A 60,948-nucleotide genomic window follows, 5' to 3' on the forward strand; every position below is an offset into this window, starting at 1 on the left:
TAATCCTAGAACTCTGGGAGGATGAGGCGGGACGCTCACTTGAGATCAGAAGTTCAAGACCAGCCTGAGCAAGAGTGAGACCCTGTCTCTAGCCAGGTGTGGTGGCACATACCTGTAGTCCCAGCCACTTGGGAGGCTGAGGCAGAAGGATCACTTGAGCCCAGGAGGTGGAGGTTGCCGTGAGCTAGGCTGATGCCACGGCACTGTAGCCTGGGCAACAGAGCAAGACTCTGTCTCAAAAAAAAAAAAAAAATTCCTAAAGCATCAACTCTAAATTCCTTAGCGTGGCTAAGGATATTAAAAGTGCTCTGCGATTTGGCTCCTACCTCTATTTCTAGCCTTAGTCATAGTCACTAGCCCATCAGCACCTTTTTACCAGTCACTGAATTTGAAATTCTCATAATTCACTATGCTCCTTCACACCTACATGGTATTTTTGTGAGCTCTTCCCTCCACTTGAAATGATCTTCTTCCTCTTCTTTGTCTGATCACCTCTACTTGCCCTTTAAGATCTATCTCAAACATCATCCCTGGCAACACTCCCTGAATTCCAATGACAGTTCATTGCTTCCTCCTCTGTATTCTCAAAGGCCCTTCAAACAGGTAATTATTGTCTTATAACCAAATAAACTTGTATAAATGGAAAAGAATATGGAAAGATGCGACAGTCATAATGGATTGATTCAAATCAGAATAACTGGTTGCCTGTTTTACTTACTTTTGTGGAATCAAAGGAAGCAAATCCCATTAACTTCATCATTTCTATTTCTTCCTCTGTTTTGCCCTCTAAGTCTTCCTCTGCAAAAATAAATGATAATTTTTTGAACTCTCCTATCATTTGATATTATACATAAATAAAAAGAGAGGTAGCAACAGATTAATATTAATATCATTTGACCTCCTCACCAGCAGAGAACACACAAAAAATTTAGCTAAGCCGGGCTCCATAGCATGTGCATATAGTCCCAGCTACTCAGGAGGCTGAGGCTGAGGCAAGAGGATCGCTTGAGCCCAAGAGTTTGAGACTAGCCTGGGCAAAATAGCGAGACCCCTGTCTCTAAAAAAAAAAAAAAAAAAAAAACAAAGTAAATTAAAATAAAGAAAAAACCAATTATCCAAAGACAAGTCTAATGAAAAAATTCTTCTTAAATCTGAATTATAACTTACAGTGCAAGAAAAATAATGTGCTCTCCTTGGAACCTTTAGACAGGAATACGTTTAATATCAGACGTGACACTATCTATCTAGTTCTGAAGATACTTTCAAAATAGAATATTCTCCTGTTTTTAACTACTATTCCTAGATTATATCAGGAGCACCATCGATAACCAGCAATTCACTAAGGTATCACTAAAATACAATCTCAAAATCATATGCAATGAATACTATAAAAAGTTTAATATTTAAATATTCAAAAATTAAACTTTCATAATTTTATCATGACTGAAGTTATCTAAACAAGGCTGTACTTTTCCTACAGTTATTTATCTAATAACATTACCAGTAATCTGACGTTCTTTACTCTTGGTTTCTTTTGTTTCTTTCTTTTCCTCATCTCTTCTTTCTTTCAGTCGAGAAGGGGAAGGAGATGTGGATCTATGCCGTCTTGGAGATCTAATATTTATAAGTAAAGATGTTAGAAACAGACATACAGGGGGACTTCATACTGATCGGCACAGATATGCCTGAGTTCCTCAAAGGTGACGGCTGAATAAAAGCTAGGCTCCAGAGAACCAGAGTCCATTCCCCATAGCAGAGCAAGGTAAAAGGTTCTGCCAAGGCCTTGATTGTTAACAAAAAAATTTAAAAATATAGTTTACTGCTTAATTTCTGCTTACTCATCAGTTGCATGCAGTACAGCTAGGGCTTGAAAGTTTTAATACAAATTTTAAAAGTTTCTAACAATTACACACACACACACAAAAGCTGAGTTAAACAGTAATTGATGCTTATTAAGAATCAGAGTCCATTTCTAAGCTTTCTCCAAGACCATCCATTCTTAATTACATACTTGAATAAATCATTATCACCAAAAAGTTAATTAAGAACAAAAAAAAACCCAAAATATTTATTTCTGACTCTTGCTTGTCAATCACTATGCTAAGTGGTTTCCATGTATTATTTCTCAATTACTCCTCAGGACAACTCTATGATGTAGACTGCTATTAACCCCATTTAACCAAGGTGAATCTAGCTTTAGATTAACGTGGGATTAAGCGTCCTCCATTTCATGAAACATAAATCCCCACAGCGATCAAAACAAAGTAAAGGGCAGCGACCAGTTTCTTCAGCACTTGTGGTAAAGCTTCTGGCTTACTTTCTGCGCTTACCTGGAGCGTCTTCGGTGTGGGGATCGTGAGCGGCTCCTTCTCCGATCTCTTTCCCGGGACCGGGACCTCTCTCGGCGCCTGCGATCTCTCTCCCGGGATGTGGACCGGGACCGCCTGCGTTCTAATACACACACACAAAAATTGCAGAGCCGAAAATTACCCCAAATATCTAGAGCTGCGCCGTCCAACAGAAATATAAAACAAATCATTTTTAGTAGTCATGTTAAAAAGATAAACGAAACCAGTGGGATTAATTTTAATGATATATGTTTTTAACTCAATATATCCAAACTATTATCATTTTGACATGCAAGCAATATAAAGTTATTAATAAGATATTTTATGTTTGTTTGTGGGAAATCTGGTGTATATCCTACATTCTTCTCAGTTCATATTAGCTACATTTCAAGTATTAAATAACCACAAGTGGCTCGAGGCCTTAGTTAACTTTTAAGAAAATTGTATCTCGACTAGTTGAAGGTGACAAACTAACCAGAGGCTAAACTGAGGGTCTAAGTTAGACCTCCAGATGGAAGTCCAGGGTTATTTACATCGCATCGCCTCATTTACGGGGCTGATGGCCAGACATCACGAGATGAGCTCCCTGGACTCAACATTCTTAATATCAATTTCTCTGTTTATGAACTAAGCAGAAAACTAACATTTATTTAACATCTAAAGCCAGACAGAATCACATACTGAATGTCATGGAACCTGACATTAATTCTCACATCAGTTTTTGTTGTTGTTTTGAGACAGAGTCTCCTCTGTCGCCCTGGCTGGAGTGCAGTGGCTTCATCACAGCTCACTGCAGTCTCGAACTTCTGGGCTCAAGCAATCCTCCCGCCTCAGCCTCCTGAGTAGCTGGGACTACAGGCGTGCACCACGCACCCAGCTAATTTTCAAAATTTTTTTGTAGAGAGGTGGTCTGGCTATGTTTCCCAGGCTGCTCTTTAACTCCTGGGCTCAAGCTACCCTCCTGCCTCGGCCTCCAAGAATGCTGGGATTACGGGCGTGAGCTACCACTCCCAGCCTCACATGTTTTTAAAAGTAGGTAATGTTAATATTATCCTCAGTGACTAATTACAGGAACTAAATTAAGAAAGGCTGGGTGACTTGCCCACAGTCACCCAGAAATCTAGTGAAAGAACTGTAGTTTCATTCTAAGCCCACCAGCCACAGTACAATAAAAGTTATTGTATGAAGCTGACAAAGAGTCGGTGAAACCTCAATTCAGCGGGAAAAACAAAAAACTGCCGTCAAACCAGAAGGTCCGGAGGGAAGAGCGTGGGGCCCAGGTCTTCACTCCCCAACCACCCCTCGCCCTCCTCCTCGGGAGAAAAGGGCCCACCTCTCCGATTCCTTGCTACCAATTTAAAAAAAAAAAAAGGCACGCGCCTCTGACCGAGCCCCAGGCCCCCCAAATTGCTTCTGAACTCACCCCTCCGTGGGGAGCGGCTGCGACTGCGGCCCATTTGGAGGCCCGCTCCTCCTTACACCGCTCCGGAAACGACTGTGCAACAACTTCCGGGAGGTCCGGGTACTGAGCTTTTATTACCGACTGGAAAATGTCTAAACGAGTTGCAAGGGTTCCGGTCCCTAAAGAAGGGAGGCAGCACTGAGCCAACCCGAGATCACGCGGCCCCGCCCCAGATGCCACCTCTGGGCTCCTAGAGTCCCTTAGGCGCCGAGGTAGGAAAAGAGTTGTCATTTCTGCTCCGCCAGCCCCACTTTCGCAGCGGCTTCACCATCTTCTTGTCCACGGTGGGCATTAAAATATGCGATTTGATGTTATTATACAGATGTCTGGAAAATTTAGCCGTATACACACCACCCTAATACAGCGTTCATTTTCTTCCCTATTTTTCTTTCCATTTCTTGTCCACATGTATAAAATACTTTGCATCAAACCAATTTTAAACATATTATACACAAACAGCATATATTTTTGGATTTTTTCACATAACATTCTCTCATAAGGAGTGAATATACTAATATTCACCGTCCCGTCTGCTTTGTATCTTCTAAGATGCCAGCATTGAGAAGGCACTCAAAACCTCTTCTGGGCACTTGGAAGGAAAAGTAAAGGCCCCATAGTCCATCCTACCTCACAAGTACCTCCCAGATGCTGCCTCCATCTTCAAAAGCCTTTAGAGTGTTCAAAACTACAAAAATGATGGGAAAGGCTATCTTGCTGCCACAAAGCTGAACTGTCTGTGGTAGAACAAAACACACTTGCCAGGAAAGACTTGAACATCTGTTTCTAATTGAAACAACTCTTTTCAGCCACAGATCTGGGAAGGGACTAGATTAGGTTGGAGACACCTGTCCACCAATCACAAATTTTTAAATTAGATTTATACATTTTGATGTGGCCTCTTTAATACCTCTTCCAACCTGACTTCCTGGAAAGAACCAGCCATGATATCTAGGATTTCCACCACCAAGCCTGACCCCCCAACTTCTTTGAAATTTCCCTGGGAGAATTCACACTAAGGTATGGAACAAGGAGGTTCAAGTGGGGTGCAGGCCCCAGGGAGGAAGATTTAAGGACATCACTGGAGAAACACACCAGTAATGGTTGAAGAAATTGTCTATAGCGGCCGGGCGCGGTGGCTCACACCTGTAATCCTAGCACTTGGGAGGCTGAGGCAGGAGGATTGCTCGAGGTCAGGAGTTCGAGACCAGCCTGAGCAAGAGTGAGACCCTGTCTCTACTAACAAAAAAAAAAAAAAAAAAAAAGAAATGATCTGGACAGCTAAAAATATATATATAAAAAAAATTAGCCGGGCATGGTGGCACATGCCTGTAGTCCCAGCTACTCGGGAGGCTGAGGCAGAAGGATCGCTTGAGCCCAGGAGTCTGAGGTTGCTGTGAGCTAGGGTGACACCACGGCACTCCAGCCCGGGCAACAGAGTGAGACTCTCTCAAAAAAAAAAAAAAAAAAAAAAAAAAAGAAAAGAAATTGTCCATAGGGAAGACAGGGAAATTATGGGAAGCCTAGCTATATACTAGAGGGATAAGAGAGGAAGAACATGGTGGCCTCAAATGGTGGCTGAAAACACTTATTCCTTCTTTCTTGCCCAGGGATGAAGTCTTGTCTGATGAAAACACTTTTGGAGAAACCCCTCCAGGACTTCAAAAAATGGTTAGGAGGTATGGTGGAGATCAGTTGAATATACAAACATTTTCTGAATGCCTACTATGTGTGGACATTATACCACTTTGTCACTAGGATGAAAAGATGAATAAGACATGATTCCTGCATCAAGGAGCTTACAGTTTAGTTGTGGAAGAAGACAGATGAGGACACACTTTCCCTAGAATGTGGTAAGATATGTGCAGCGTGCTATTCCAGGAAGGTTTCCTGGAATAATAATAGCTAATATATACTCTGCTAACTATATGCCAGGCACTGTTATAAAAACAATGTTTATGTATACATATGTACATATACGTATGTGTGTGTGTGTGTAATTGAACCCTGAGACTCAAAGGAAAAGTTGTCTAGGTAAAGGGCAGGAGTAGCAACAACAGCAAAGACACAGAGGTGTGTCACACTATGGCATATGCAAGCCCTAGAAGAGATTTGATTTTTTTTTTCGTTTTTCTCCACATGTTCTAAATGAGGTTTGATATTACCATCACACTGAGTTCACCATGGTGGACCATACTAAGTACCTGGAACTTTATAGTCAACTTTATAGTATAGTCAAGGCCACTGGAGTATTTTAGGCTGGGCAGTAACATGACCAGATTTGTGTTTTAGGTGGTTCGTTCTGGCTGCCAGATCTAAAGACTTGAGCCAGAAAGAACAGATGGAGGGAATGAAGGTGTGAGGGCTTGCATTAAGGCAATGATGGAAAAGAAAGAGAAAAGAGAACAGAATCAGGAGACATTTGAGGAGTAGCATGGCAGGTCTTGATGGCTGGTTGGATCCAGGCGGTGGGAAGAGGGAGAAGAAATGACTCCCAAGCAGGGCTGGCTTCACTGGCATGTGAACTGTCCAGTCACACAGTGTCCTGCACTTAGAAGGGCCTTGTGATTGGCTTAATGCTCAGCTGTTGCCACTCTTGAAATTCACACTAATTTTTGAACAAGAGACCCTGCATTTTCATTTTGCACTGGGTCTGGCAAAAAGTACGTATTTCTTAGTGATGCTTACTAAAGTAAGAAAGTGACACTTTGTCAGTTCTCTACACAACTGAAACATGATGGTGAGTGCATGTGAGAGACACAAGGAGAAGGCAGTGACAGGTGATCCCTTTTGTATGTGAGGGCCCCTATACCCCTAGGTCCTCCCTCATCAATTAAGTGAAACTCTTTTTGTATATGTTTGCTCCACAGTGGGAGAACCTAGTTACACTTCTGCTTGTGGTGGAGAGGGAGAAGGTACCTAATGAACATCCAGATAGTTATTTTTGGCAGGCATTTGACCACCTGCAGACTGAGTGATAATTAGGGAAGAGATCAGGGATAAAGATAGAGATAGGGGAGCGGTTATGAATGACAGGATTCCATGAAATTGTCCTAAAGAGAAAAGAGTGGTAAGCCAAGGATGGCCTCCAGGGGAAATGTGGGCTTACACAGAAGAGGAAAGGCCCACAGAGGAAGCCAAGATGCAACTGTCAGTTATAAAAACAGGAGTAAAATTCAAAGGGGACGAATTTCAAGAAGGAATAACAGTGTTCAGTGTTGCAGGCTGAATAATGGCCACCCAATAATGTCCTTATATCTGGAACCTGTGAATATGACTTCACGGAAAGTTTTTGCATATGTGATTATGTTAAGGATATTGAGATAGGGAAATTATCCTGAATTATCCAAGTGGACTGTAAATGGCATCACAAATATCCTTATAAGAGAGAGGCAGAAGGCTATTTGACACATACATTAGAGGAGGAGGCAATGTGACCACAGAGGCAGAGATTGGAGTGGTGTGCCCATAAGCCAAGGAATGTCCACAGCCACCAGAAGCTGGAAGAGGCAAAGAACAGATTCTTCTCTAGAAACTCCAGAGGGAGAACAGCCCTGCCAACCCCTTGGCTTTGGCCTTGATTTTGGACTCCTGGCCTCCAGAATAATGACAGAATAAATTTCCGTTGTTTTAATCCACCAAATCTGTGGCAATTTGTTGCAGCAGGCTCAGGAAGCTAATACCGTCAGCTATGTCAAATGCAGTAGAAAATCCTTTAAAGTAAGAACTGCAAAATGTCCACTGAATTTAGCAATATAGAAGCCATTGGTGAACTTGCTGAAAATTGTTTGAGTGGAGAGTAGGCTAAGGAAGATAACAAAGAATTGCATTTATCTTTCCCAGTCCCTAAATCCATACCAGGGAAATGAAGGAAGATGCCATCAGTAGACCAGAAACTGAGGAATTTTCCAATTAGAAAGACCATATGTAAGACAATGGCAATTCAACACAGCTAAATACGATGCCTGAAAAGGTGAGCATATCTGTTTTTCTAGCAGAGGCAAAGAGACCTGTAGGCCCAGCAGGAGTGAGCAGCACCCAGACCAGCCACAGACAGCAGGCAGTGGGGCTGAAAGGTTTTAGTAGCAGGGACACAGTGCTCTGCACTGAGTGGAGCTGACAGCACAGGTCTCAGCACACATGGACACTGGGATTGGAGGGAGAAACAGGGCAGTGCCCCAGGACACTTCAGGTCACCAGAGGAGAAAAGGAGAAAAGGCAGGGAGAAACAGCTGACAGCAAGGCAATAACTCTCCCGATTAATTTCTGTATTTCCCCAGCTGGGTAGGTCACACACCTGCCAGCTAGGCACCCTGAGGGGAAGCTTGGCTCTCTGAGTCTTAGTCCATCTGGGCTACTATAACAAAATACCATAGACTGGATGGCTTATAAACAACAGAAATTTATTTCTCACAGTTCTGGAGGCTGAGAAGTCTAAGATCAAGGTGCAGCAGATTTGGTGTCTGGTGAGGGCCTATTCTTCACAGAAGGTGCTTTCTCTCTGTGCCAGTACGTGGGGGAAGGAGCTAGCGAGCTCTTTGGGGCTTCTTTGATAAGGGCACTAATCCCATTCATGACGGCTCCACGCTCATGACCTCCCAAAGGCTCCACCTCCTAACACCATCACACTGGGCATTAGGTTTCAACATACCAATTTTGGGAGACTCAAACATTCAGTGTATAGCACTGTGCATCCCAGTAAATTCATCTTAGCTTGGTTTGGACTGCTAGGGAAGACAGGACAACTTTCACAGTTCCTGAGGAAATCCCACTCACTGCCACCACCAATTAACCTAGAAGTTCATTTCTTAATTTTAACTTATTTTAAAATAATTATAGATTAACAGGAAGTTGCAAAGGTAGTACAGAGAGGTCCTGCGTATCTTCCACCCAATTTTCCCTAGTGATTACATCTCGTGAACTACAGTACATCAAGGCACATATATAGTACATCTATAGCAAAACTAGGATCCTGACATTGGTACGATGTGTATGTATAGTTGTATGTCATTTTATCACGTGTAGGTTCACATAACCACCACAATCTAGATGCAAAACTATTTCATCACACAAAGATCTCCCTCATGCTACCTCTTTATAGGCACATTCATGCACCTCTCCTCCACCACCCCAAACCCTTGGCAACCACTAACCTTTTCTCTCTCTGTAATTTTTCCGCTTTGAGAATAATATATATATGGGATCATGTGGTATGTGACCTTTTCAAGTTGACTTTTTTCCCCCCCACTCATCATAATGTCCTGGAGATCATCCAAGTTGTTGTATCAATAGTCTGCTCCTTTTTATTGCCGAGTAGTACTCCATAATATGGATGTACAGCAGTTTAACCCATTCACCTACTGTAAGACATTTTGCTTGTTTACGATTTTTGGCTATTTCAAATAAGGCTGCTATGAATATGTGTGTGCAGGTTTTTGTATAGGCATGTGTTCATTTGTCTGGGATAAACGCCCAGGAGTGTGATTGCTGGGTTGTATGGTGGGTATATATTTCGTTTTTAAAAGAAACTGCCAAACTGTTATCCAGAATGGCTATGCCACTTTACATGCATGGCAATGTATGAGAGATCCAGTTTCTACACATCTTCACTAGCTTTTGGTGTTGTCACCATTTTTTAAATATTCTAACAGGTATATTGTGATATCTCATGATGGTCTTAATTTGCATGTTCCTAATGACTAGCTGAATATCTTTTTTTTTTTTTTTTGAGAGTGTCTCATTCTGTCACCCCAGCTACAATGTAGTGGTACCAGTGACAGGAGGATCATTTGAGACCAGGAGTTCAAGACCAGCCTGGGCAACATAGTGAGACCCCCATCTCTACAAAAAATAAAAAATTAGCCGGGCGTGATGGCATGCACCTGTGGTCCCAGCTACATGGAAGGCTAAGGCAGGAGGATGGCTTGAGCCCAGGAGGCTGCATTGAGCTTTGATCATGTCACTGCGCCCTAGCCTGGGTGACAGAGCGAGACCCTGTCTCTAAAAAACAAAAACAAAAAACAGATGTTCATTTGAAGCCAGGAGAGTGTATGAAATCTCCTGGTACAGGCTCAGGAGAGAAAAGGGCCTGGAGATAGCCAGAGGAAGAAACCAAAAGGAGACTAAGGAGTGGCCAGAGAAATAGAAACTAGCTGAGTGTGATGTCAGACAAGTTTAAGAGAAGGCTGCTTTTTAAGGAGAACAAAGTAACCAATTTTAAATGTTTAAAGGAATGAAAAGACAAATCTAACCTACAGGATTTAGCAACAAGGTTTTTGTTGACCCAGGAAATTTTATTTTGACCCAGGAAGTTAAATTTTGTTTTATCTTTATTAGTCCTATTCCATATAAAATTATCAGCCTTTACAAAAGTATTCTACTTTGTACTTTACATGTGAATGCATGTTGCTGACTCAGTAACTCCCCTTTAATTAGATGTAGTCTGACCACTAGTTAACAATGATTGATGTTGGTTGAGACTTTTTGCTATTTTTACCCCTGTACCTTACACTTTGGGGAAGAATTAAAAACTCTCTGGTTGGGGAGAGAATTGTACCATGCCTTTTTTTCTTTTTAATTCAGTCATGTGATTGGGTCCATATTACTTGATCATTTCAGGTAATTGACAAGTCATCTATGCTTATCATTTATGCCCCTTGCTCTATTATTTTTTTCTATTCTTTAAACCGGTTCATCTTTAAGGAAATATAATTTTAAACACAGTTTCACCACTACCAGTCCAATATTCTAAACCAACTGTGTTGAACAGAACTTACTGCAATGATGGAAATATTCTATATCTGCACTGTCCAATATAGTAGCCACCAGCTACATGTGGCTATTGAGCACTTACAGTGTGGCTGCTGTGACTGAGGGAGTAAATTTTTAATTTTTAAAAATTTTAATTAACTTAAATGGCCATAGTGACCTCTGGCAATCCTATTTTTGCATTTGATGTTGAAAATTGTTCACATATAATGGTAATCCTATTGAAAGGCTTAAAATGAGATAAAATGTTAGCTGCTAAACATTTGGTGAAAAAAAAGCCAGTGACTACCACCACTGTTCTTCACATAGTTTTGCCTATCTTGCTAAGTTTCAAGCCCAATCCGTAAAAAAAAAAAAAAAAAAGGGAAGGTACATTCAGATTCCTCTTTAATAATTTAGTGTGAAATCCTAGAACATATTCTCTAAGGGACCTCTACTGATAGACAAGCAAAAATAAAGACCAGTAGAGGGTATAAAGCAAAAGCTGACAAACACAAAAGCTTTCATATACAGTTTTTATGATACTTTAGCTGACACTATTAACACTTTATTGAAACTATTCCTATTGAAAAGAACTATGCATACACATAAAAGTATTTGGTAAGAAAACAAAAACACATCTTTACTATCAACGAGAAGTACTAGCTGACAATTATCAATTTCTCAAATAAGAACATTACCTATTTGTGACTGAAGAAATAATCATCTTGCTGATGGATGACATAAGCAACTTGGCCAGGACAGAACAAATGAACAGGAACCATATATAATTCCAATTTGGCCAGTTAATTTATGTAAGTGAAACAGTTAGTTTTACTCAATATACTCAAACATTAGTTATATTTACTTTCAAGATTTAAAAAAAATTATTCAAATAATTCCAGTTTATTTATATATTTTTTAATAAAGGGTAAAGACCTCTTATGCTATAATAAGATACAAAGAAAACAACAGCATCACATGAAAGAGATATTATAACCAAATATAAAAATAAGAAATGTAGCTTCTTGATACAACCAAATCATCATATTACAAACATTTAAATTACAGCTCTGGGGGTTGAAGGGGAGGCATTTAAAAGGTTCCTTTAAGTTAGTTAAACAAGTGGATGAATTCTGAAAGGATAAAAGCAATATATGAGCCTATGGACATATTACTGGGAAAGAAAAACTATCAATAAATTTCAAAAGTTGAAAGTAGCTGGGAAAAATATCTAACTAGAAAGAAAAAAAATCTGGTTTCAATTAAGGGGTTTTTTGGGCCCATTTTATATAAGAGCTTATTTATGCTTTTTCCAAATGAGCATTTGTTATTTTCACAGATACATAAAAATGATTCCCATTTTAAAAAACATACTAAAAATATACATTAACCACAGTACTTACTCTGGAAGAAAATGAACATGGCTATTTTCAAATTAGCAATAAACACAAGAAGCCAACATACATAAATCATGACAAGTATGCATCTCATTTGACAAAAATAACTTCCATTTTTACATTAATGCTTTATTATCAGCTTCTATATTAGATCCTCCAACCTTATTTACATGTACTATGAAATTTCTATTAGTATGTATAACTTAAAGGCACTCACTCAATTCAGAGGTTATAAAGTCCTGAGCTTAAGTAGGAAACAGAATTCCCAACTAAAATGTGAACATAAATAATTTTAAACATCAGAGAATATTAAAATATTTAAAAGCATAATATCTGGTACATAAATAATTCATAACTCAACAATAAAAGTGTACAGAATATAAAAGAAAAGACCAAGGAATATAAGAAATATGCTCAGAATTAAACTGATTTTTCCCCTCATTCACTTGTAGGTTTGAAGCTGATTTTTTTTGTTAAAATTCCCAGAAAAGCTAAATTAAAAGAAAATATGAAAATGCTTAAGTTTAAAAAAAGTTCCTCAGCTTAGTATCCAAAATCATGAAAAACGTATTTAATGATTAAAAACAAGAATACACTGGAAATATATTAAACTAAAAGGGAATCATAATGAGGTAAAAAAATTAAAGGACAGCTATAAATGCTCTTTTACCAACTGAAATGCTCACCAACTGAAAGAGCATTTATAATTGGCCAAATTATTCCTTTAAGCATTCTTTTAGCCAAACAAATTTACAGATAGATGACTAAGGTTCACTAACACAAGGTAGGAACAAAGTTTAAGCTAAAAATCCAATCTATATTTTCTTGCACAGAAATGTGAGATTTACCTACAGCAATTTACTACTGATGCTGAATTAAAAGCATGAATTGACATCTTTATAACAGAAATGGTTTCACCAATATTTTCTTGGCTTTAAAATGTTTTTTTTCACATATGCATAGAAATGTAATAAGGATAAGAATAATCTTCTGTATTGTCTGTACAGTTCATAAGGCCTTTGTCATTGTTAGTCACCTTAGATGTGAATATCAGCAGGGCCATTAAATTAAAGCTGGCCTAAAAAGTTTTCAAAGTGCTACTGTTTCCAGCTGATGAGATCCTCAGGTTTCTGGATTTTCTGGGTGACGATTATTTTCAGTTCTTTTTTCTGGTGATATATACAAGAAGTTACAGCAGATATATAAAGGGAAGACCAGAAGCCTGCTGTCCAAGTTCATCACCACTTGTTCCTATAAGACAGATTTGTAGGTTTAATGACAACTAGATAGCAAGATTTAAAAAATAAACGTAAAAAAACCCCCAAGCTGTTGAATTGAGTGAACCAAAGGAGATAGTATGGCGTTAAGAGCTTGAGTCTGAGATCCACAATTCAAATCTTAGAACTCCCACCCACTATTTACTGCTGCTTTCTCATTGTATAAAATGGGGACAATAAGAGTACCCACTTCACAGAATGACACTGAGGATGAAATAAGACAATGTACAGAGGGTTTAGCAAATCCAGACTCAGCAGTGGTAGGTATTTTCATTATTGCAAAAATTTCTATCAAGTACCTGCATGTTTTATGAATAGATACAGGGTTTAGAAATAAACTTCTCAATTGGCTTCAATGTCTTTTTAAAATTTGATTAATTGTAATTTTTTTTTAGAGACATGGTCTCACTATATGTTGCCCAGGCTGAGCACAAGGGTTTCTTCCACCTCAGTCTCCTGAGCAGCTGGGACTGTAGGCACACACCAATGTACCCGTATACTTGGCTTCAATTTCTGATGGCCCTTAGGTATAGCAAATCTTTGGGATGAAGGTGGAGAGTCACTATTCCTACCAGCAAGTAGGATTCCTACTCGTAAGATTCCCCACTGTCCCTATGACAAACATGTTATCTGTCTCCTGGAACATAAACTACATTATCATGTAAAAGAAATTTCAGGTTCAGTTACATCAACACACATAAGAATGCACCAAACTCCAAGACAGACAGGAGTTGATACTACACCTGAGAGCCACAAATACGACATTACTGATGCTACAGGTGTCTGTCTGGAACCTCATATATCCTTTACCAGCACTATTTGGTGAACAGAATAAATCCTCAGAGTAAAAGAAGCAACACTAAAATTAGAATTCTTATTTTTTAAATACTTGGAATATACTCTCTGCAATAGTATGTATTAGTTTCACTTTATTTATATACATTTTATAGAATATACTATTAAATATTGTTTAAATCTAGAGTTTTAATTTTTTACTGAGGTATGTGTTCCTGCAATGAAGGACTAAAACTAGAATATTTGAGTGCCTGAAGTAGGCTGACTGGACACAGCTTCTGTGTTGAAGGAGTAGCAAGATAAAGAAGAAGAAGGTACACACATGCACACACAATCTCTCTCCATACCTCCAAAGAGGCAAAGTGGTATTTTTAAAAAGATTATCAGTGAACAAAATCAGGCAAGGCCATCGCCTAGGCTGATGGAGCTAGAGTGTCACCAGAGAGGAATAATGTCAAAGCATAGTTGGTCTTCAGATGCTTGACACCCTGACCTAGTCAAAATTTGTATGAATAATCTAATCTGGGTGAAGGCACATCTACTAAATTTGTTGAGGACAAATGTTTTGATGATAGATATATCTGATGATAAAAATCAAGATTCTGTACCATGACAAAACAAAAGCTCCAAGAAGGATTAGCATTCTGGTATTTGAGTATAGTTAAGGTTGGGTGGGGGTAGGTTAAAGGGCCAACTCCGGGAAAAGGAGAACACCTCGGGGCCATCGCTTAGAGGGTGAATGGACGCACCAATTTCTGGAAATTAAATTGCATTAATCCCCACTCTACATCTCCAAATAAGACAGATCTAATCCTAGTTTCATCAAATCTTTTAACTCTACCTGAGGGGTGAATTTACACCTACATTTGCATTTAAGTATCTTTATAGCAAAGTTCCATTTTCCTTGCTCACTATGGGTAAAAGCTGTGGAGCCCACACATTGCAGTAGACAGAGCAACATCTTCCTAGGTCCCTGTGTCTACTTGCAATTATTGCTTCATCTTCATGTACTAATCCCTGCTTCTGTAAGGCTCATGCTACTTATTCTATGCTATACCTGTATTACTTCCCTCACATTCTATCTTACAGGTCTAAATTCCAGGATCCATAAATCCAACTCACTACTAGAAATCTTCACTTAGATATAAAGCAACTGAGATTCAAACCTTCAACTACTGGCTACTATGTCCTCCTCCTTTTCTTTCTGGGCCATCTATGCTTTTACTTTTGCAATATGGCTTTGACTCCCCATCCCAGCTGTTGAATATCTCACCAGGTTACTTTTTTTGCCCACCCTTTAAATACCAGTGGTCCCTAGAGTCCCAACTTATCATATTCCTACACATTTCCTATAGTGTTTAATCCAGTCATCATTTGTAGCACAGGCACTGCTTGCAAACTACAGATGCATTTGTCTACCATCCTATCAAATTTTCACCTTGATGCCCTCAAATTAAATATGCCCTAAACTGAATTCATCACCTCTTTGCCATCACAAATAGTTTTAAGTCATATTCATTTTTCTTTCTTATAATTCAAACCTCAGGAAAAAACACTACCATAAATCAAGTTGTCCAAGTTAGAAAACCAGGAACCATCTAACTGCTTTTCTTCACGTGCACACACAATTAAGCACCAAAATCTGTCAACTGTACCATTTTATTTCTAGAACCCATTAGCATTTCTTCATCTTCACGGCTACCTTCCCTAAGTTAAGGCTCTCATCATTCTTTATCTGGACTATATAGCAATACAATCACTAAACTGTCTTCCAGACATTATCGTATCTCTAATCCTTCCTACACATTACTATCTGAGAGAACCTTCTATGATGCAAATCCAGTTAGCATTATAGCATTTGCACTGTATGCAAACAGCATTAAAAAATACAGTTTTGTAAGACAGTTATAAAATATATAAAAATCACTAGCTTTGTTCCATCATCAAAAACTATTAGAAAAAAATTCATATTAGCAGTTGAAGTATCAAATACTTAGCATTATATTTCCAGAAATATATATGAACAATATGGGAAAAACTACAAATTTTAGAGAGACATAAAAGAAGACCTAAATAAATGTAGAGAACCATATTCCAGAAGGGGAAGACATCAATTTCCCACAAGTTACTCTATATATTTAATAATATAAGTCAAAATCTCCATAGGAACCTTGACAAAATGATTCTACACCTCATACAGAAGAACAATCATGCACAAAGAAGCAAAAGATTTTTAAAAAATTTTTGTAGAGACAGGGTCTTTGCCTAGGCTGGTCCCAAACTCCTGGCCTCAAGGGATCCTCCTGCCTTAGCCTCTCAAAGGGCTAGGACTGGATTATAGGCATGGGCCACTGTGCCTGGCCAAACCAAAGGATTTTTGAAAAAAGAATGAAAGTGTTTTTGCATTACTAGGTATTAAGATGCGTTTTAAAGTTAGCCTAATTAAAACAATGCCTGTTGTCTTCATAACGAAGAAATCAATAAAACAGAAAGTTCAGAAATGAAACAAAATTTGTAAGGATTTAGTATATGATAAGGCATTTCAAATATATTTGAAATACTCCAATGTGAAAAATCAAACCATAAAAGGAGCATAAAAAATACAGACTACTATTTATTTATTTTTATTTTAAATCTTTTTTTAGAGATACATCTTGCTATGTTGCCCAGGCTGGTCTTAAACTCCTGGCTTCAAGTGATCCTTCCATCTCAGCCTCCTGGGTTGCTGGGATTATAGGCGTGAGCCACCATATCCAGCTCAGATAACTATATATATAGTTGTAGTAAGGATAAGGAAGCCTAAGGATCATACCAAATGAAGACATCATTAAAGAGATAGATAGTTTTAAATGTTGAAAAAACAAATGACAAAATGGAAAAACTATAGCATATCACAAATTGTATTATTCTTTATACATAAAAGATAGGCCAAGCACAGTGGCTCCCATCTGTGTAATCCCAGCACTTTGGGAGGCCGAGGCAGGAGGATCACTTGAGGCCAAGAGTTCGAGACCAGCCTGAGCAACTTAGTGAGATGCTTGCTATCTCTAGAAAAAATTTAAAAAATTTGTTGGGTGTGGTGGCATGTACCTGTAGTCCCAGCTACTTGGAAGAATGAACATTTTAATAAAAATTATACAGATATTAGCTACCAATTTATATATAACATGTCCAATATGCATACAAAAAACTCAACCATACCAGTAATGAAAGAAATGAAAATTAAAACAAATATAATTTGTCTCACTTATTACCTTGGGAGAAAGATTAAAAAGAAGCATAATATACTAGATTAGGTATATTTTACTATATGGCCAGAGGGAGTATAAATTAGACTGTACTTGTAAAGGGTAATTTGGCCATTAGAAAACGTATGCACCATTTGACAAGAATGCTATTTCTTGGAATTTAGCTTTAAAAAAGAAAAAAAAACTCAGAAAAGTGGACAAAGATAATAATGAAAAAACCCCCTGAGAATTTTATCCAATAAAAAGGATTTATGTAAATTATGGTATATCCAAAACAACTAATATTAAGCAGTTAATAAAAATGATGTTGTGAGGCCAGGCATGGTGGCTCACACATGTAATCCTCGCACTTTGGGAGGCTGAGGTGGGAGGATTGCTTGAGCTCAGGAGTTTGAGGCTACAGTGAGCTATGATGACACCACTGCACTCTAGCCTGAGTAACAGAGCGACACCCTCACTGTCTCAAAAAAAAAAAAAAAAAAGTTGTGGATATATATTTACTGAAAGAAAAACTATGCATAAAAAAGGAGAAAAGAAAAAGCAGGTTACAATTGCTACCTCATTGTCTGATGCACCTAGGCTTTCCTGGCCTTGTGCTCCAAAAGAGGGCCCATCCTTTCTTCTACTAGGCCCTGGCCAGGCAACCCCATTTTGCCTCTCTCCTAGGCTTAACTACTATGCCATCATCAAGTTCTAACCAGCGAGTCAGCCATGAAGAAGACAGAAGACAATAACACACTTGTGCTCAATTGTGGATGTCAAGGCCAACAAGTACCAGATCAAACAGGCTGTGAAGAATCTCTATGACACTGATGTGGCCAAGGTCTGATCAGGCCTGATGGAGGGAAGAAGGCACATTTTGGACTGGCTCCTGACTATGCTTCTTTAGATTTGCCAACAAAATTGAGATTATCTAAATCGATCTCAATTGGCTAATTCTAAATACACATTTTTTTCACTATAATGCACATATACAACTCCCAACTTAAATCCTTCCAAACTCCATCCACCTGCTGCCCTGGCTCTAGTTATACTGAACTCTTCCAACTGTCTTTCAGTTCCTTCAAGGACCCACATGCCTTGCCTCCATCTTACTCATCATTTGAGGTTTGGTTCAGGTATCTATTCACTTTTCAACTTTTCCAGGAGGGGAGGTTTCCCCTGAGCTGTCTTCCCTTCTCCTCCTCCCCCAATAAGCACACCTTCTCTCAACTGCACAGTACGGGTTAGAGACTTTACCCTCAATGTTGCACACCACTGTGAGCTTATTCTATAACGCTGCTCATACTAGGCCATGTTAACACAAGCCCATCTTTATTTCCTCCCCTCGTAGCATAGAACCTAGTGTGCAGTAAGGAAACTTCAGGGTTTACTGAAGGAACATTTGGAATACAACTATTATCTTGGCCTGGTGCTTTTGAAGTCTTTGGTTGCTTTGAGCCATGACTTTTTTCTTTTTTTAAATGAAGTTCCAGGTAGAAGGTAAAAATAGTTATTGTCCATTCAGTTCCAGAGGGTATAAGAAGGACCAACAGAGAATTCCAATGGAGGCAGAATTGAACTTTCTCATTATATATCTGCCTTGAAATGGACATTCCTCCATACTACCTACTGCTTAAGATGGTCAGCTCTTTGTTGCCAGAGTTCCAACAACAGCTGGAGGACTCTGTAAGAATGCTGTTAAAGGAGTTCTCATACAGGGCATGTGAGGTTACAACAATCAGTTCTAAGGTTCCTTGCAATGCTAAGAACGTTCTATGATAGTCTCTTCAGTCTGAGGAAAACTGCTAATGTCGCAGAATTCATGTGAACTATAATAGGCCCTGAACCCTTTTTTAAAACATTATGCCCTTTGGGCCGGGCGTGGTGGCTCACGCCTGTAATCCTAGCACTCTGGGAGGCTGAGGCGGGTGGATCGCTCGAGGTCAGGAGTTCGAGACCAGCCTGAGCAAGAGTGAGACCCCGTCTCTACTAAAAATAGAAAGACATTATATGGACAACTAAAAATCTATATAGAAAAAAAAAAATTAGCCGGGCATGGTGGCGCATGCCTGTAGTCCCAGCTACTCGGGAGGCGGAGGCAGTAGGATCGCTTAAGCCCAGGAGTTTGAGGTTGCTGTGAGCTAGACTGATGCCACGGCACTCACTCTAGCCCGGGCAACAGAGTGAGACTCTGTTTCAAAAAAAAAAAAAAAAAAAAAACATTATGCCCTTTATAAATTTCTTTATAAATCAGCTTTCCCCTGCTCCTGAAATCATGTTTTCTTTTTTTGGCCCGGTTATGCTCCTAGTGGGATGAGGTAAGTTATACAGAAGTGTGCATGGTAGGTACTTCATCTTCACCTTCAAAAAACTTTCAAACCAATCCTTAAATCAAAACATCATTTTAATGTTAATTCTACTTAAGAATTTTCAAAAGCGGATTCAAAAGACAAATATAATGACACCACAGAAAAATAATCAAACATACCTGATCCTTTTCAAGTGTAAGTATTTGATAGCCAGTTGTTCTACTACATATTAGTTTTCCACTGCTATCAAAGGAAGCCAAACGTAATCTAGGATAAAAAAAAATTAAAAAAAAAAATAAACACAAGATTTTTTTCACTACAAATTTAAACAAGCCCTCCCTCGCTTTAATATTTTTTCTCTTTCTTGTCTCTATAGATCTTTTATTTGATAAAAGACTTTAAAGTCTTTTAAAACTGTGAACTGATTCCAGATTTACAAGCCTGTGCTACTGTACATATCTGATATGTAAAAATAATTTACAAATGTTTTGATTGTGGTAAAATATATAGAACATAAAATTTACCATTTAACCATTTTTAAGTATAAAGTTCTGTGGCATTAAATATATTCACATTGTTCTGAATCCATCTCCAGAACATTTTCCTCTTTCCCAAGTGAAACTCTGCACCTATTATACACTAATTCTCCATTTTCCCTTCTCCCATCCCCTGGCAACCACCAGTGTACTCTCTGTCCCTATGAATTTATCTACTTTAGATACCTCAGATGAGTGGAATCTTACAATATTTGTCCTTTTGCGACGGGCTTGGTACACTTAGCATGTCTTCAGGGTTCATCCAGGTTTAGCATGTGTCAATTTCTTTTTAGGGCTGAATAGTGTTCCATTGTGTATACATACCACATTTTGTTTACCCATTCATCAATGAACATGCGGCTGTTTCTACTTTTTGGCTATTATGAATGATGCTGCTATGAATATGAGTGTACAAATATTTGTTTAAGTCCCTATTTTCATTTTTTTTTTTTTTCCAAGACAGAGTCTTGCTCTGTCACCTGGGCTAGAGTGCCACGGCATCAGCCTAGCTCACGGCAACCTCAAACTCCTGACCTCAAGTGATCCTCCCGCCTCGGCCTCCCAGAGTGCTAGGATTATAGGTGTGAGCCACAGTGCCCAGTCCCTATTTTCAATTCTTTTGGGTACATATCCAGAAAAGGAATTGCTGGATCATATGGTAAATTCTATGTTTAATTTTTCTGAGGAATCACCATACTGTTTTCTACAGTGGATGCACCATTTTACATGGCCACCAGCAGTGTACAAAGGTTCTAAATATTCCACATCCTCACCAACACTTGTTAATTTTGAGGTTTTCTTCCGTTTTGTTTTTAAGAATAGTCATCCTAATAGGTGTGAAGTAATAGCTTATTATGGTTTTGGTTTGCATTTCCCTAATGATTAGTGATGCTGAGCATTTTTTCAAGTGTTTATTAGCCATTTTGTATATCTTCTTTGGAGAAAGGTTTATGCAAGTCCTTTGCCCATTTTTGAATCAAGAACTTTCTATTATAGAGTTTTCTATATATTCTAAATGTTATCTCTTTATTGAATATGGGGTCTGCAAATATTTTCTCCCATTCCATGGGGTGCCTTTTCACTCTGTTGATAGTGTCCTTTGATGCATAAAAGTTTTCAATTTTGATGAAGTCTAATTTATCTATTTTTTCTTTTGTTGCCTGTGCTTTTGGTGTCGTATAAAGAAATCACTGCCAAATCAAATGCTATTAATATAAAGCTTTTTCCCCCATGTTTTCTTCCAAGAGTTTCATAGTTTTAGATCTTATGTTTATGTCTTTGATCCATTTTAAGTCTTTGTATTTGATGTAAAGTACAAATATGTGTCTTTTAAATAATCTGTTCATTAAGCTATTTTCCAATTTGTCAGCCTATAGCATCCTCTCTAGAAAAAGATTGCCAGCTTAACTATCAGGCAGAGTTGGACATATCAAAACAACCAGACATGTTTTCCTGGAAAAATACCTTACCATGGCTGGTCTGATGGTAGTGGGTTATCAGAATTTACTAACATTAGTGTCACTAAAGTTGGTACACAGCCCCCTGCTGCTAAATTTGACTGGCTTAAAAAAAAATACCTTACTATATTTCCAGTTTGGACCTTTTATTTGCTAGGAAAAGCAACAAGGCAACAGCTTCAAGCCCAGTATCAATCCTTCATCATTCAGGACTGATATTCCATATTCAGTATATATTCCAGCCCATTCATTCTCCCTGACATACTAGATCTTATGATTTTGGTTACTAATAATACATTTCATAGGAATGAAGCCTTACCATTTCCTACCACTTTCCCTATACTGTATATTATCAAAGTTCTAAAGTTGTTAGTATAAATTATTAAAGTTTTATTTCTTTTACTTCTTATATTTGCCCTGGAGTGAGGAAGAGAAATCTCATCCTACCTAAATGCTATGCTCCTTCGAGGCTGTAAACTGACAGATCCACTACATGGCTGATTCAGTGTATTGCGTTTGAAAATGATGTATCGATTAGTGTAAGTTACTAGTAGATCAAAGCCGAAGTTAAAACCTGTCCACCGCCAGCAGTACTAAGAAATACAAAAGAGAGACTTATTTCAGTTTATCATATTAGCAAGTCAAAAATAAAAAGTTCAAAATGTCTTTTTTCCCCTTATTTCTTTCATGGGTCCCCTACTTTTTTGTCTGTGCTTACCACACAGAACTATATATCTAAGCCAGAAAAGCAGATTTTACGACTATAATTCTTTGAGCTACTTTCCTAGTATTGCCTCTTCATGATCCATTTCATTTCTCTCTCCACACTGCAATTCTATCATAAACAATAACGCTTTTCACTGCAACTCTAAGTAGGCATAGCTTAGGGCACTAGGAGTCTAGATGGGCATAATAAGGACCCGTTAAAATCCACCTTGCTTCTAAAATACCTTAAGTAGTTAACCAACAGACACACAACTGGGATATTTTAAATATAATCATGAGATTCACAAGTTTGTTTATTCTACCAGCTAGCAGTTAATGAGACAGTATCAGGTGAGGTGCTCTGGTACAGGGAAATACAGTTAGAGCTTCAAGTGTTTGGTTGACATCCTGAATTATAACATTAATTCAATATTTAAGTGATATTTACTGAGCACATATTATATGTAAGCACTGTTTTAGGCAGTGGAGACATAGCAGTAAATCAGTTTCTGCCCTAGTGGAATTTGTATTCTACTATGTGTACATGTTTGTGCAGTAGGAGAGGAGATATGGATACTACGAATGGAAGGGAAGAGTATAGGATGTCAGAAGGGAGTGACAGGGTAGAGGAAGGCAGTCTGCAGTTGGGGAGCCTGCTGGTTTAGACAGGTGCTCAGGAAGCGTCTCTTCAAGGAGATGCTAGGTGAGTAAAGACTTGAGTCAGCTGAAGGAGTAGATCACATAGCTATCCAGGGAAAGAGTGTCTTAAGCAGAGATAACGGCAAGTAAAAGCTCCACAGGTAAAAACATGCTTGGCATATCTGAGGAACACCAAGAAGGGCTATGTTGCTGGGGCAGTGACTGACGGGGAGAGAAGCTGGAGATGAGTTCAGGGGCAGTCAGGGGCCTGTAGGGTCTAGTAGTCCATGGTAAGGAAGAGTCTGTATTTCTTCTAAGTATGGTGGGAGGCTACTGGAAGATTTTAGGGAAGGAAGTGACATGATCTAACTTGCATTTTAAAACGATTACTTTGGCTACTGTGTGGAAAATGGAATGTAAAGGAATGAGAGTAAAATAGGGAGAGCAGTTATAAGGCTACTACAACAGCAATAGCCCAGGCAAAAGAGAACAGAGGCCTAAACTTGGGTGTTAGTGGTAGACACGCTGAAAATGTATTTTAGGGGTAGAGCCTTGACAAACTACTTATAGATACCAGGAGTGGTATGAAAGAAAGAAGAGTCCAAAATGAACCCAAAGTTTGGAGCCTATACAACGATGAACAAAGGGATTGGAGAATACTTGGGAAGGAGGAGGTTTAAAGATGAAAATTAAGAGTTCTGCTTGGGGGCCAGGTGTGGTGGCTCACGCCTATAATCCTAGCACTTTGCCAGGAGGATTGCTTGAGCCTGGGAGCTCAAGACTAGCCAGAGCAACATCAGGAGACATAGCCCAGGTGACAGAGCAAGGGCCTGTCTCAAAAAAGAGAGTTCTGTGTGGGACTGTTATATTTGAGATACTATTAGGTATCCAAGAAAGATACCAAGTGGATAGATATGTGAATTTGGAGTTAGGAGTCATCAGTGTACAGATGGCCTATAAAGTCACAGAACTAGATGAGATCACTTAGAAGTGAATATAGACAGGGAAGAAGTACACGAACTGATCCTCTAATCACAACAACCTTCGTTGAGTAAAAGAAGGGTCTAGCAAAGACACAAAAGGAGCAGCCAATGAAGTAGGAAGAAAACCAGCGGAGTATGCTGTCTTGGAAGTCAAGTGAAGAAAATCCTTTAATAAGGAATGAGCAAACAAATGTGTCAAAGTTGCCAAGAGCTTTCAGAAGATGACTGAAAATTGACTATTTGATTTGGCAATGTGGTGATACTAGCATGGCAGTTTCAGTGGAGCTGTTCAAATAAATTGGAATGATTCAAGAAGGCATTGGAAAAGAGGAAGTATAGACAATAAATACAGGCAACTTTTTTCAATGAGATTTGCCTAAAAGGAGTACAGAGAAATGGAGTTGTAGCTAGAGGGAGAGTTCAGTTGTAGGTAAGTTTAAGATGGGTGATATTGTAGGATGCTATATGCTAAATGAGAGTGATCCAGTAGAAGAGAAAACAGGTGATGCAGGAGAGGGAGGTGGTAACTGCAGGAGCAAAGCTTTTGAATAGGTGAGCACGAATGGGGTCTAGTACAAGGAGAGGCGAAGGACTAGGATAGAAGCAGACCATTCATCACTCTAACAAGAGGAAAAGCACAGCACACAGCTACAGATGCAGGTAGACTGGCAGAATTATTGGTAGGAGGATGCACATGTTCTCTTCCTATTGCAGTAGCAAGGCCATCAGATAAGAATAAGGGTGGTAGCACTGCCCTTTTGAGGAAAGAAGGTTGAGGTCAGATAGTGAGAGGATAAATTCACTAGGGAAATGTAGGAGAATCTCGATGCAGCACTAAAGATCTCCTTGAAGTTTATGGTTACAACATGCAAGCGAAACGCATTGGGATATGGTGTTTGTCTTCAGTCATATTGATCTGTCTGGATGCAAGCAAGGAGAACATGGAAAGATGGGATTTAACAAAAGAGTTGGGGGTTAGCCAGTTGAATTTAACAGAATCAAAGAGGAAAAAGGGAAGTTAAAAGAATATAAGGGACCAATTTTAAGATGGAACATAAAATATAAGTCAGGTAAAGAAAGAAGTAGGGGCCGGGCGCGGTGGCTCACGCCTGTAATCCTAGCACTCTGGGAGGCCGAGGCGGGTGGATTGCTCAAGGTCAGGAGTTCGAGACCAGCCTGAGCAAGAGCGAGACCCCGTCTCTACTAAAAATAGAAAAAAATTATATGGACAACTAAAAATATATATACAGAAAAATTAGCCGGGCATAGTGGCGCATGCCTGTAGTCCCAGCTACTCGGGAGGCTGAGGCAGGAGGATCGCTTGAGCCCAGGAGTTTGAGGTTGCTGTGAGCTAGGCTGACGCCACGGCACTCACTCTAGCCTGGGCAACAAAGTGAGACTCTGTCTCAAAAAAAAAAAAAAAAGAAAGAAAGAAGTAGGGATATGGTGAGAAAGGTGATAGGAAAAGGTCATAAGAACAATGTATTGTACATCCCAATAGGGTTAAAAAAAATTGTTGGAAGTCCAGGTTCTAGAGAGAGAGAGCTAGAAAGAAGAGGTAGAGTCTGAAAATGGGATGCCTGAAATGGAGATTTTGAAGCCAGTGCAGTAAATTGGTAACGCAAAAATTGAGGATGTGTTCATGGGAATGGGTGCCTGAGGTAGGGAATCCAGTCAGGGAACAGAGATACTTAAATCACCAAGACCAACAGAGTAGTGACAAAGAAAGGGAATGAGCCCAGTGAATAACGGCCACAATATGGGCAGTAGGTGGTGTAGCAGGAACACTTGCTCCTAACGAGTTATAGTTCAATGAGGGATGAGAGAGGAACAAGATCTGAAAGCAGCAACAAGGAAGAATAAGGAATAAAGAAGACAACTACTCCTCTTTCATACTCTGAACACTTATCATAATTATAAATGCAAACATAAAATAATTAAGTTTTACAAATAAAGTTAAAATGAGAGAAATTTTGGGAGAAAAATAACCATATGGATATCTAAATTAGGTTGATTTTTTTTTTAAAGGCAAAAATTACAGTTGGGGTGAAATATTTAAAAATGTAGTTCATGTCCCATTAGTAGATTGTAAAATCAATTTAATGGGATACAATAGTTTTTTTTTTTAATTATAGAAAACAGGATCTCTGGATGCAGTAGGGGAGAATATTATCTTATATATTTTTCTTTCACTTACATACATTTATATTGGGTGCTAATGAAAAGAGGTAATTCTATTTAATGTGGGTAGTAATCAAAGGGTTTGAATGTCATTGATTTAGGGTAATTATAAATGGAATCACTTTTAAGACAATGTAACAGCTCCCACATAACTTCTTTATCTTAATTTCTGGATTGTTGAGAGATCCTCTTCTTATATCTCTTATCTGGACCAAAGATCTACAAGTTCAACCGTTTCATGCAAGGCTGAGAAATCAATCACTACTGAGTACAGTGGCTATAACTCCTTGCCCAGAAGTTCATCCTACAGAAACTATATCAAATAATCTCTTCTGAGGTATGACACCAGTTTCACTGTTACCTAAAGTGCATTATGTGTTCATAATAAAACAATTTGTATGAGAATATTAAGAGTCACAACCATACTTACTTCACCATCTTTGGCAAGCTTTCTACCACACCTCATGCTATTTCCCTCTAGTTCTTCTTTATTAATTTCTTGAGGCCTAAAATATAAACATAAGACATGAACCCTCACAGAAAATAGGCAACTAGTAATTAAAAAGAACCATGGAGTTAAAAAGAACAGAAAATCTTGCTACTAGACTTAGAAATAAAATTTTGTGTTCAACCAGTGCTCAAAGAAAAAAAAATTTTGTGGTATAGATAAAAATAAGAATGCATCGATTAAATCTAATCCATTGTCTTTGCTAAATAAAAGATTTTAAATCTTCTGTGTTTCACTTATTGCCCTCACTTCTAGATTACTTTATTAGAGTTTAGCCAAACCAAAGAGGGGGAAAAAAAAACTATGAGAAATTCCGCTCACCAAAAAAATAAAATACTTAAAAGTATAACTACTAAGTAAAAGAAATTAAAATCTATTATTTCTTTTTTTTTATTTTATTTATTTATTTTTTTTTTTTGTTGAGACAGAGTCTCACTTTGTTGCCCAGGCTAGAGTGAGTGCCGTGGCGTCAGCTTAGCTCACAGCAACCTCAGACTCCTGGGCTTAAGCGATCCTACTGCCTCAGCCTCCCGAGTAGCTGGGACTACAGGCATGCGCCACTATGCCCGGCTAATTTTTTCTATATAGATTTTTAGTTGTCCATATAATTTCTTTCTATTTTTAGTAGAGACGGGGTCTCGCTCTTGCTCAGGCTGGTCTCGAACTCCTGACCTCAAGCGATCCACCCGCCTCGGCCTCCCAGAGAGCTAGGATTACAGGCGTGAGCCACCGCGCCCGGCCAAAATCTATTATTTCTATAAAATGTGATTTGATACCACCTACTACTTAATATTACTTGTTTCACATGCAAACCATTTTTCATGTATTAGGTCATTAAATATGAAATGTCTGATTTAGAATCAAAAGTTTAGTTTATTATATCTCAAACAAGAAGCAGTACAATTAGTCAAAGTATGTGCCTAAACTATCAACACAGTTTTGCCATCTTAACTGTAGGTTGATTATGCCAGCAGTGAAGAAGCCTAGAGAGCAAGTGCCAATGAAATTGCAAAAGGCGTTTTCCACAGCTTGTTGAGAATTGAGTATTTTTCCTTTCAAGAAGTGGTCCAAACCCTGGAAGAAGTGGTAGTCAGGTGGTGCAAGGTCTAGTGAATACAGTGGATGACAGAAAGTTTCCAAGTTTAGCCTCTGTAGTTTGAGCAGCATTGTTTGTGCAACACATGGTAGAGCGCTGTCTTGCAAGAGGATTGGCCTGTCTCTATTGACCAATCTCAGCTGCTTAATCACAAGCACCCTCATCATTCCATCTAATCGGTTGCAGTAGACATCTGCTGTAATTGACTGTCCAGGTTTTATGAAGCTGTAGTGGATAGTATCAGTGCTAGACCACCAAACAGACATCATTAGCTTTTTTTGATGAATATTTGGTTTTGGACTGTGTTTTGACACTTCATCTTTATCCAACCATTGTGCCAAACACTTGTGATTGTCAAAAAAAATCTATTTTTCATCACATGTAACAATATGGTGTAGAAATGGTTTGCCTTTACGTTGTGACAGCAAAGAAGGGCAAGCTTTGACAGAATTTCTCTTCTGAAGCTTGTTTAATTCATCTGGTACCCATCTATCCAGCTTCTTTACCTTGCCAATTTGTTTCAAACAGGCCAATATTGTTGGAACAGTACCATCAAATCTTACTGCTAATTTATGCGTAGGTTGAGATGGATTCACTTCCACTACAGCTTTCAGCTCATCATTACCCACCTTGGTCTCAGGTCGCCCATATGGCTCATTTTCAAGATTAAAATCACCAGAATGGAGCGTCTCAAACCATCAACGTACTGTGAGTGCATTTAGTCACATCCTTCCCAAACACTTTGTCAATATTTCGAGCTGTCTGTGCTGTATTGGTTCCACGATGGAACTCATATTCGAAAATAACTTTTGACTTGTCCACAGTTTCACAAAAATTGCTCTAAAAAATTTTTGAAAGATAATCACAAGCCACACCGTGTGTTTGAAAGAATGAGGATGTGCCTTTACAATAAAAACAAGAAGTATCAAAGTGAAATGTCAGAGATACCAACTGTCTAACTTAGTACTTAAGGAATCAGACATTTCATATTTAAAAACCTAATACTATAACTACACAAAATCAATATTTAATAGAAAACAGCTATAGAATTTTATCAGTCTTTACTTGGTTGCTTAAAAAACGTTAATCAACTAAGGAATACTGTTATATCAAGGACTACTATTAGCTTGGTACTTCCAAATGATAAAAGTGGTATGTTCATTCATTTACAACATGAAGTGCCTAGAAATTAGGGACATAATATATTATAATAAATAAAAAATGAAACAATAAAAAATAAGTAAATGTAAATAAAACTAATAAAACACGTCCTTGACATCCAAGAGCTCAGTCTAGTAGAGAACTAGACATAAGTAATAATTATAATGTGGTTAATTATTATAATAATAATGTGTAGTTTGTGACGTGAAGAGCACGAAGAAGGCACAAATTTATTGCCTGGTGTTGGCGGGTATCATTACAGAGTCAATATTATTTACACCTGAGTGCGAGCTTGTTGGGGTGGAGACAGGAGGTGAACTCAGTGCAGGGGGAAGGGTATTTCTGGCAGAAGAAATAGTAGATAGAAAGGGACTGGAGCATAACAGAACCAAATGTACAAGATATTCGGTGGAGCTGGAGCATATGAACATGAGAGTTCAGTCCAGATGAGTATGAGAGGAGATGAAGCTAAAGGCCATGCTAATAAGTTTCAACTATTCCTGTAGATAATATTGAGTTCCCAGGTATTTATTCTGTAACTTTTAAACCTTCTATTATGAAAAATTGCAAACATATCAAAGTAGAGACAATAGTGTAATAAGCCAAAATTCCTCACCATCTAGTGTCCATAATCTTCTATGGCAATACTGTAATCTCTTACCTGTCATCAGATAAGTCTGAACATATTTAAGCAAGAAAGTAACACAATTATATTTCTGTTTTATAAAGATAACTCTCCTGGCAATGTGGAAGAGAGTTTGGACAAGGAGGACCCTGGAGGGAGACTTTACTAGATTCTAGTCTAGTATCCAGGGAATACACTATCTTTTTCACTTCAGTAGCCCTGTGGCAGTGAGGAGATGCTCAGTATCTGTGGAACAGAACATTTAATCAGGGGCAATAAAATCACACAAAGTTGATCCTGGAACAACACAGGTTTGAAATGTGTGGGGCCAGTTATATGTAGATTTTTTTCAACCAACCCACATCAAAAATACAGTATTTGTGGAATGCAAAAACCACATATAAGGAGGCCTGACTTTTTATATATGTGAGTTCTACAGGGCTAGCTGCAGGACGTGAGTATGCAGATTGTGTAGGGGTCTTGGAATGAACACCCCCGCCCAGTATACCAAGGGATGACTGTACTTCTGAGGGCAAGAATACAAACATGTTCTAGCTCAGTATTGCAGATGAGTCTATACTAACCTCAGTAAGAATATAGGTGAGAAAAATCCTGAAGAATCAAGAACATCCAAAATGTAAAAACTGAATATACAAAGGAAGTAGGATGATTTATAAATTACTTCATACACTGCAAAATGTTTCAAATCTCAATTCCATTAAATTAACTCTCATTTTTTGGTTTCTGATTTATTATTTCCATTTCAACAATTTTACTGTATTTGTATTGGATAATTATGCTGTGAATACATTTGGATTATAAATAAAATAGAAACTAAGAACTCTGGATAATAACCTTATCATCATGAATGTATACAATGTTTTCATACACTTATTATTTGGATACAAACTTATAACTATGCTATTATTTTAGGAAACTATTTGGTGTATAAAAACGGGTTAGAAAAGATCAGGAGTAAAAAAATTAGACTTCTTAAGGCCTCTTCAGTATACTGACAGATCATCTCTTCACACTACCTATTTCAAGGAGCTAGCATAGGATCAAATCATAAATATAAAAGTATTACTGATATGAAAGTACTTCTGTGAACTACAAAGCACTATATACATTGAAGGAATAATTTTCTTTCCCTTAAAATGAAGAAAGTGATAAAAATTTTGCAGAGGGTTATATGCTTTTTTTTTTTTTTTTTTAGACAGAGTCTCACTCTGTTGCCCAGGCTAGAGTGAGTGCCGTGGCGTCAGCCTAGCTCACAGCAACCTCAAACTCCTGAGCTCAAGCGATCCTCATGTCTCAGCCTCCCGAGTAGCTGGGACTACAGGCATGCGCCACCATGCCCGGCTAATTTTTTCTATATATATTTTTAGCTGTCCATATAGTTTCTTTCTATTTTTAGTAGAGGTGGGGTCTCGCTCTTGCTCAGGCTGGTCTCGAACTCCTGAGCTCAAACGATCCGCCCACCTCGGCCTCCCAGAGTGCTAGGATTACAGGCGTGAGCCACCGCGCCCGGCCGGTTATATGCTTTTGAGGAAGGAATCTGTAACCAGATGGTTTTAATTCATTTTAGACTTAACGATCTTCAAAACCTATTTATTAATCAGAATTTGAAAATACTATCACAAATAAGAAAATTAGCTTTACCTATATATAAATATGAGAATTAGGTTTTATGAAAGCATTCTTCCAAGTAATATTTCAATGTTGAAAGAAAATCATCATATAATACTAGGTGAAACAAAGTATATGGATTATGTATTCAATTTTACTAATATAGCAAATGACAATTCAAACATTCCATTATATTATCTAATAGACCAGAAAGATATTCATAAGATTTATAATTTTATTAAAATATAACAATATAAGTTGATTACATTATCTTTTCTATATTTCAACAACTTCAGTTTTCAATACTTAGTTTAGGTTACATATATTGCCTTTGCCTCACCCAAGTCAGAGCTTCAAGCGTGTACATCCCCCTGATGATGCTCACCCCTCCTCCCCATCCCCTCCTCCCCCCCCCATCTGCCCGACACCTGATGAATGTTACTACTATACATGTACTTAAGCGTTGATCAGTTAATACCAACTTGATGGTGGGTACATGTGGTGCTTGTTTTTCCGTTCTTGTGATACTTCACTTAGGTGATTTTTCCATGTAACGAATGCACTTAAAATTCATAGCAAAAAAAATTTTTTTTAACAGATTGACTGCCACACTAGAAAAAAAATTTTTTTCCTTGGGGCCACAGAGTTTTATTATGAAAACAGAATAAAAACTTCGAAAATAAAACGATCCTTTCTAATTTAACAAAAAATTTGTTATTTTTAATTGTTTTCTATGCATGAATTATATGCAACTTGAAAAATAGTTCATGCGGCTCCCAAGGTAAAGAGACCTGTGAGTTACATATGCTTCATGAGGCCCTGGGCTCAAAATTAGCGAGAGTTAAATACAACTCACATGGTACTTAATGTGTCAATGAATAATGTTATGATGTAATATACTTACCCCAACTCACTGTCTTGTTCTGCCCGGAGCATAGCAAGCCACTGCTGTTTATACACAGAAGACAGCCATTCTAAAATGCAAAAATAATAAATTAATTAATAATAAATAAAGCTGATAGAACATAAGGATTTAAACATTTTAAGTAGTTGATAAAATTATTACCATTTCTATCAGCAGTGGAAAAAAACTATTACCATTTCTATATTCAAGTTTAAAATAGCAATTAAAAAAGGAGGTAGCTTATATTTTACAAATATATTATAACAATATAGATTAATGATCTTTAAAGTACTAAAAGTTATCTAGCTTTGTCTCAGGCTAGACTGTACTTAGATTGCATACATTCAAATTAGGATGTAAATCCTTAATTAAAGGCATATTCTTACATTTAATAGTTTCCTTTTCACAGTTCATATTAATTTTCAATTGTAACATACCTAAAACAATATTTTCAGTGTCTTACAAAAGTTCTACCGAAAACTGAATGGACTTTTCCTTTATTAAATTATCTAAAAATAAAAATTCATTTTTTGGGAAATAAGCCATCTCTAAGTTAGCAGATAGGGCATGTACATTCAAGAAATGATTTTGGGATATCAGATTTAGATAACTATTAAGATATTTTAATTTAAATTATTTAAAATAGAACACAAATTATAATTATAGGTATTATTTCCTTAATAATAAGCATACAATCTTTTCTCTACAAGTCTGTGTAAGCTGAAATTTTAGTTATTTTAGATAAAAGCACAGATTTTATTTACTTATTTACTTTTTTTTTTGTTTTTTGAGACAGAGACTCACGCTGTTGCCAGGGCTAGAGTGCTGTGGCGTCAGCCTAGCTCACAGTAACCTCAAACTCCTGGGCTCAAGAGATCCTTCCTGCCTTAGCCTCCTGAATAGCTGGGACTACACGCATGTGCCACCATGCCCAGCTAATTTTTTTTTTCTATTTTTAGTTGTCTAATTTCTTTCTACTTTTAGTAGAGATGAGGTCTCACTCTTGCTCAGGCTGGTCTCGAACTCCTGACCTCAAGCGATCCTCCTGCCTCAGCCTCCCAGAATGTTAGAATTACAGGCGTGAACCACCACGCCTTGCCTACTTATTTATTTTTAAGACAGAGTCTCACTCTAATGCCCAGGGTAAAGTATAGTGGTGTCATCATAGCCACTATAGCAACCTCAGACTTGGCCATAAGCCACCATGCCCGGCCCAAAACTACAGATTTATTAAAAATAAAAGTAGAGGCTGGGCATGGTGGCTCATGCCTGAAATGCCAGCACTCTGGGAGGCTGAGGCAGGAGGATCACTTGTACCCAGGAGTTCGAGACCAGCCTGAGCAACGTAGCAAGATGTCATCTCTACAAAAAACTTAAAAAACTTAGCTGGGTGCAGTGGCACATGCCTGTATTCCTAGATATTTGGGAGGTTGAGACACGAGGATTGCTTGAGCCCAGTAGTTTGAGGGAGCAGTGAGCTATGATCCAGCTAGTACACTCCTGCCTGGGCAACAGAGCAAGACCCTATCTCTTAAAAAAAAAAAATTAATTAAATAATTGGCTTAGCACCATATTTATCTTTCTGCTCTTGTTTATTCCCAACCAGAAGGGGTTGTTTTTCTATTTTTTAACTTCTTAAATGATTTCTCAATCTCTAACCAAAGGAGAGGGAAAAACACTAGTGTGATTAAAATCTGGATTTTCACTTCCTAAGTCTCTACTTAATAAAGGTATCCAGATAATCTCTAATGATTTACTGGTGTCTATCCTTAAAACACCTTATAAGTACATTTTTGAATATTTCTTTCAGAGTCCTCCAAAATAATATTCTTGCTATTATAAGGAGCAACTGTTAAGTGCCTAGGTCGAAGACAATTTGTCTTCACAGGTAAACACAAATAGCAAATTTTATATGACTCAGTACACATGCACACATATTATGTATCTTATTTGCAATGCCCTTGAATTTTTAACAATTCTGTTCTATTGTATTTTATTTACAAAACAAACTGATCCCTACCCATTAAAATGATTTCTCAACCCACTAATGGATTATGCATAAAGTTTGAAATTCACCGATGTAGAGACAGAATATGGCTTTTCGTGATTCATTTTGTAAAACTGGAATGAACGAGTTACACATATGTATATATTCTCAAATATCATGTAAGACCTATCCAATAAAAATGTTTCAAAATTTAAATTCCAACACTCTGTATAATTTCCTTTTAAACCGAAAGCATTTTAACAAGTTAAAAACGTGAGCACATATTTGCTCCTCTTGTCTTGCCTTAATCCAAAAGAGTAAAAAGTCAAACTTGAAATTTTTCTGGTCACTGGCAGCTCCAAATAAAAACTTGAAATGGGCACATCAAAACAGCCAGTATTTGACAGTGTCATAGACCAGTAGCTGCAGTTCTAATCTACAGCAGTTCTGAATGTAAACAGTATTTTCCCAGTAGGAGAAATGAGGTAAGTTAAGATTTTAGGTCCTGTGCCTTAAAAGCAGCATTCCAAAAACAAGTCAATGGAATACAATGTTAACAGCTATTACAATGGTTGCAAAAAGAATCCTTGGTAAAATATGGGATGGAAAGAAGTGAAACAGCTTCCTTTACAGAGTTTTTAGTATGTTTATATGCAATCGTATCTCTCAAAAAGGAAAGAAACACCAGGCAGAGTTTGCCAGAATCCTTTTTGATAGAGAGCTTAGTGTTGGCTGAAAAGATTCTGAAAAAGTGCCTTCAGGAAATTTCGACTCAGTAAAAACCAGTTTAAGCACTTATTTTAAACTTTATCAGATAAAAGTTCCAAATAAAAACTTGAAACGGGCACTTCTTAATTTGCCCAGTACTTTATGGTTTACATGAAAGGAAAAGTGTTTCTTCACACACACACAAAAATCCACTCAAAATCAGGAAGGCTTACAGCAAAAAACTAAGCCTACAAGTTGAACTGTTTTATGAAACACATAAGTCAGATATACACGATGAAGGTGAATGACCAAAAGTTTACAAAATAAAAATTCCTACAGGGACAAATAAGAATAGTTTGTACAGAGCATCTAGGTATAAAATCTTTATACAAAATTATGGAGAAGCCTGGCTCAAAAATGCTCATGTATAATAACAAAAATCTATATCCAAAGCTATTTTCTGAAAAAAATTAATTACATGTATTTATATACCTTTTCATTTTCAGCAACATTATTTTCACAAACTGGACACTGAGTTGATTAGGTAGAAAGCTTGAACAGAGTGGCAGCGGTATGACGCAATTGCTGAAGTGAATGCAGAGAATGAAAAAAGAGGAATGACCAAGCACAAGTAGCGTAAGGAATGCCAAAGCCCGAGCTTAGTTTTGAAAAGTGTATTTGTGGTGGCGCCAATACAAAAGTTGTAGAATGTGCAGCAGCAGTACTCAGCACAAAGCTGAGGGCACAGGAACAAAGGCGGCTTAATTTAGTTTTAGGATTTTGCTAATAAATTCAATTGTGTTGAAGGACATAGAAGCAATTGTGAGAGTGACCTAACATGATCTATTATGAAATCCAAGCCTGACAGGGAAGAAAAGGCAGAATTTTGAAAGACTGCCAGAAAACGGAGGGCTTAAAATGGACTGGAAGTTAAAGAACAGTACACAAAAGGGAATGAGGCTATGAATATGCTATAGCCTGAAAACTACTAGATTTCTTTCTTTTTTATTATAAAATTTATTCATATTTTGAAGAAAGTATTAATTTTTTTATTTTGAAGTATTATGGGGGGTACAAATGTTTGTGGTTACATGGGTCACTTTTGTAATGTCTGAGTCAGGGTTAAAAGTGTGCCTGTCATCCAGGTAGTATTCATTGTACCCATTAGGTTTTCGCCCATCCCCTTTCTCCCTTCCCCTCCTTAATTTCCTTTGAGATTTACTTCCCTCTATGCACAGGTGTGCCCATCAGTTAGTTCCAATTTAATGGCGAATACATGTGGTGCTTGTTTTAGACTTTTTTTTTTTTTTTTTGAGACAGGGTCTCACTCTATTGCCCATACTACAGTGCAAGTGGCCTGATCACAGGTCACTGCAACCTTGAACTCCTGGGCTCAAGCGATCCTCCTCCCTCAGCCTCCTGAGTAGCTGGGACTACAGGTGTGCCCCATCACATCCAGCTAATTTTCAAAAATATTTTGTAGAGACAGGAGTCTTGCTATATGTTGCCCAGGCTGGTCTTGAACTCCTAGCCTCAAGCGATGCTCTTGCCTCAGCCTCTCAAAGAGCTGAGCTTGAAAATGTGAGCCACCATGACTGACCAACTAATGGATTTCTGATCCTGAGAAATTCTAGGTTACAACAAGGTTCATGGTGTTTCCAGGTTGTAGGTAAAAAGTACCTAATGTTTGGCAAAGACAAATGTTATTGGAGTTTAGGTCAAACAACCAGGAGGCTAGGGTAGTGAATGGATCTGTTCATATGGACACACTACGTGACTGGATAGGGGACAGGGGAGAACAGATAGTAAATCAAGTATCCAAGTCTTAAATGAACGCGGAGAAATGACTAGGGCTCAGGAGAGAAAGGGCAGAGGGTCAGATCACATGCAATAATGGTTTGGAAAGGGCACTGAGGGGCTAGGACCATGACTATCTGGCCTCTTAGTCCTATTAACAGGGTGTGGAAGACAGAAAGTCCTCTACAGAGGGAAGATAACATCTTCTGGGAGAGCTAAAAAAGTGGAGGAAAGAAATGGAAGATTTTGAGATTTTGTTGTCTGTGGTTCCAGAGCACATAATAGAAAAGTCTGAGGAATGGTAACAAGATAGTTCAGATGTATCAAAGTGGAGGGAAGTATAACAATGAGAGTGTGGAATAAGATATTTAATGAACCTAATGACCCTAAGATAAATCTAATTCCATGAAATAATGGAGTTCAATTGTGCTTGGCACACTTGTGTCCTAAAATAAAGTGCTTCTATACAAAGCCCTGGTTTAACTTTTAATTAAACATGTTTCTAAATTTTTTACCTAAAGATGGTAAATGGATGTGCTAAAACTCCCCAGATTGTTGAACACTTAACTTTGATTAATGTTAACACATATTTGGCACTATTTCTGAAAAATAATCAGTGAATTTCAGGTTAATCAAAATTATTTCAATTTATTTCAAATCTAATATACCTTCCCATTGAGAGACTATACCAATCTATCTCTACAATGTGAACTAGGTGACCTCTTTCTGTCCCCTCACAGTGTGAAATTTGTATCTGTAAGATGGGGTATTACAAATTTTTAGAAAGTCTTCTCCTACAATTTCAAATCAGAAAAAAAAAAATATGACTAAAATCTGGCCAAAAATATAGGGTCTAAATTCTTTCTGATTTTATACTGAATAAAATATTTCAGACTAGAAATACTTGTGCTCATCTTGCATTCCAAAAATATAAAGCTTATCCACTTGCATCACAGGCACACCTAAATTAAACTACTTTAAAAAAGACTTTTTTTTCAGTCTCTCAAAATTCATTTCTGAAAAGCCTTAAAAGGAAATATAATTGGAGAGTGGCATATGTAATTGGCCTTGGCATCTAATATTACATCACTGCTAGGGACTGGTGTTTAACACATAACTAAATCTATCACAGAACTGCTATACTATAAGGAATATAAAATTCAGAGAATGTGTGACTTAAACTGTGTCTATAAACCTGCTAAAGTGATTTTATAAAAATGCATTACTGGGGGGAAAAAAAAAAAAAAGGCATTACTGGCCAGGCACGGTGGCTCACGCCTGTAATCCTAGCACTCTGGGAGGCTGAGGCGGGTGGATCGCTCAAGGTCAGGGGTCAGAGATCAGCCTGAGCAAGAGTGAGACCCCCATCTCTACTAAAAAAAAAAAAAAAAACAGAAAGAAATTATCTGGCCAACTAAAATATATATAGAAAAAAAATTAGCCAGGCATGGTGGCGCATGCCTGTAGTCCCAGCTACTCGGGAGGCTGAGGCGGTAGGATCGCTTAAGCCCAGGAGTTTGAGGTTGCTGTGAGCTAGGCTGACGCCATGGCACTCACTCTAGACCAGGCAACAAAGCGAGACTCTGTCTCAAAAAAAAAAAAAAAAAAAAAAAAAAGCATTACTTTCCAACATATCAGAAAAGTTAACTCTAGATTTTCTTTCCATTCAATACCTTTCCAAATAAGTATACAGATTTCAAGAACACTTTAAATCTATCAACACATAGTTATATCAAAACTGAGGTGTCAAAAATAATTACAACTTTTCGGACAAATCTATAATTATTACTACAAATGTTTATAAATTCATAAGTAAATATTCAAACAGAAATTCTAGTTTCTGTTACTTACATGCATCTACAGTACTAACCTGGACCTTTCGCAAGCATTAGATATTTAAGTTAGCAAGTTAAATCAATAGTTGTTGCAAAAAATTTAAATTACAATGAACAAATACTACATTTGCTTCAGCACAAAGTTTAAGACTTTAGAGTAAGAATATCAGAAAATAAATTTAAGGAGTACTAATAGAAAAAGCAATTATAACCTTAAATACTTTAAAATAATCATTTTTAAAAGTCTGATCCAAAACAGTGTCCTAGTTTATCAAATTAAAGAATATTCATATTACAGAATACTATATAGCTATTTAAGTATTTTGGAGAGTATTTAATGAAATGAAATATGGGAAAATGACCACAATATAGAATATGAGCACAGAAAATTATCTATATAGTATAATTCTACTTTGGCACAAAAATGTGTAACTTTTGAGAATTAAGGATAATTTATTTTCTTCAATATTCTTTTCTATGACATATATGACAGTTATAATCAGAAAAATATCACTTAAAATCATAAATTAATCATGTTCTCTTACCTGAAGGTACTACAGAATCTTGTTCAATAATTCTCGCAGAAGCCAGATCACTAATGATATACTGCAACCTCAAATATCTGAATACTGGCACATATGGCTTTCCTTGCTCAGTTTCAAGGAAGGTCATACCTCCAAAATCTATAAAAAATAGTTTAAATTAAATAGCTACTCTTTTTGAATCAATTTATTTCCTAAATATTTTTATGGATGTGGACAAGTACACGCACACATACACATTCGCATTAGAATACAAATAAGTTAGCTTCAAACTTTTCAAGAATTTTGTAAACCTCAAGTGTAAATAAAAACTTAGGGAAATTTTTTAAAAAGCCCCAAGAAATTAACTTTGGTCCTAATTAGACCCTTGGGCTGGGAACTCAGCTGTACACCTTTCTGGGGTTTAGAGTTTAGAGTGCAGCAAGATGGGAAAGGAAAGCTTGAGAAAGGTACTTAGATTCTCTCTCCAGAATCGTGCCTCCCAAGGACTAAACACTCCAGTGCAACTCTAGAGCCCAAAAGCCTCAAAGGTCTTCATAAGATACGCAGGACATGGAACGTCTCTTGGGATTCTTCTAACTTATGCTTCAGCTATGTGTCATGAACACTAATTAATGTATCGATTCTCTATTAAAATACAAAATAAGATATTGTAGCCAGATTTGTAACACATAGGTAGTACTAATTTATTATTAAAATAATTCAAGTTTATGAAGTGCATGAATTTTTTTTTTTTAGGGAAAACTAAGGTTATTTCTAAAAATTATTCTCAGTTTGTATTCCAACGTGCTTTCATGAGTGGGAAGGAAAGGTCTAGAGTTATTGTTATCCAACAGGGACTTGTGCATAAGTCGTAGTCTATGTTTTCTGTTAAACAAGGTATACATACCCATGGGAGTGTACTCAGCCCTGTTGTTATTAAGGACAAGACAAAAAGGATGAGAGTTGTCATTGTAGATTATTATGTCTCAAACCATACTTCATATGTAACATAGGTTTTCTGTGAACCAGAAAAGTTTTCCCCACTAAAATAATTTTTTCCTGAAAATCATGAAAAGATAGCCCAGTTAACGAATTTTTTTTTTTTTCTTTTTAGAGTCAAGGCCTCACTCTGTTGCCTGAGCTAGAATGCAGTGGCACAATAATAACTCACTTCAACCTCAAACTCCTGGCCTCAAGTGATTCTCCCACCTTGGCCTCCCAAAGTGCTAGGATTACACACATGAGCCACCATGCCTGGCCCACATTTTTATCTTATATATTTTTTGTATTCCTTTGTCACTTGCCTAGAATTAAGCAAAGCAAACAAGAAAGCAGTAAACTCATTCAAAAAATTAATAGTTAACTTTACTTATTTATACAACAAGCATGTGACTGTGGATTTATCTCTCGTCTTTCTTTTACAATAATAACAGTTCTAGTTCATATGTTGAGTTAAATTGCCAATTTCACGGGGTATACTGATAATACTATTATGTTCTTACAGGTGCTCTGTCACATGAACAAGTTATAGAAATCTAATTCTAGATTGTCTCTTAGCAATCTGACAATTATCCCATGACGTCTTTTCTTCAAGGCTATAGAAGAGATTGGCTCATTTATTTTTGTAAGAATTCAAAGAATCAAAAAAATGTTTTAAAGTTTCTTGCTGGCCAACATGTGGCCATCCTGACTGCATCAGCCAAATGCAGTAACAATCCTTAGATATAACTGTGTAGAAAACTTTCTAAATTTCTATTGTTTTCTTATAGTCCTGATCAATATATATCTGAAAAGTCAAATAATTAACAAAACTTAAAAGAAATCTAACAAAATATAATGGATAGATCATTTTTCTATCCTGTTTCCTGAGTATGCATCACTTATAATTTTAAAACTTTGAAATGATCCTATGAAGTCCTCCAGAAAAACAAGGGCATTAGACATACATTTTGCTTTGAGCAATAAATGTCTCCCTGAAAAGTTATCTTAAACTGTATACTTTTACACTACAGAGGCTGGGAGAGAGAGCCTAGAAGAAAACCATAATGGACCATAGTTTCCTATTCTGGTTTGTGCCACTTAGTCTAACTTCTCTTTTGATAGATTGCTGTGGTTGATCTAGCTGGAGCACAAATCAGCATAAGGTTATGTCAACATTTACTGCTTCTATTGGGTCCTTTTGCCTTTTTAACTTTTCCATCCTCCTTAACTTTTTCGGTTTTTCTCTCCCCCTGTTTTTCATTTAAATTCTCCAATTTTCTTCTCTATAATTTCCCTAATCCTTAATTACCATACTGTAACACTAAAGTACAATTTAAGATATAAGTGTAATATTTTGTTCTTCAAGTAAATCAAGTTAGATTTTATTGATATGGTCCTTTACACATTTTTACTTCAGGAGCTTGATAGAAAAATAATTTATCTGGCTCTGAGCTAGGAAATCTGATTAAATAAAATAATTCTACAAATTTAAGACAAAAAGAGCAATAACTTTTAAAATTAAGAACATCTATTCATCAAAAGGCATTTAATAAAGTAAAAAGATAACCTACAAACTGGAAGATAAATGCAAAACATATTTATGACAAAGTACTGGTTATTAAGAATATATAAAGAATGCCTACAAATCATTAAGAAAAGGTAAATTTGATATTAAAATAGGAAAAAGAACAGACATTTCACAGAAGAGGAAATATGTATGGCCAATAAACATATACGTGTGTGTGTGTGTGTGTGTGTGTGTGTGAATAAAGAGCTGTTCAATCCCTTTAGTTATGAAGGAAATGAAAATTAAGACCACAATATGAAGTAGTTCCAGAACAACTGAACAAAATGGTATCTTGTCCAGTGGTGTGCTACAGCTGGCTCGTCCTGGCTCAAAGGAGCTGACTGTGTGCATTTCTTTCCAACTCTACATTCAGTGATGTCACGTTGGTAGCTCAAAATCAGCCATGTTGGGAGAATTTGTACCAAGGAAATGAAAAAATGCTACAAATCAGGGACTGTTTTTTCCACAGTCAGCTTTTTAGCACACCACTGTTATTATGTATGTTAGGACATACATGCTTAATGTGATAACATTATTATCATTACTATTATTTGAGGCAGGGTCTCCCTCTGTTGCCCAGGCTGGAGTGCAGCCTGATCACAGCTCACTATACTCAAAACTCCTGGGCTCAAGCGATCTTCCCACCTCAGCCTCCCCATAACTAGGACTGTAGGCCAAGCCACCACACCTGGCTGATTTTTTAATTTTTTGTAGAGATGGGGGTCTTGCTATTGCTCAGACTGGTCTTGAACTCCTGGGCTCAAGCAATCCTCCTGCCTCGGTCTCCAAAAGTGCTGAGATTATGGCATGAGCTGCCATGCCCCGCACCACAATAAATTATTTTTTTTAAGGCAAAAGAGTAATAAACACAAAATTCAAGATAGTAGTTGGGGAAAATCAGAGACACAACAGAAAAGAAGTACATGAGTAGACTGAAGTTACTAATGTTCTAGTACTTGAAGATTAGTTCACAGAAGGTCAATATATTATTAAAAATAAACAAAAAAGGTGGCCATACACAGACCAAAAATGACAGTAAACTAAGAAAATCATGAACTAAGGTATAATTTATCTACTACTTTGCACCTGAGGGCCATTAAAATTTTTTTTTCTACATCTGTTTTAGCAAAGTAAAAAATAAATATATTGTATGCTCCCTCTCTGCCCAGATAAGACCTTATAGCAGCTGATCATAAGCAATTTGAGCTCAATTTCCATGGAGAATCTGAAGAAAGGTAGGGAAGCTCTCCGCCCCAAATGCATGCAGCACACACATACATATCAAGCTCTGCATCCACTTTGGGGGGCTAGTGACACATGGAAGCTTATCCATGGCCCCCATGTTAAGAATTGTTGCCAGATAGGGTATAGGTTGTTAGGGAAAATTCAATGTGGTCAAACAAAGACAAATGCAATCACCAAGAACTGCTGGTGATAAAATGAGAAAAGCAATAGCCTTGGTGGATTAGACTATAGTGACAGTTCAAGGAGTTACAATTTAGATAATAATAGCAAAGGCATTTTTGTTATCTAGCCTCAATCTTCTCACTGTAAATGAGGGGCTAAAGCAGATAATTGCTAAGGTTCTCTCCAGCTCTAACATTAAGTCTATAAATAAGTCAGGGTCTGATTTTAATAGACTTCATTTTAAACAAAGATAAATTTTCAAAAAACAAAAATTCAGGCATACCTTTTTTCCGCTTAGAAAACCAGATATCTGCTTCTGTCAAAAGCTGTTTTAAAGATCCATTCCATGAAGGCACAAGTTGAAGGAAAATCCACTAGATTTTTAAAAAAATTAAATAAGGAAAAAGTTGTAAGATTTCAACATCTAATGATTTTACATTTTCAAATTGCTTCCACCTTAAAACATAACACCTAAAAAATTTAATTTCCATGTTACAAGTAATTGAAAGAAAGTAGAACTATTATTAAATATTATACATGACAGGCTTACATGCTTTCAATTTTTCATGGCATTAATCATAGTCTAATGATTAAAAACTGGATGTGTGTGCACTAAGGAGTAAGTGAATCCCTGAAAAGTATTTATAGTCACAAACACACCACAGACTACTGTATTAAAAAGGTGAAGGTTTAATATATATTACATTAGTAATTTTATACTAATTTATTCTACTCACAACTCAATTTCACTAAATGCTATGTGAGATTATAAGAGTAAGAAATTAAACATGGGAAGAAGCAGTTTGTCTTGTTGTTGATACAATACACACAGTAGTTAAGAGCATGGACTTTCAACAGACCTGCCATTTAACAATTGGGCAAATTACCTAATTTCTCTCGGCCTTAATTTCTTCATTTGTAAAATGAGCATAATATGTCTACCTCATAGAACATTAAACAACTTAATATGTAAATATTTAGAATGGTATAAGGTACTATGTGAGTATTAGCATTTCTCATTTCTGGCATAAAAGCAGTATAACATGAAAGAATGCATGCTACTGTGACTCAGAAATGGCCTCTCTACCACTCCTTTAAAGATTGGATAGCCCAGATACTAAACTTCCTTGAAGAAAAATAGCAATGGAATGTCATCTCTACCATAAAAACAATCACAATGATATAACCTAGAAGGTACACAACCATGTAAATGCAGACAACATTTATCCATTCTGGGGACAAAATGCTGAAGGCAAAATTATGCAGCAGGAAGAGAGCAATGGAGTAGAACGTATAAGACCTAGCCTCTGCCTCAAGTTTGCCACTTAGTAATTGCAAGGATTCTGCATCTCACCATCTAGGATGAAAGAATAGCTGATTTGTCTCTTCAAAGGGTCATGAAAATAAAATTAGATTAAAAAATGTTGAAACCTTTCAAGAGGATGAAGTAAACATGCCCAATGTGCAAATAGGCCTTCAAAAGAAGAATTAACATTTTCTAGAAAAAGTATACTTAAAAATTTCATCATAAAATCATAAATTTAACTAAAGCTCAACTTTGAAAATGTTCCTTAAAACAATATATAACATTTAAACAATACCTTTAATATAAAACATTTCTGATTCTGTAAATAACAACAACATGTTTGTTGTTGAAAAACATCTGGGAAAAAACAGAAAAGTAGTCCTAAGATAGAAAAGTACAAAGAACAAAGTTAAAATCACTCATGATACCAAATCCCTAAAGACTTTTTAACATTTTGGCATATTTCCTTCTCCTTTTCTTACATTTATAATCATCCCTTTATCACTGGACACTAGCTGTTGGCAATTTTTCACTATAAGCTATGTTGAGTGATATTATCATATCATGTCAGTACCTTTTTTAGAGCTGTGTACACATCCATTTCCACTTGCATCACAAATAAGTTAGATGAACCAATGAGCTGTTTCATGACGTTTATGCTGAAAAAGATAAAACAGAGGGAGTGAGAGTGAGTTTATCTTCATGCAGAGGCTGAAGGACCCTGGTAAAACTAAAAACTTTTTAAGTCTTTGTTATCAAAAGAAAATGTGGAACTAAAAATGACAGCAGTCTCTTTACCCAAAGAATCTTAGAAAATAATCTATCTGGATACAAGGATACTTTTAATTCAGATAGTGTGCTATGAAAGGTCTTTTTCACACTGATAAGGAAGCAAATAAAGAACTCTGACCTGCTGATTAATCAAGTTAAAGCAGGGTGCTAATGAGGTAACTTTAGCATGTTCTGTAAAGTGGCAGCCTTCCTCTTTTGCATTCCACAATGCCACTTTCATGTTAAGAAAAAAAAAAAAAAAGACACTTCTCTTGTCAAAATTCACTAAACAGCTATATCTTCAAAGTAATCTTTAACCTCTAGGCTTAAGAGAATTGCTTAGTCATAAAATATGTTTCATTACTATTAAAGAGAATAAGATAAAGAAATATATGTTTGTTTAGAGTGGATATGACATCACCAGTTGTTTGTTTTGCTTTTCCTTTTTTCTTTCCTTTCTTTAAGCCATGAGAAGCCAGAAGAGCTTCTGAGTTTTAAAGATGACCACTATTATTCAGCTTCCTTTTGAAAAAGCTCAATGATTGTCTCTTGGTATCTATCCATGGGGGATCGGTTTCAGGACCTCATGACGGTAACAAAATCCTCGATGCTCAAGTCCCTTATATAAAATGGCACAGTATTTGCATATAACCTATGTACATACTCCTGTATACTTTAAATCATCTCTAGATGTACTTATAATACCTAATAGAATGTAAATTCTATGTAAATAGTTGTTATACTATACTGTTTTATATTTGTATTATTTTTGCACTACTGTTATTTTTATTTTTTCCAAATATTTTCAATCAGCAGTGGTTGAATCCACGGATGCAAAACTCATGGGCATGGAGGGCAGACTGTATAAAAGAGAAAGAAATTAAAGTGTTTCCAGTGATTTTCAAATCAAACATACTATAGATTTGTTTATGCCTTGACATCACTAGGTAACAAATGTCTCTCAAAATTTTCTACCAAAGTATCTCTTAGAGGCAGAAGAAAGAAAAGAACCCGAGAATCCAGGAGGTGGCCTAGCCATAAAAAAATAACATTTTTATAAATTGTGTTTTTATCTTGAGAGTCCAAAGAAATTTGAATCCCCTCTATTCCATAATGTATTCAGACATAAAAATGTTTACCTCTCTCTTCCCCCCTCAACCCCAAAATCACTAACACTGACATCCCAGGAAGCTATGCAATGTTAACTCTTTGGTTTTATACATTTCCATAAGAATGCTACATACTCCTAGGCACATTTGTACTCTTTTTCTCAGACGCACCACTGTTAAGGAAGTGCAAGCCTAAAAATGACTGTAAAGCCCACTGGCCTTCAAAAGTTAATTCCCACGCAGAATTTTCAAACCCATCACAGATATCTTAGCCCCGTTACTACAAATAATATCCTTGACAGCAAAGACCATGACATAATCATCTCTGCATCCTTCACAGCCCCTAACAGAGTATCTTTATACATAATAAACATTCAGGAAATATTTGTTGAAGGAAGGAGGCAAGGAAGGAAGGAATGAATGAATAATAAACAGACTTAATTCAAAAGGCCAGCCTAAACTGGGTACAGTGGCATGCACTTGTAATCCCTGCTACCCAGGAAGCGGGGACAGGAGGATCGCTTGAGCCCAGGAGTTCAGGTCCAGCCTGGGCAACATAGCTAGATCCCATCTCTTAAAACAAAACAATTTCTTCAAATTTAATTCTCAATGATAAAGAAGGTTTTTAAAATATAACTTTTAGATTCTCTAAGAGCCTGGCAAAACTTAAAACTTTTCTATAGTCTTATAGTAGTAATGCATTTTTCTATTAAAATCAATTAAAACAGTAGACATAATATACATTATGTCATTTACAACAAAGAAATTTGTGTAGCATTTCTTTAGTTTATGAATGTAGTTAAGACCTTTCATTGATTTGTTCACTTTCCTGTAAGTAATATACTTTTGTGTTCTACAAAAATACCTTGCATACTTTAACAAATGAAAAATATTTTAGGATGATTAATTATAAAGGCATTTAAAATTCAAATACCTGAGTTCTTTATAAAGTTCAACATTCTGGTGAGTCATCAAATTGTTTAGAAGCCATTCAAGGCATCTGAAATTAAAATATGTAATTATTACATTACATATCAAGTATTTACAATTTATTAAGTAGGATTCACAGTTAAAAACAGAAAATTAATCTTGCTAGGACATGCTCAAAATTTTTAGCTTAACAATCAGAAATTTAGTATTGTTTTGGTCAGTGGTTATTAAGGGAATATTCCCTTTATATTAATAAGAGCATTTCTAAGAAAATTTTATTTCAAGTTTGTGTTAAATGGTTTATGAAGGGGTATGCATACTACTATAACCTTCTTTAAAATCTGAAAATGGGTACTGCAATTCTCAAGAGTTAAAAAGACTGCCCGTAGCTGCACTGATATAATGTCTATTACTCTGTGACAGACTACTCTGTAAACAATTTTAACAGAAAATGTACTATAAAGCGTGACCATAGTTTTTATAAGCACAACTCACCGGTGGTCACTTAAAAATACAACACTTTTCAGGAATTTACTAATTATTCCAAAAGTAAACAGGAACTTTTTATTTAACAAAATTCTATCCCCCATCCTATTTTTCCTTAATTCTTTCTTATAGCTTCATATTCTCTTAAGAAACCAAAGAACCAAATTCCTAAAAGTGGGATGGGAGGAACAACAAGAAAGGTAACTCACTTTTTCTTTACAGAATCTAATCCATAGGTCCCTGCTGATGTGTAATAGCCACATACAGTTTTCACATTAATTGTTTCCTTCATTGTCTCACCACACTGCTGTATTAAACCATCCTGTAAATATAAATAAGCACTGGAAAGGCCCATTTCACATGGGAAAAATTAGCTCTCATATGTGCTTTTACACATTAAAAAGTAAAAAAAAAAAAAGAAGAAAGAAAAGAAAGAAAACTCATTAAGTGCAGCAAGCCTAAGTTGTTTTGTTTTTTTTTTTTTTTTACAAGTCCAATAAAAATACTGAAAAAAATTCAGCTAAATACCTGGAATTTAAAAATGGAAAAGGGGAGGGTAAGCAGTAAGGTAGAGATGAATATGGCTATTCCCTTTCTTTTCTAATCTTCCCCAGACCTTTGCAAATTTCTTTAGCAGCATTTTGCCTATTCTTTTTAAGAACTCTTTACACAGTTAGCTAACCATGTGATGGACAAGTAAATAATATGTATTATCAGAAAATGTTTATTAAAGTTTAAAACACCTATCAAATCTAAGAGAATCACCTAAGAAAAATATATTATTAAACAACTTAGTCTAAAATGTTAATATGGAAGGTTTTAAATGAATTAACTTTAATATATGAAATTGTCACTTTTCATTCAAATTCTAAAATTTATTCACCATGTGAGTACATTATTAAGTTAAAGAGTTAGTAAATCATAAAAATAATGCAGAAAGTGAATTTAGAACAAAACCAAAAGGACCAGAGTTAGGAAATAAAGAATATTTATTAGAAATGAGTATTGAAAGATTGAAACATTAATAAAAATGAAATGATCTCAGCCAAAGATATTTAGCAAGCTATTCACTAATAAATTCAAATAAATCAGTACATAAATGCCACATAAAAGGAAATAACTTTTTTTAAAGATTAAAATAAAACATTAACTCCATTAGAATTTTCAACTTACCTGGAAGTCATTCTAGACTCCTCCCCTTTCCTCTTAACATCTTGTCTGTCACCAAGTCCAATGGATTATCCCTGCTTAATCTCTCTGGTATTCATTTTTTCCCTCCATACTTATTGCTATTACCCTAATTTAGGCCCTCACTTGGACTACTGCAATAGGTTTTTGTCTTTAATGCTGTACTCATCTTTCCTTCCATCCATCCTTCACGTTGTTCCTGAAGTACAAAAAACATAACTTTGTCTTTCCCCTGATTAAAATCTTCCAAAGGTACTTACATGTAAAGGCTAAACTTCTTAGCAATACGTAGAGACTTTCATGATCTGGTTTCTGCGTCTCTCTCTTCAATCCTCTGTTTATGCTAGAGCCATGTTCCTCTTAGATTCTCTAATCCTCCACTGTTTCACATCTCTAGGTCTTAGTTTACTGTTTCCTCTACCTGAAAAGTTCTTCCTTCCCCTCTCTTCATACATTGTAAGATAAGCAGACTTCAACTTTCAAGACTCAATTTGGAAACATAAATTTCCTCTGTGACACCATCAGACTGAACTAACCACTCCCTTCCTTATGCATCTACTAAATTCTACAGGATGTTTATTATCATACCTGTAATATTGGACAGCTCTTACTTTATGTTTGGGTATGTGTATCAACCCTCTTTCTCCCACTACACACACACACACACACACACACACACACGCACAAACATACACAGAGTACTGTGTGCTCTTTGAAGGCAGGGACTACATCTTAATTTACCTTTGGATTTCTATGCCTAGTTTGACACATTGCTCAATACACTTCTGTTAAATGAACAAATCTATTATTCTACCAGTAGATTAAAATACATACGTGGTTTACACATAATTATTTCATAATTAATAAAGTTTATATACATAGTAGGCACACAATACTTTTTGAACCCATGAACCAAATCAATTAGTAATCATAAGCCATCTGCTAAGTAGTCATTAATGAATAGAAATTTGTAAATGAACTTAGGGGAGTAAATATTTTCCACATTATAGTTATATTAAGATATCTACACAGAAACAGCTTGCATTCATTATACACAGACATCATGACTCCCTCGGTTGTAATAAATTGCTTTTGGTTAAGCATTTTAAATGATTTATGACAAATGGCATATTTATACATTTCATTTTTGTTTTAAAAATTGTAAAAAAGCTAAGCTTTATTTTTGTTTTTGGAATAGATACTTTGCAACAGAAATACCACTGTGATCCTTTCTTTGAATAATGTGCATACTTACCAGCTGCAGCATACAAGCTGCTGCCAAAATGGCAATAACTCGACTGGGCTTTATTAAGACATCATCTCGATACAGTGAACCAAACGCAACTTGCAGTGCTGAAAGCAAAGGTACACATTTGGAATGAAATAACAACTATATCTATTAAGAGTATTACAAAAATAGCATTGACTGTCTTCACAAACAAAGACATTTGTCTGAATCTCTTATGTACACAAAAGGACAAGAGATGTATCACTAATTAAAATGCTAGCAATGTTTAACTGGGTGTAGTGGCACATGCTTGGTCGGGAGGCTGAGGTGGGAGGATCGTCTGAGCCCAGGACTTTGAGGCTGCAGTGAGCTATGATCTCACCACTGTACTCCAGCCTGGGTGACAAGCAAGACCCTGCCTCTTCAAAAAAATAAAATAAAATGCTAGTAATGGTTACTAACAGTGTTAATTCAGTAACCATGTTGTAAATTTCTATTTATTCTAACAAATCTAGCTGCATTCTTCTAACATTTAGTCCTGACATTAGTTAGTGGTCAGAATTAAGACACCCTTGGAGGAAGTTTTGTAAGATACTCCTGAGTAGACCTATCATTAAGTACAAATACAGACTCAGCAATAATCATAACACAACGGCTTTCCGTGCTTTGCCACTGGGGAATGTGGTACAGCTCCTGGTCCTGTCCATTCCACACTCAATGCCCAGCCCCACAGAAATGTATGCCTGTCCATCCTACTCTCCACTGCCACTCTCAGGAATGTCCCACAGGGTTTGCTTGGTAAATATTCTTTTTTTTTCTTTTTCTTAAAGCTGTTGGAACTGTGTGTGCATATGTGTGAGTAAATATTCTGTTTTTCTTTGCCTACATGTTGGCCACTGGTTACTTCCACGTGGGCTATCAATGAGGGGAGCAGAAAGAGCACTGGAATAGGAATTAGGAGAGCCATAATCTGATGAGGCACCCTAAACTGCTCTGAGATCCAAATTAAGTCCCTCAAATCCTCTGGGCCTCAGCTTCCTCAACTAAGGATTAAAACAACACTGATTACATGATTCATATCTTTACTGTTCCCAGAAAAGATCTTCATAGGCAAGGAATAATCAATGAGTATTATTTACCAGATTTTCAATGCAATTAAGAAAAAAATAGTCATACTTTTCCTTCCTTCACCCTACGTCCCCTATATTCCAAGCAGAAATATTTACAAAGATAAGTAAATAGTGATAAGGCCCACATGACTAAACAGATTAGGGATAGGAAGAACAGGACTGATAAACTATGAAGTAAATCATTATAAAATATCACTTTGGGATGTTAAAAGCTTTTTTCTAGACTACAAGGTTAGGATATTTATTTTCTACCAAAAGAATAAAAAGACTATGTTTTATGACTTTTACATAATAATTACAGTTGTGATTACCTTCTATGTCAATATTCTGGTCAGGAATCTCCAGTTCAATAATATTCATGCCGGATTCTTTCCAAGAACCACTGAACATACTAGAAAAGTAGCCAGACTTAAAAAAAAAAAGAAAAAAAAAAAAAGTCAATGATTATCAGTACTTTCTGTGTATTCCAAATTATCTTTCCAATTCTAACTATTTTATCAAAACTAATCCATTATTTTATTTCAAGAGAAAAAGAATTGCCAAATATGTCTACAGGAGAACAGAAATTAAGATAAGGATACTATTAGGTTTATCAAAATATACTTTCAGGCCGGCGCGTTGGCTCACGCCTGTAATCCTAGCACTCTGGGAGGCCAAGGTGGGCGGATCGTTTGAACTCAGGAGTTTAGTTCGAGACCAGCCTGAGCAAGAGCGAGAACCCGTCTCTACTAAAAAACAAAAAACAGAAAGAAATTAGATGGACAACTAAAAATATATAGAAAAAGTTAGCTGGGCACGGTGGCACATGCCTGTAGTCCCAGCTACTCGGGAGGCTGAGGCAGAAGGATTGCTTGAGCCCGGGAGTTGGAGGTTGCTATGAGCTAGGCTGATGCCACGGCACTCTAGCCTGGGCAACAGAGTGAGACTCTGTCTCAAAAAAAAAAAAAAAAAAATAATAATAATAATAATTCCCAAAGAAATTAGGGAAAATTTAAAATTTAGTTTACTCTCATAAGAAAATTCCAGAACGGACCTGAATTCTTAGAAAAGTACTAGAAGTCTTTAGTTATCTTCCTGATTACACCCCCTATAATTAAAATTACTTTGAAATAGATCAAATATTAACTATTTTAAAAATTTCACTGACTACTTAGTACATAGGCACTATGAATATAGCAAGAAACTACGTTTCTGTCCTCAGGAAGCTTATATTTTAGCATGTGACTTGAACTACAAGCAACCTAGTTTCCATGAGAGGTAAAGTTTTAACAGAGGCATTCTCACCCTCAGGTTCCCAAGATTAATTCAGAGATCAAAAAGAAATGATATTGACCATTTTATTATCTCAAACTTAAAACCAATATTCTAATATTCTCAGGGGTACATACTTCAAGCCAAAGTAAATTCATTAAAAAATAAATTTTAAAACATAATGATTAAAGAGTTAGGGGGGGAAATTCCTTTTCAAATGTTTTTGCTGAAAATTTTTATACTACATTGTCTTACCAGTAATTTTTCTCAAACTGTAAAGAGGGAAAACATAAGTTCTCAAGGGTAAGAACTGTTCATTGTTTTATTCCGATTGCCTAGAACAATGCCCAGCACATAGATCTGACGAAGGAATGAATAGAGTATTTGAGCCATTAGAGTAACATTTTACTCTATTTTGAAAGCTCTGAATCTTCAAAATGGGGTGGCAGGTAGTAATATATTCAGCATAGAAACTGAATAGGTATACTGACTAAATGACTTGGTCTATAGACGTTTTTGGTCTTGTCTTTAACTGGATTTTCCAGGAGAGAAGGAAGAGTATGTGTGTTACGAACTTTCCATTCACATTCAACCTGAACTACCAAAGCAACGTTTCAGATGAATTTATCTAATTTAAATAATCATTTACGAAATAGACAAATTTAGCAATCCTAACTCTAATGTTAAACATTTTTCCCCTTTTATCAACAGAAGGCACCAAAATAAGTACCTTATTAAAGTAATGACAAAGAAGTAACATTAGACTAGTATGATGCTGAAATCTCAAAATCTATTTCTAGGCCAAACTAAGTTTTCACTAACAGCATTTGCCATTTTTCTACTAAAACACTTTATCAAATGAGAGGAGTTAAAACAACTACTGAAAAAGATTACTCTGAAATGCAATGAAGAAGAGCAAGACTTAAGAGTTTAGACGACTACCCTGATTATTCAAATAGAAAAATAAAATGCTTACTTGACATAAATATATTTTGTGTAAGTTCCACTCTTCTCCTAGAGCACAAATCTTAATGTCACTGTTTTCACCATTCAAAAATAGTGTTTGATAAATATATTTGGATGTACTCTTTAATTTTTTCCTGTTGAAAGAAATGTGAAAGTTACATATATATAAAACTAAATGTTTTACTGATTTTGCACACATTTTAAAATGTTCCTCTTGTTCAATTTCTATTAAATAGTCAACTTACCCATTGTGTAAAAGGATAAGGGGATATTATATACTCAAATTTTTCATGTACCTGAGAGTACATAAGAAACTACTAACAGTGGTTATCCCCGGGGTGCTCTATTCACAGGAGAGATGCCAGTAGATAGAGAGGGGTTGTATGGAGGGAGACCTTTCACTATATATACCTGTTAGCAATCTTGAAATTAATTTAATCATATATTCAATAAATTAGGAAGATAAATCAGCACAGTGGTTTTTACCGATTTCCTTGTTTAGAAACCAGCACTATAGAGGATCTCAATTGCAATAATCTGCCATGCACCTAGAAAATGTCGAAGAGTAAAAATTACTACCCCAGTAATTTTTTAAATAACTTTATTTATTTAATCTTATTTTGGTAGCACAAACTATTTTTAAACTAGTTAAAATGATTTTCCCCCACTGAACAAATGGTTTGCAGCCTTAGATCAAAGGTTTTCAAAACCATGCTCAAGGAAGAAGCATATTTGGGGCCACCAAGGAGAGCTGAGGGATGAGCTCTGGGCATCTCACCTAACTTCAATCAGAGCAGCACCACCTATTTGTAAACATATGAGATTTCTGTATAAGATTTAATTTAAAGAATTGAATTTTTTAAAAAAGTTTAAAAATCACTGCTCAAGATGATCTAGTAAATAAGAAAAGGCCATAGGTGGAGACTGATCAATATCTTTTAAATTGCTGACCAATTCTGACAGCTTTCCTAGTAGATAAAATTTTTAAATCTCTTTTTAAAAATGAAGTAATTGCTTCTGATGGTGTAGTGAACCAGTGTATTTAACAACTCTTCTCAAAAGATAATAAAAATAGCACACACTTGGGTTTGAAACCCAGCTCCCCCACCGCTCAGTTACCCAGCTGTAAAAAGAGGATATTGATATTATCCACTTCATTGGTTATGGTGAGAAATAAATGAGAGAATGTATTAATAGTTTCTACTTCCTGACGGCAGAAAGAGCGTATGTTTGCTTCTCATCTCTCCCCAAATTACATTAAAGATTAAGAGTATGAAAAGGGGCCGGGCGCGGTGGCTCACGCCTGTAATCCTAGCACTCTGGGAGGCCGAGGTGGGCGGATCGTTTGCACTCAGGAGTTCGAGACCAGCCTGAGCAAGAGCGAGACCCCACCTCTACTAAAAATAGAAAGAAATTATATGGACAGCTAAAAATATATATAGAAAAAATTAGCCGGGCATGGTGGCGCATGCCTGTAGTCCCAGCTACTCGGGAGGCTGAGACAGGAGGATCGCTTGAGCTCAGGAGTTTGAGGTTGCTGTGAGCTAGTCTGACGCCACGGCACTCACTCTAGCCCGGGCAACAGAGTGAGACTCTGTCTCAAAAAAAAAAAAAAAAAAAAGAGTATGAAAAGGAGTAAGGCCACAACAGCAAAAAGCTGAGGGTGGGCTCATTACCTGATGACTGACAGATCTGGAAGTTAGAAAAGAAACTGGAATGAAAAAGAGCAGTGATAGCCACAGCCCAAAATATATTAAGGGATAGGATGGAGGTTAAGTGTATCTGCCCTTCAGAACCCTGAGGGGTGGGGTAGGGTGGGGAGGGGAGAGGAAGGATGATGTCTCAGGGAAACAAAAGGCAGAAGTGAGAAGCGGGGCAGACATGGGGAAACTTGTTCCCCTAATGGCCTCCGTCACTCTCTATGAACAGAGAGTACAGAAAACCAGAGTTTAGATATCCAGGCAAAAAGATTCCAAGGCTCTTCTAGAAAGAAATAAAACAAACCTACCAGGTAGATCTAAGGCTTTAGTGTAAGTGTTGCTGCCCCAGACAAAGCAAAACTCATTGTAGCATTTGAGGAATCTGTAGCCTGTTAAGTCCTAACTCATTTATCCTAAGTCATGGTTCCCAAACCGTGTGCCAAAGCACCTGGAGCACCACAGCAAACTCAGAGAGGCATGTTTAATATTTTAAATTTGAAGGAAACACAGCAACATCTTTCAAATATCATTCAATCTACTACTAAGTTGTTTGGCTCTCACTATGAGGTATTTCTTTTGGACTAGGGGTACCAAGAAAAAAATTACTAAGACACTAAGGGCACTGCAATCAAGAAAGCTTGGGAATCTGCTCTAAAACAAAGCAGCCCCACCCATAACCAATTTAGTAGTCAAACTCTCTACTCAAAGAGGTATATTGGAAATAGATCTATTCGCTCAATTAAAACACACATAACTCACACATCAGTTATTCATCCTTAAATATAAGTGGACAACCCAAGAATCATTCAACATGAGGAAAATTAGGAGAATTAAAGACCAAAGAGAGAAACTGGCTCCAGAAGAAACATATAACTCAGGCAAACGAACTTTAAAAACAAACAAACCCTTTCATTCATATACCTAGAAATATGAGATTATTACATTTATCAATATAAAGAGGATGCTAAGATCAAAGTTTACTCAGAGCAAGAAAAAGCTTTTTAGAGACTAAAAATATGGTTACTGAAATTTAAAAAAGATGAAAAAGTTAAGGATATTTTCCAGAACATAAAGCAAAAAGATCTAGAAAGGAAAAAAGAAAAGAGACAGAGATATAATCTAAGAAAGCCAAAATCCTGTTAAGAGGGTGATACAGTTTGGATATTTGTCCCCTCTAAATCTCATGCTGAAATTTGATGCCCAATGTTGGAGGTGGAGGTGTTTGGGCCATGGGGGCAAGGTCCCTCACAAACATGGCCTTGGTGCCACCCTTGTGGTAATGAGTTCTCACTCTATTAGTTCTCCCAAGATTTCATTGTTAAAAAGAGCCTGCACCTCCCCCACCCGCGTGTCATGTGACACGCCTGCTCCTCCCTCCACCTTCCAACATGATTGGAAGCTTCCTGAGGTCCTTACCAGAAGCAGATGCTGGTGCCATGCTTCTTGTACGGCCTACAGAACTGTGAGCCAAATAAACCTCTTTTCTTTATGTATTATCCAGCCACAGCCAATCATGCCTGTAATCTCAGCACTTTAAGAAGTCGAGGCGTGAGGATCACTTAAGGCCAGAAATTGAGACCAGCCTGAGCTACATAGCAAGACCCCCATCTCTACAAAAAAAAAAAAAAAAAATTACCTAGGTGTGGTGATACATGCTTGTAGTTCCAGCTACTTCGGAGGCTGGGGTGGGAGGATTGCTTAAGCCTAGGAGTTTGAGGTTAGAGTGACCTATGATGACGCCACTGCCCTCATGCCTGGGCCACAGAGTGAGATCTCTCAAAAAAAACAAACAAGCCCAGCTTCACATATTCCTTTATACCAACACAAAGGGACTAAGACCAAGGGGTCCCAGAAAGAGAAAATAAAGATAAACAAGAGAGAGGAAATTATGGAAGAAATTAATGAAAGAAAATTTCCGCAAACTAAGGTAGTATATGAGTCTCCAGATTGTCAGGATCCAACAACTACCAAGGCCATTAAAAGACCTATACTTAAGCACATTCTACTTGAATTTCAAAATATCAAAGAAAAAATTTCAAACATTCCAGAGGAAAAAAAACCCAGTCACCTAAAAAGAAAAGATAATGAGACAAAGATCAAATTTTTCATCAATGCTGTAGGCCTGAAGACAATGAAGTAGTTATCATCAAAGATATGAAGAAAAGTTACTTTGGGTTAGATTTCTACATCCAAAGGATGAATAAAGTGAGAGACTAAATTTTATTTAGATATGAATAAATTATCCCCCTTTTGCACCCTTTCTTGGGAAAACACTTGAGAATATTCCCCTTAAAATGAGTGAGAAAGAAAAATATACAGCCTACACAAAATAGTGGATCCAATCCCAGAGACAGGGTGAAAGTCAGTCCCAGGATAAGAGCAGACATTCATACTGGAACAGGAGGACAGAGGGAGGTCTAGGGTTTAGAAGAGAAAATTTCCAGGCAAATATGTTTCAAAAGATAAAAAAAATCTAAAGATATGATAAGGGAATATTAACGTTTGTCAATGGGGTAGGGGGAGGCAGTTAAAAACTCCAGGACAATAAAAAAAAAAATACAAAAAAGGCACTGTCCAAATAAGATATAAACAAAAAAAGGGGATGACTTTAAGCACTTGATAGAATGTAAGATTTCACTTTTCTATGAGCTTAGAAAATTTCTCCCTTCAAACAGACAAGGGGTTATGACATTAGATCCATGAAGTATGATTTATAATCCTAGCACACTACTTGACTTTGCAGGAAACAATATTTACATAGTTATAAGAAATACTGTTTACTAGATTTCAATTTTTAGAGACAATCCATGGACAAAACACTCAAGATCTGGTTGTAGAACAAATGTGAGTTTTAACAGTCTTGTCAATGTAAAAGTAAAACAAGCAGTTGACAAAAAGTATGAGGTAGAAGGCGGGCCTGGAAGCTAAAGCTTTTCATGGGGCTGTTCGTTGAAGTGGGAGAGCATAGCAGATCACCTTAGGAAGTGTATCGAGGCCAACACACAGAATTCCAGGTCTTAATAATTTCTTACACCCTTTATCTGCACTGGGCTGAATAACCCAGCATTTTCCACTAATAAACACATACTAAATTCTGATATGCATTTTCTGATAAAAGTTTCCTTTAAAAATTTTCCATTCCAGCCAGGTGCAGTGGCTCACACCTGTAATCCTAGCACTGTGGGAGGCTGAGGGAGGAGGATTGCTTGAGCTCAGGAGTTCGAGATCAGCCTGAGCAAGAGTGAGACCCCATCTCTACCAAAAAGAAAAAAAAATTAAAAAAATTTTTTTTCCATTCCAGTCACGTAGTCTAGGAGTTGGTAAACTTTTTCTGTAAAGGTCTAGATAAGTAATTATCTTCAGCTTTGTGAGCCAAATGGCCTCCACACAATTTTATCAGCATCCTAGAAGGCAGTTTCCTGCTTGCCAGTCTCAGCCTACCACACAAGCAAACTTTTTCACCACCTTATGGGCTACACCCGCACCTTTGCCAACATCTGAATCTTAGGCGTGGGGTGGGCACCTATTCCAAATTTGTTCCTTCCTTAGCCTTAGACTTTGTGACTATTCCCTATATTTTCTAATTCTGCATATTTTAGGGAGTTCTTTACCTTAGTGTTTTGCCCTTAGTAGTTAATTCCCTGTTCCTGGTTAACAATGTTTATATTAAATTTTTCCTGTTTACTGTGTGGTTTCTCTCCTTCAAATGGGTCCTGACATGTATTTCAATAATTACATTAAATATAAGTGGTCTAAATACTAATTAAAAGGCCAAGATTGTCCTATTGGATAGAAAAAGACCCAACTATATGCTGTTTACATGATACTTTAAATATAAAGACAGGTAAAACGTGAAAGGATGGAAAAAGATATACCACTCCAACATTTATCAAAAGAAGTGGTAGTGCCTATATTACCAGGGATAAAGAAGAATGGACATTTTGTAATGATAAAGGGGCCTATTCATCAAGGAGATAAAATATTTACTGAGTGCTTATATGCTAGGCACTGTGTATTGTGTTCATTCTCATATCTGTCAAACCCTTTAAGTCAGATATTTAGTATCTTCAATCTACATATGGAGTTATAAGGCTATTCAGTGAAGAATACAGACAAAAAACTCAAAATTTGAGCCCTTAAAACTGACCCTTCAAAAAGGTTACTGAACAGTATTCACAGTAGGCGTCCATTTTGGTAAATATATACAAACAGGCCGGGCGCGGTGGCTCACGCCTGTAATCCTAGCACTCTGGGAGGCCAAGGCGGGTGGATTGCTCAAGGTCAGGAGTTCGAGACCAGCCTGAGTGAGACCCCGTCTCTACTAAAAATAGAAAGACATTATATGGACAACTAAAAATCTATATATAGAAAAAATTAGCCGGGCATAGTGGCGCGTGCCTGTAGTCCCAGCTACTCGGGAGGCTGAGGCAGTAGGATCGCTTAAGCCCAGGAGTCTGAGGTTGCTGTGAGCTAAGCTGACGCCACGGCACTCACTCTAGCCTGGGTAACAAAGTGAGACTCTGTCTCAACAACAACAACAACAAAAAAATAAATAATATATATATATATATATACACACACACACACACATTCACACATAAAACTGTATAAAAGTTTTTATAAACCAAACCGTTAACAATTTTTATCTATCATACTTTTTTAAATAAATAGGTAACACTTATGTAGCAAAAAATTTTGAACCGTTTTTCTAAAGTTTCACTTAAAAAATTATACCTGTGACCCAACCAATGACCTTTAAAAACAAAAACAGAACCAAATTGTGTATGTGAAAATATATTCTACTCATAAACTACATTCTTGATCACAAGCAAATATTCCATTTTCAACTCTTCCAAAAAAAGGTTAAGCAAGCTGCAGCTCAGCCTTACATACAGTATACCCTACAGTCAACTACTTCAACTACTATGGACTTTGAAAGACTTTCTTCCTAGTTAGGAACAAATGTGCTCTGCTGATAAACTTCACCTTTACAGTTAAGAACGCGTGTGTGCAATTATTTCCCCTCCAGTGAGTGGACGACAATAGGGGTACCCATCTCAGAGACTAAATTTAGTCTCTGTACAATTTAAGGCAACCGGATGCAAAACAACTTATTCTGCGGCTACCCACTCAGAGAGGGCAAAGGTGTAACAAGGAAGGCCAGCCAGCAGGTCCGTCTCTAAAGTTTAATGAGAGGCAAGCCAGAGCTTGGCGTTTCTGTTTCATCTTGGGGCTCTAACGCTACCCTGGCAGCGTCTGTAGTTTATAACGCAGAACACCGGGCGTCTCCCAAGGCGCTCGCCAATCCGCCCCGCATCGGTGGTCTCCCACCTTTACCCTGTCAAGAGCATGTCGCGTCTTCACAGGCTGGGGAGCACCGCACTCCGCAAGCGCACCGGGCGCCGACTTGTACCCAGGCCCAACAGGTGAGGGTGCGGGGCAGCGCGGGCTCGTCCCCTCACGTACCTTCGAGGGGTATTGAGGAGCCGCTGCTGTTCGTCCCCTTCCTCCTCCTCCTCGTCGTCTGTCTCAGATTCAGGGTGACAGTAGCAGAAGGCCCCGCTGCTCCGCTTGCGCTTGCGGCTGCCGGGGCAGTAACAGAAGCCATGGCCTGCCGCGTCGCCTCCAGTCTCGGGCCTCTGGGCCGAGCCCCCCGCCCCGGAACCCTGCTCCTGCGGGGCTTGGGCTCGCCCCGGCTGGCGCAGCACTCGGCTGCTTAGCGAGCCCATGGGCCACGGCTCCCCAGGACTTCAGGGAGAATACCTCAAGGAGCTCAGAGTAAAAGGTCTCCCGCCATGGCCCGGCCGCTGCCACCGCCCGCCTCCCCCAGCCCAGGTGCCTACACCGCCACCGTCTCACGCACAGCCCCAACCGCTACAGCCGACGCTGCCGCCTGCCTCCTCCGCCCCGCCCGGCGCGTCTAGTCGCGCGGCGCGCCTGGGCCGCAGGACCCCACCCCCTGGCTTTCGCAACAAAGCGCGGGCCGGAAGGCGCATGCGCGCGGCGAGCCTCCGGAAGGCGCAGGGAACAGCGAGCGTGCGTGACTGGTGAAGTCTGCGCAGAACCCGGCGTGCGTGAGCTGGAGGTT

The 60,948-nt window shown here is 37.4% G+C and overlaps 2 protein-coding genes across 2 annotated transcripts in view; both read right to left on the bottom strand.

The window, feature by feature from the left end:
- SNRNP27 (small nuclear ribonucleoprotein U4/U6.U5 subunit 27) overlaps positions 1–3,832 on the bottom strand; it is a 10,238-nt gene extending 6,406 nt beyond the window's left edge. The window contains exons 1-4 of the mRNA XM_069494774.1: positions 3,772–3,832; positions 2,331–2,451; positions 1,502–1,614; positions 719–798 (exon numbers count right to left, since the gene is read on the bottom strand). Of these exons, the coding sequence (XP_069350875.1) occupies positions 719–798; positions 1,502–1,614; positions 2,331–2,451; positions 3,772–3,805 (348 nt within the window). The 5' untranslated portion in view covers positions 3,806–3,832. The remainder of the gene's footprint in view (positions 1–718; positions 799–1,501; positions 1,615–2,330; positions 2,452–3,771) is intronic.
- Positions 3,833–11,864: 8,032 nt separating this feature from the next.
- On the bottom strand, positions 11,865–60,702 carry GMCL1 (germ cell-less 1, spermatogenesis associated). Its single transcript, XM_069494402.1, has 14 exons — positions 60,327–60,702; positions 53,171–53,294; positions 51,255–51,351; positions 49,841–49,938; positions 47,607–47,719; positions 46,916–46,981; positions 44,676–44,760; positions 43,079–43,169; positions 38,862–38,999; positions 31,990–32,059; positions 26,497–26,572; positions 22,006–22,151; positions 19,745–19,832; positions 11,865–13,205 (listed from the first exon to the last, which is right to left on the bottom strand). Exons 1-14 carry the CDS (start codon positions 60,587–60,589, stop codon positions 13,077–13,079), a joined length of 1,584 nt encoding a protein of 527 aa, XP_069350503.1. The 5' UTR covers positions 60,590–60,702; the 3' UTR covers positions 11,865–13,076.
- Positions 60,703–60,948: the final 246 nt, after the last annotated feature.

This window comes from Eulemur rufifrons, chromosome 19 (assembly GCF_041146395.1).
Source record: "Eulemur rufifrons isolate Redbay chromosome 19, OSU_ERuf_1, whole genome shotgun sequence".
Taxonomy (NCBI): Eukaryota; Metazoa; Chordata; class Mammalia; order Primates; family Lemuridae; genus Eulemur; species Eulemur rufifrons.

Excerpts from the sequence above, each read along its gene's own strand:
- GMCL1 (XM_069494402.1), bottom strand. The coding sequence starts at position 60,589 with ATGGGCTCGCTAAGCAGCCGAGTGCTGCGCCAGCCGGGGCGAGCCCAA. Across the intron at positions 51,352-53,170 it reads ACAAAATATATTTATGTCAA|TCTGGCTACTTTTCTAGTAT; the intron begins GTAAGCATTTTA and ends TTTTTTTTTAAG. Across the intron at positions 39,000-43,078 it reads GTTTTCTAAGCGGAAAAAAG|ATTTTGGAGGTATGACCTTC; the intron begins GTATGCCTGAAT and ends TATTTTTTATAG.